Genomic DNA, 72,089 nt, shown 5'->3' with positions numbered 1-72,089 from the left:
TAAATGTGGGATATTTTGGAGGCAGTTTTCATGGGAACAAAATTCAGTTAGAAAGGAGACACTTGGCAATTCAGTTGCAGATTTGATTTGGTTTGCTCTCCCTTTTTATTCCCAATTCTTCTCAGTTGTAAGGGTTCCAGAAATTTGGAAAATGCTCCAGATTTGATGGCTTCCACTTTCTGAATGTCAGTACCCAAATTTGTAAATGCTTTTGGTTTGTTTCAGGGTACAAAGGATTGCAATGCATTGTTGTAAATGTGATCTTAGTTGCAGTTCTTGCTTGTGTCAGGCATGAGCAACTTCCCATTGATATTGTCTCTGTGTATGCATTTAATTGTTATGAATTGAATCCTAAAGGAGGCTTATAATTTGTCATCTCAAGGAGATTGTATGATTGTTTGTAGGCATTCTTCAATGAAGAGTTTAAATTCTATAATTAGTCATAAACAACGGAATGTGTCCCAGATCTGATAATTTTATGAATGGATTGAGTAATGCATTAGTACAAGGTATTAGTGCAGGGATATGTTGTAAGGAAAAACAACTTGCATCTATGATTTATATTTGTAGTTCTGTGTGTGACTCTGCTGCCCAATGAACAAGGCACTGGTCTTTGATAGATTTGGGAATGGTCTCAGAACAACAATTTAAAGGATAAATCTATTTCCCTTTATGTTTAGGGGTGTGTTCTTCTCATTCCAAGCTCTATTTTCATTTATGATTTATACAGATCTAGCCAATCTATAATGTGTTCCTAATTTGGTGAGACTGTGGAATGGTTTGTCTGCTCATTGTTGATGCAGTCCTATGTTTGTGATTGTTGTATTCAGTGCATCAAAAGGGTGTCCCCCCCTAGGTCTAGCAGAACCTGAAGTGCAGGAGGATCATTAGGATTCTATGTTATGTTGTCCAAGTCCTGAGGTGTTTCATTGATTGAGATCGGCTATCTCATAGATAGATTTGCAGGTGTCTTGGGTTATCACTTTTGGTGAACAACAAGTTCATCTACCGGTTAGTGTTTGAAGTAGTTTTAAATTATTGGTATCACTGTTTCACCCCCCCTCTTAGTTCTTTTGAAGTCCATCAATCATATTTGGAGGAAATGATGATATGAGGAATGACTTTGCAAAGGAAATGAAAAATGAATTTGAAATGTCTCTAGTGGGAGAGATTAAATTCTTCATAGGTTTGCAAATACAACAAATGAAGAGTGGTATTTTTATCACATATTCTAAGTATGTGAAAGAGGCATTGAAAACATTTGGAATGAGTGACTATAAACCAATTGGGACACCAATGGTTACAGGTTGTAAACTGTCTAAGGAGGATGAAGCCACATCTTTTGATGAAAAAGAGTACAAGTCAATAATTGGGAAATTGCACTATGTTGTTCACAACAGACCGGATATTGCTCATGCAGTTGGTTTAGTTGCCAGATTTCAAAAGAATCCAAAAGAAACACATTTGATAGTGCAACCAAGATGATATTCAAATATTTGAAAGGTAATATTAACTATGGGTTATGGTATCCATATGTAGGTAACTTTGATTTGAAGTTGTATACAGATGCAGACTGGGCAGGTAATGTTGATGATAGGAAGAGTACAACTCAAAGACTTGTATCTTGGAGTAGCAAGAAGCAAAGTTGTATATCATAGTCCACTTTGAAGCCGAGTATGTTGTAGCATATATGAATTGTACCCAAGCTATCTGGATGAAACACATTCTGGAAGGAATAAAAATGAAGATTATAGATCCAATAAGGATTTTTTTTTATAATACCAGCACAATTAATATTTCAAAGAACCTTGTTTTGCATGCACAAACCAAGCATATTGAGCTGAAATATCATTTCTTGAGAGAAAAAGTGCAGAGTAAAGATGTGTTATTGGAGCATGTTTATACCAAGGAGAAGGTTGCAGATATTTTACTCAACCTTTTCCTAAGACTACTTTTGAGTATCTTAGAGGTTAGCTAGGGGTTGTACCCATACATGAGGTCAATTGAGCATTATGTGGAGTACATTAGTCTCAGACCTACTTGCAGAATTTTTTAGCAGGATTGGTGTAGAGTCGAAGTTATTCCACAGGGGGAGCATCAAGTTGCAGGTTGATGATGCTTAACAGTGAAGTTTGAGATTGCATGTTTTCTTTCACTTTGGCATTGTTGTCAAAGGGGGAGAAGAACTATAAGACTATGAGAAGAATTGTATGATTGATAGAGAGAAGATATATAGCCAGTTACCACCTGAAGACATGGAGACTTAGTTCAAGGAAAGTACATGGTAGAATGTAAACCAGGATTCCTATTCACAATCATAGCAATCAAGGGTATTGATACTTGTATTTCCATCAATGCCAAAGGGAGATATTGGTGGTATTTACATGAAGATTGCATTAATGAAATGTTATGTTATCATTGATGTCAATTATAACTGGTAATTATGTTGTAATAATGTTGTTTTGTAACTGGTAAGAGAGATTGTGAAGGAAACCAATATTATTAGTGAATGTTGGTGTAAATAATTATTCATCATGGATATTATTACACTTACTTAAGTTTACTTAGGATAATGCATTTCATAGTAGTTTGGATATGAGACACTTGGGTGTTTGTGCCACATTGGGATAGTGTGTGTAGGAGAAATTCCACCTCTTATGGTGTTGATCTTGATATTACACTATCATATCCACTTATTGTGGAGTGATAATTCCACCTTCGGTGGGTGATCCACCTCATGTGGAATATTATATTATTTCTCCTACCTACCCACACCTATTTCCTACCTACCCTTGTTTCTTATTGAGCCACATGTCATTTTTGTGTGCTCATACATATCCCTAGCCTTGCCTATATAAGCAGGCTCATCTACATTGTATGTAACAATCTGTTGATCATTTTCTATTGATGAGAATACAGTTTATTCTTGTCCTATATTGTGTCCCTATCTTGTACATTTCATTGACCTCTTGATCTTGGCAAAATCCAACATGGTATCAGAGCCAAGTTGGGGCTTCATTGATTCGTCTTAAAGAGGCATTATTGCGACGTCAAGAGGCAGATCTAAGGAGCATCATCTTTTGGAGGCGTCCTAGACCAGATCCAACCTCTCCATTGTGTCCAGAAGGTCATTTCCATGAATTTTGGTTATAAAGTTGGCCTATTTTGGTGAGAAATTTTTTTTCCCCAATTTTGCTATAATCGTACGGATTTTCGAAATATTATTTTATTTTTCGAAAAAAAAAAATTTATTTTCTGAAAAGTATTTTTCAAAAATTCAAAAAAATCAAAATCAAAAAGTCGAAAAAAATCAAAAAATTTGAAAAAGCCAAAAAAAATAAAAATAAAAAAAAAGGATTTTTTGGGGGGTCCACAGACCCCCCCCCCGTGACCTCGCAGGTTGCAGGTATGGACCTGCGCGTCCCGTCGTCTCTGTCACTGCCGTACCCTGTCTTTTGCAGTGCATGACACGTACCTGCTGACAGCCGCCGCCACCTCGTGCCGCTCGCCTCGACCTCCGTCCGCGCCGCGCCCGTCCGAGCAGTGCCTCCCGCGTCCACTCTTCGGCTCCCGGCAGCTCCTCTCTTCCACCACAGCCGGCCTCCTCTCCGACCGCTACTCCACCGCCTCCCTTGGCATGCAGCACCGCCGGCTCCTCCCTGCAGCACTTCACAGCTCTGCCCGCGCTGCTCCATGCCTTTCGTCCCCCACCGGCACCACCAGCAACTCGGCCCGCAACGCCACACAAGCCGACAGGTCACCTAAACCGGCGAACCCGCGTCCGCCACGTGGTAGGCAGCCAATGGCCGGTGGGGTACCTTCTGTACTTTCCGTACAGTGACACATACGTACGGATGCAACATCAGCAGCTACATCAGCTTGCATAGTCAGCATTTCCGTACAGTACGGAATACAAAATCAGCCTGCCACGTAATCTGTCCGTACAATACAGACATCCAGTCAGCAGAGGGCGAAGTTTTTGCGACGGTCATACGGTTGTCAAATTTAATCACGTGACTTGCTGACGTCAGCGCCACATCAGCAGAGTTTGAAAATTTTTGGACCCCCTCTCATTTGCATTTTTGATTTTGCAGTTCAACTTCAAATGGCCATAACTTGCTCATTTTTGCTCCTTTTTTGGTCCAATTTTTTTTGAAATGGGCTAGAATTTTGTGCTCTCTGTAGTGGTGTAAGAATTTTTTGATTTTGATACATGGATTTTTCAGAAAATGCAGTTTTTGGTGACTATCCTTGAGTAATCCCAGTTTTTGCAACTTCAGAGGCTTCGTTTGGGGTCATCCAACCTCCTTTTTAGGTGCCATTTTTTTTGAAAGTGCGTATTTTTTTGTCTACTTTCACATGATGCTATCATATTGATGTCATTGTAAGTAGAAATTGTACTTTCATATTTAGGCCATTTTTGGCTCCTTTGGTACTTATATATTTGCTTGAATCTCAGTTAGATTCATTGCACTATTGATTGAAGTCTCTTGTATCTCATTTGAGAAGTTGTAAAATTTGCATCATAAGTCCACTTTGCCTTGTCTTGCAAGTGGCTCATTGTAATCGCACTAAATATAAAGTGCCAAAATCATCACTTTTGGGGGGTACTTTGATTGATTGAATTTGGGGGGTGTCTCTTGTGCTCTTGTGTTCTTTCCTTTTTGCTGCTATGGGTTCTTCTAAGTTTCCTCTCTTAACTCCACATAACTATGCTACTTGGAAAATTGATGCATGGGGTAAACTTATGGAAAAAGGACTCACTCATTACATTGATGGAACTATTGTTGCTCCAGCTGATCCTAAGGCTGATCTAGTTGGTCACTTAGATTGGCTCACTAAAAATATCATGGCAATTGGTACCTTAAGAAAGTATGTATCAAAGGATCTCATTTTTCATATTGAGAAATGTACTCTAATCAAGGATGCTTGGCAAAAGTTTCAAGACTTGTATGGTCAAGTTGATGAGATTAGGGGATATCAAATTGATAGTGATCTCACCATGTTAGATCCCAAGAACTTTGATACTATACAAGATTATGTCACTAAGGCAAATGAGTTGAGGGCACAACTCAAAGATTGTGGCATTGATAAGAAGGATACTCAATTGATATTCAACTTGATAGGGAAGCTTCCACAAGAATATGCAGCATTTGTTTCTAGTTTCCAAACTCATAGGATGACAATGGGTTCAAGCTACAAAATGCCTACATTTGATGCTTCCGATGAAATGTTGATGATGGAACAATCTAAGTTGATAAGCATGGGCATTCTTAAGGCTTCTTCTAAGTCTCAAGCATTAGTGGAAAATCAAGGGAACAAAGGAAATCAAGGAAAGGACAACTCAAACAAGAAGAAATGGCAATCAAAGCATAAAGAAAAAGCACCATCTTCTCCACAACAAGGAGATTCATCCTCTTCCAAGAGAGATAATTCACCAAAGAGAGAAAGACCTACTTGTGCTTATTGTAAAAAGATTGGTCATGAGGAGCATCGTTGCCATTCTAAGAAGATTGATGAGCTCACACATATCATCAAAAAGCATAACATTGATTTGCCTAAAGTCTACAAGAAGGATGATTCATCAACTTCCACTTCCTCACATTCAAAAGGAAAAGGGAAAGCATTCATGGCTTCTACAAGTGGAAAGACTCACTCTTTTGGAACAAGAAAAGGAAAAGCTCTATGTGCTACTATCAGTCATGATTCAGAGAGATGGCTTCTAGATTCAGGGGCTTCTCATCATATGGCATCTTCACAATCTATGTTCTCTACATTTGAGCCTTGCACCATGCCACAAATTTTGATGGGCAATCATACATACATGGATGTGATTGGGAAAGGATCTATTGACATTGGGGATAACTCCTTCAATGATGTGTTGTGTGTACCCCACTTGACAAACAATCTCCTTTCTATCTATCAAATCACACATGGCGCAACTAAGAGAGTTGTGGAGTTCACACCTGACTCGGTTTTCATTAGAGACATGGAGACTAGAGCTATCATTGCGACTGGGGTGGTTGATCATGCATCTCGATTATACTCCTTTTCAGATTTTGTTGATGATGATGATTTCACATTTGATGATTCTACACATGATGATCACACTAATTGTGATGGTTCAGATTTTGAGGAGAACTTTGGACACTTGAACATGGGAATTCTCACATGTAACCCAGTTCTTGAGTCTTGTATTTCATCTCCTCATATTGATATCACATCACCTATTGCACCTGATGATGTAGATAGTGTGACAGTTTTGCCTTCATGTGATTCAGTGCAGCAGGATATACATTGTCTTCCAGCTTCAGATTCATGGGATGATTACTTGACAGACATTGCAGATTTGGGAGACATCATTGATGACATTCATCTTCTCTTTGATGAAGATGATCCTTCTTCAATTGTTGCGAGGGAACACTCTGACCCTCTTGTTCATTCTCTACATGATCATTCTTTCGAGATTGACATGATTGTGGATACTTATGTACAACAGTTAGAGGAGGTCTCTTTATTTTTTGAGGAGACACATGAGTCTTTGGATATTGTTCTACATTCATCTTCACTAGATGTTGGAGTTCCTTTTTCAGCAGTGTGGCACAATTTACCACCTTTGGAGGGGGTATCTTTTAGCATCGACATGGGGACACTTGAGCAGTTTTCAGAGATTCTTTCATCATGAGTTTTCTTCATACATCTTCCCTTCATGATTGGGGAGACTTCATGGATACACCTTTGGTTTTGTTTCTTCATAAGGGGAGGAATGTTGTTCGACGTTCGTGGAGCAGTTTCTTCATACATCGAGCTTCTATCATTGGTGCAGATTCTTCATTGAGGGAGGATCACAGTTTGACTTCTCTTCTTCTCTCATATGGGGGGGACCTTTTCCTCACATAGGGTTTTGTTCCTCACATTCTTCTATGAGAGTTCTCTTGTATAGCTTTCATCTCTCTTTTTGGGGAGGGTTTTTTCCCATTGGGTTTTTCTCTCTTTCCCCACTTTGTGAGAGTTTTTATTGCATTGGTTTGCATGCATTTTCATTTGTGCATGGGTACCTAACATGGCCTCGTAGCTGGGACCCGTCTTGCATTGCTTAGTTGCATTGTAGACTTAAGTGTATTCCCCTAAGTTGCACTTAAGGGGGGGTGTTGGTGTAAATAATTATTCATCATGGATATTATTACACTTACTTAAGTTTACTTAGGATAATGCATTTCATAGTAGTTTGGATATGAGACACTTGGGTGTTTGTGCCACATTGGGATAGTGTGTGTAGGAGAAATTCCACCTCTTATGGTGTTGATCTTGTTATTACACTATCATATCCACTTATTGTGGAGTGATAATTCCACCTTCGATGGGTGATCCACCTCATGTGGAATATTATATTATTTCTCCTACCTACCCACACCTATTTCCTACCTACCCTTGTTTCTTATTGAGCCACATGTCATATTTGTGTGCTCATACATATCCCTAGCCTTGCCTATATAAGCAAGCTCATCTACATTGTATGTAACACTCTGTTGATCATTTTCTATTGATGAGAATATAGTTTATTCTTGTCCTATATTGTGTCTCTATCTTGTACATTTCATTGACCTCTTGATCTTGGCAGTGAAAAAGTAAGATCAACCGATAAACCCTACCTGTTGATAAGATAAACCCTAACCGATGGAGCTTGGTGAATTGGCTATATTGGTTTATGATCAAATGATGAGCGGTAATGATTATGACATGTATGCATGTTGTATGAGAAGAGTTTCAAATGGTTTTTGGAGCTTAGAGATAATAGTTTTTGTCTTAGGAATGAGCAAGTTCATTGCATGTAATGGAAACTATGTGATGAGTTACAATGTCCGATGAAATAATGATCAAGGAGTGGTTGAGGTTGTCTTGAATGTTGTGCAATGATTATTATGTAATCCAATAGTCATACTTGAACCGATTTTTTTGTAATCTCTATGAGATGTTTAGGTTTGTGATGTGTTACCAACCTATTGTTTTATTTATAAGGTAGATGAGTTGTTTTGTTGAAGTGTTGGCAATTTGTAGTTGAGACTAAGAGAGTGTGATTTTTGAACCAGATGATGTATCTGCAATATGTGTAAAGGCAAATAGAAGCATAAAAAGGATCTGAACAAGTAAGTGTAGTTCTATTCAAATAGATAAGCAAACTGTTGTTGTTTTCTAACAATTACAACTATCAAATCCTTTAATTGGGTAAGCTCTAACAAGCTTAGTTTTATCTAAATCCTCTAACTAGGTGATCCATTAGCTTGGATTCCAAATCATCTACCGAGGTTACTCCTAACAAGGTATAGCTTCTAATAGGACATTATAGTCAATCCCTTAACCAAGTGGTCCCTAACAGGATTTATTCTTAATGGGACTTATTATAAAGTTTTAACAGGCTAGGCTCCTAACAAGGCGAACTTTAGAAGAGTTCAGAATACTTTGGGGTATTCATCCCCATTGTGCTTTTTCCCATTTGGGTTTCCACATCAAAAATATTGTGTCAAGTGGTGAATGCTTTTGTGGTTATGTTTATTATGGTTGAATTGCTTAAGTACTAAATCCACTTTGATATGTTATGTTAATCGACAACAATCTAAAATATGTTCTAAATAGTGTCAGTAAAGTATTTGAATGATTCAGTTAAAAGGTTTTGAGAGTTTCAAAGATGTTTTACTATTAGTTTATTATAATAGTTAACCAGTTTAACTTGTTAGTATTATTGCATTTGAAGTTGAGTGTTTAAACCAATTTGTTTGAATTTTTCTTTGAGAGGTTGTTTTTGTTAGGTGAAAAGTTTGTATCAGTTTTCTATCTACTGAGTCACCCCCCCTCTCAGTAGTTGACCAGATCCTTATTCTTTCATCATACCATCACAACCCAAGACCTAACCAATTAGGTTAGCCACCCTAATGATAATTCAATAGATCCATTACATAATCCAAAAATAAAATCATAAAACATGCCTAAGCCTAAAAAAACATCATGTAATCAATAAAACATTAGAAAAGTGCATCAGAAGGATCCACAAACACGTTTCATAAAAACCGATCCATAACCTAGATAGCACCAAACCTAAATTAGATCCACACATGCCAAAGCAATGACACCAATCAGTCGAGGCATGAACACAATCACCATCAACATCCCGAATCCCTTCTAGAAACTGCACCAACACCACTTATGCATTATATCAAAGATATTCAATAAAGCTCTGTCGATGAAACCCTTACTAGATCTACAAAGAAGGCTTACTATGTCGTGCCCAAACTTTTGGGCTAAAAATGGAACAAAATTTTTTATTTTATTTTTTTAAAACACCTAAACTCTCAAAACAAACTACATTTAAAATGAAATCAAATAAGTCTTGTCTTAACTAGGATGTAAATAGAATTGTTTTCTAAAGTTGGATTCATTAACCAACTCAAATAAGTGACATTAATTATTGAAGATTAATTAATCCCAAGAGGGTTGTCACAATTTAGCTAGTTAATTTAATTATCTTAATTAAGTTGCCACTAATTAAAGTCAAGGGATATTCAGATATCTCAAATGCATTTAAAATTATGGTGGGCTAATTGAATGATGATGAGGATATCTTAAATTAAATATTTAATTAATCAAGCGCACGCAAATTCATTATTTAAATCTAACCGATAAGGGTTCAAATTCCACAATGTCAATTGTCAAATAAATCCAATTTTATGCTATAGTCAATTTTAATTTTCCTCTAAACCTTCAAATTTGACGATATAATTAATCTGGCCAACACTAGCCTAATAAGCTAAAATTCGTAAAAATAATTAATAATTTTCCAATTATAAATTTTTTCCCAATTTAAAATATAACTTAACGTCCATATTTAATTGAATATATCAATAACTATATGGTTTCCTTAGTTGAATAATTTAACCCAATTATGCGATTATTGTAACCATATAACATTAATCTCCATTTAATTCTTATAAAATAAACTATATTAAAAATTAATTTTCTCCCAAATCGAATAAAGATTTTTAAATCAATAACACATATGGCTAAAATTTTATGGGAGAAATCTTTTTCAAATTTTGAAAAGTATTTCCCCCCTATTCTTATTTTAATTTATTATTATTATTATTTTTAAATCACAAATCCTAACTAGGGTTAAGTAATTTTCTTATATTTGATTTAAATCCACTTAATAATCCCTTTCTTTTTTTTTTTATATTATTAGCTAACCCTAATATTCTTTTGTCTTTTATTTGTATGCAAACCCTATTCCAGATCTGGATTAGGGTTGCATACAAATAAAAGACAAAAGAATATTAGGGTTAGCTAATAATATAAAGAAAAAAGAAAGGGATTATTAAGTGGATTTAAATCAAATATAAGAAAGGGATTATTAGGGTTGCATATTTTACCCAAAAACAAATCCTAAACTTAATGTATTTCCTTTACCCTAACCCAAACTAGGTTAGGGTTTATCTTTTTGTGTGTGTGTGTGTGTTGTATGTGTGTGTGTGGTATGCAGGGCCGAACTAGGGCAAGGCAGCGACTGAGATAGGGCAGGGCAGCGACTGAGTTCGGGTAGAGGCTGAAGGGACGTTTGGTTACACAGCGTGGGGCTCCCCCGGATGCCAATGTGCATAGACACAGTGGTGGCGGCACCGTCCACTGTGTGTACCCACAATGGTGGCTGGTGTTGTCCACTATGCGTACACACAGTGGCCACCGGTGTCGTCCACTGTGTGTAAGCACAGTGGCAGTCGGTGTTGTCCACTGTGTGTACGCACAGTGGTGGTTGGGCCATCCACTATGTCTCCACACAATGGCGGCACCTCCCGCGTCGCCCACTATGTGTAAACACAGTGGCTCAGCCCGCGAGCCGTCCACTATGTTTACACATAGTGGTTCGGCCCTAAGGAAATACCCCTTTTTTTTGTTTATTATTATTTTTTTTATTATTTAAAATATATATATATAAATATAATTAGGTTTAAACATATTCTAATATTTTCACTTATGTGCATTTTTAAATGTATATATATATAACTACAAATGCATATCAGGTTCTTAGGGTTAGGATTTTTTTTTGAATAAATTTATACATTAGCATGTAGTTCTTCTTTTCTTTTTTACAACAATATATATTTTTTTTTATAGTTATACCAACAGCAAGCTAAAGACTATAAATAGGTTTTATTTTTATTTTTTTTATTTATAGGTTAATTTTCTACTATGTATAAACAGAACTAAAAATGACAGAAACAAAATAGGATTGTAAGGGCATTTTTAACCTTAGTTAGATATTTTATAGGAAAAGTAGATTTACATGGTTCTAAAAGCTTTTTGTTTTCCCTATTTTCTTTCTAAGTAAAAATAAAATGACAGTAAGCAAATCAACAAGTAAATATTGCATGAAATTACATAAATACACACTACATTTCTTTTTCTGCATCTTTCATTTCTTTACAAAAATTACAGAGGTAAATAACAACAGATTCCATTTTAAGACAAAATTAAATAAGACTAACAACAACATTATATATTACAGAATTTAAATAAAATGCTTTTCTGATAAAATTGTGTTACTCAAGTTGTCAACTTTTACAAATGGAGAAAAATACCCAATTAGTCTCTCATCCCTAATAGATGAGGACTTAAATAAAATGATACATTTCTTTATATAGAAATAAAAACAACATAGAGCTCCTTATCTACATTTCTGCAACTAAAACATAATATTACATTTCCTATTCCTTTTCTGCAACTAAATAAAATCTGCAACTAAGTAGAATCTGCAACTCCTAGCTTTCTTTCCTCTTTCCAAGCAACCTGCATACAACTATAATGTTGTGACCATGGGATGCTCACCTCCCAACCTAGGCTTACTAGAAGCCACTCTCGAGCTTGGAGAACCAAGTCCTAGATGGGTTACACTCAAGCAAAGTCATACAAGCAAGGGGAAAACAAAACACAACAAACACATTCCCTTCCCAAGCTGAAAATTCATCACATAATGTGATGTTTTACTAGGGTGGAAGTGGACCAAGCACCCTAGAGGATATCTACTAGATATTAACTCATAGCCAACTCATGGCATCCAAGAAACACAATAAAACTCATCTTAACCTGATATCCTTATGACCCCCAGAGGCAACATGTCATATTTGCTCCCGTTACGACCCCCGAATGCATTAAAAAAACTATGCAGCAAGGGTCACATGGACAAAACCTTGAGATCACTCTCATGATGAGAGCCTCTCACTCTAAGGCTGTCAAACTCCTTCCACCCCCAAGACCATTTTTCCCTCCCAAGGGTAAGATAGTCTTGGATGCTCCCAAACACAACAAAATGCATAAACAGAAATAGAAAAGATTCACATAAAGCTTTCACAAATACAAGGCAAGGAAGGATACAACATATACATTCAAGCATCCTACATAGAGATTTTCAAATAAACAAGTAAGAAAACACTAACCTTAATTCTACCAAGGGTATTCTAGGGAAAGCTTGGAGAAGAGCAGCCCAATCCACAAGACCTTTCTGCAATAGCCAAATTTTCCTATTCTCAAATTGGTTTTGCTTCAAAAATTATCCAAAATCTCTAAAGATGGAGAGTGGGTGATTAGCTCAATAAGCTTCAATCTCTAGCCTAAAAAGGCTTCTCTCACTCCTTCCAACCTCCTGGATAGAGTGAGAGACTCCCATTGGTTGGTCTTCCCTAGGTATTACACCCTCCCTAACTAAGGCACCTCAAGAAGAGGAATGAAATGGGGAAAAGAAATTACACCTATCAAGAAGGTTATCTAACTAGGGATGACACTCCTATAGATGGAATTCGTCCACCTTGGGAAAACCACTTTTTTGGGTGGTTAAACAAGCCCTAGGGAAAAGACACATGGCCAAATTTGGTCTTCACCCATAGGTACCCCATGAGGCCTGTTGTTCACCAAAAGTGATAACCCAAGACACCTGCAAATCTATCTATGAGATAGCCGATCTCAATCAATGAAACACCTTAGGGCTTGGACAACATAACATAGGATCCTAATGATCCTCCTACACTTCAGGTTCTGCTAGACCTAGGGGTGGACACCCTTTTGATGCACTAAACACAACAATCACAAACATAGTACTGCATCAACAATGAGTAGACAAACCATTCCACAAGCTCACCAAATTAGGAACACATTACAGATTGGCTAGATCTGTATAAATCATAAATGAAAACAGAGCTTGGAATGAGAAGAACACACCCCTAAACATAAAGGGAAATAGATTTATCTTTTAAATTGTTGTTTCTGAGACCATTCCCAAATCTGTCAAAGACCAGTGCCTTGTTCATTGGGCAGCAGAGTCACACACAGAACTACAAATATAAATCATAGATGCAAGTTGTTTTTCCTTACAACATATCCCTGCACTAATACCTTGTACTAATGCATTACTCAATCCATTCATAAAATTATCAGATCTAGGACACATTCCATTGTTTATGACTGATTATAGAATTTAAACTCTTCATTGAAGAATGCCTACAAACAATTATACAATCTCCTTGAGATGACAAATTATAAGCCTCCTTGAGGATTCAATTCATAACAATTAAATGCATACACAGAGACAATATCATGGGAAGTTACTCATGCCTGACACAAGCAAGACCTGCAACTAAGATCACATTTACAACAATGCATTGCAATCCTCTGTACCCTGAAACAAACCAAAAGCATTTACAAATTTAGGTCCTGACATTCAGAAAGTGGAAGCCATCAAATCTGGAGCATTTTCCAAATTTTTGGAACCCTTACAACTAAGAAGAATTTGGAATAAAAAGAAGAGGGAAGAAAATCAAATCTACAACTGAATTGCCAAGTGTCTCCTCTCTAACTGAATTTTGTTCTCGTGTAAGCTCCCTCTAAAATATCCCACATTTGTCAAAATTAACCTCATAATCAGATTTTTCACTCCGAGAGCTTTTCGACGATATATAATACTTTATATTTTGGCCAAAATTTAGACCCTGGGCGAATTAATTCCCGTTTGTGCTTAGTCATTTAAATATTTCAAATTTTAATATAGTCAGAACTATATCATTTATTCATTTTAATTTTGATTTTTGCCTCCATTTGTGCTCTGATGCCTTGCCATGTGGCGGCCTCTGATTGGTCGATGGGGTTGATCGGATGCCACCTGGGATGACACCTCATCATCGCCACGTCATTTGCTTCGTCACTGCCACTTGGCCACCATGTCATCGCCACTGGACTGCCACCTGTGCGCCATCTCATCAGGACCCACCTGCTAGACTGCCACCTATCACGACACATGGACGGCTCTTGTTCACTTTCACTATTTCGCAGGGTGTAACTCACGTGCATCTTCCCTTGGCAAAATAGCACGCACCATCGATCCATCTCGAACTTGCTCACTCGTTAACCCGACCTTCCTTTGCAAAATTTTGCCTATCTACCTCGAGAAGCATGCATGCATGGGGTCCACCTGGTCTCCATCCAATCACCTCCTCCATTGCCTCGAGAAGCGTGCTCACGCGTGGGCCTGCCTTGGGCACCCATAGGCACCATCTGTGAAAAGCCTTTATGGCTTAGACATATTAATATAGTGTATTTTTGTTTATAAACATCAAAAAAGTCCACTTCCCAGCCAATGTGGGATAATGCATTATGCCTGGGACTGCGGTTTTGGAGCTTTTCTCTGAGTTTCTAATGGCGCTGCCCAGATTTGATAAAAAATGTTGGTCTTCAAACAACATGTGAGGGAGGGAAAATGCTGGCAAAGTCACGGACATTGGCTTTACACCTCCACATGCACTTGCTACATGTTAAAAATGGCCTCCAAATAGCCACACAGAGGGGGTTTCTATTACATTTTGCATTATTGGTTTTGATTGCTGCTATTGTCTCATGCCATTTGTATTTGTTTTAAAATTTAAATGGCTTCCTTTTAAAAAACCACCACGCAGAGGATGATTCACGTTTTTATTTGCCCTTGATGTTGGAGGTTTCATTATGCTCCCCAAAACCATGCAGAGGATGAGCTGGTAATGCACTTGGTTAATGCTTTATATTGTCTGCTGTTAATGTTATGTGAGAGGGGGGAGGACTTGCTGTTTTCATTGCCTTTCACAACACTACACTTCATCCTCAACGTAGCCCCAGAAAACATCATTTATTGGTTGCTAAGTTTGATTTAATGACTGTCAATTGCATTGCTGAAAGTTCAATTACCTCCACACTCCACACACAGCAGGGAGGAATTTGGCATTAGAGTTTTTCATATGCCATGTGAGGAAGGGAATAGTTTGGCTGGAGCTGTTGTCTGTTTGCACTTGAAGACCAATGCTATTGCTGTTGTTTACAAACTCCAATGCTTAACCACTTGGTTTCAACGCTGCCTGTGTGCATTTGCTTGAAAATTTTAATTGTTGCTCATACATTGAAGGATTGGCTGGCGATTGAGCTTGCTGGGACATTTTCTTTGAGATTTGCTTAAAACCTCCTTTCAACACCACACACAGGAGGACATTAGCATGTTTACTAATTTGCATTGGATTGGAAGTTGTACTCTTTCACTTGCCACGCAAAGAAAGGATTATTGGTTGCCTTGTAAATTTGGAATTACACCTACCAACATTTGCATTGAAAACTTATAATGCCTCATTTGTTAACTACCAATTTGCAATTTGGTTTAATAAATGTGCCTTTGTATTTCGACTGCACAAGAGATGGATTTTATCATCATCACTCTTATAACATGTTTCAAAATCAAAATCAAAATTTAGATACTCTAAAAATCTCTCAGTGAACAAAGTTGCCAATAAAAATAATAAGGCACAGGCATGATCCAAGTTGGGCCCCAAAGTGGGTCCGACTAAATTTTTTTTTGTTTTCATGCCACTGACCTCTGGAATGCTTCACGGACCTCAAACATACCTCTGAAAATGATCGGCATCATTTTTGGATCATTAATCCGCATTTTACAACCTTCAGGCAATTACGCCACAATTTTCGCATTTAATCGCAAAGACGTAATTTTCAAACCTGTCAAAACACCTTTCTGGATCTCGCCATCTGACAGGCATATACTCTGATATACAAGGATGAATTCTACCAAACAGTTTCTCAAGATGAGTCCTGAGTGAAGAGATATCAATTTTCAAAAATGCCCAACTGGCTTTGTCGACACTGCGGACCTGATGAAGTCAATGTTCTGGCAACACATGATGCCTTTCTTAAAAATACCAAACGACCTCCACAGGTCCTCAAATTCGGAACATAGGTACCTTAAAGTACATATTAAATCTTTGAATTCTCAATTTGATCATCCGACTGACAGGGTGCAAACGGCACGCTCACCAAAACAGCTACATTAACTGATATAACACTGGAGTGCGGATAACTGAATTTGATGGCAAAATGAGCTCTTTTGAAAACTGATCAAATAGATTGGTAGAGCCTTGAAATTTGAAATGTAGCTCACCATTTATACCAACACTAGCTTGGAACAAACATTCTGACATGATGCTCACCAGGACATTTTTACACTTGTGCAAACATCACAAACTACAAACGGATTGAGCTTTGAAAACTGAGCAAACGGATTCATAAGGACTTGAAATTTTGCATGTTGACTCACATTTATGCATAAAATTCAATCCATTTTGAAATTCTTCATGATAATAAACATGGCAAAAGATATAAACACCCAAAGTAGGCTAGTTAATAAAATTTGCACTTGTGCTTAGAATGCACTTTCAGCTCACCCCTCAAAACGGGTACTTGATAAACTTCTCCAAACTGAATTCTGAAAGTTGCAACACACTAAATAGGCCAAATGAAATGTGTGGGACATGAATCACGAGCCTTACCCTCTGAAAATCATCCGGCTCCATTTTACCCCTTGCTAACTAGGCCATTCAAACTGACTTATTTTAATCATTCGGAAATGCTGAGAAATTTTTTGAAATGGGCCTATAAACTTGACTCTGTTTTAATTAGTCCCAACAAGCCCTAATAAAAATGCTCTAAAAATGACTTTAGAAGTTAATTTAACCCTTAGAAAGTTCACCTTAAATTAACCTACGGGTCAACTCTAAGTTGACCCTCCTTGTGACTCACTATCCTAGATTTATTGGTACCTTCAAGGATAATTAGGAAATATGACAATTAAAAAAAAAAGAATCTCTCCAAAAAGGTGACATGACAATTGCCAACACAACATACAACATAGGTGTCAAGTGACACTACAAAATAATTCCACACCACAATACACATGGCAATTGTCCCTTGAATGATTTAAATAATTTAATGAATACAATTTACACTCATGCAAACATTTTACATTCATGAATAAAATACATTACATACGGGGTGTTGTCTCTCCAAATAGACAACCCCTAGTTTTACGAACGTACATAGGCCTAGGCTTGATTCTCCATAATATTTCCATGGTCACATGGATAATTTCCTACGCATCTCAATTTAAACATTAGTACTTTCCAATAGCCTCATATAATATAAAACACATAATTAAGAATACAATGCAATCACTCTGCATAGAATTGACATTATACAATACAATTTGCCACATATCAAAGCAATTCACATAGGCAATTCATCATAACCCTCATAATTTAATCCATTCATAAGATGTGCAAACATATTTCTAGCATCATAATAAAGTCCTGCAAATCAATAATGACATACATTGTCTCAATGTTACCCTATTCTAGGATCATATAAAACTCTATATCCACAAAGCATAGAAATGAAGCATCCATATATCAATTTTATCAAATTCGTGGGATCGTATAAAGTTCTATATCCATAATGCATAAAAATAAAGCATCCATAATAGTTCCAACATGAAAATCACTGAGAAGCTAGGATGGGTCGAGGTAGGGCCTCTCACCCTCCCCCTCTAGGCATGAACTTCCTCCTGGAGTTCATCGAAAAGATGAGGGTACTATGATCTCATATGTGTTGCATCCTCCCGGGAAGTTGTAACCTTATCATAGCAATCCCACTGGACCCTAACCTGGTCCAGCTCTCGACCTCAAAGGGCCAATGTCTGGTCTATCCTCTTTGCATCTGCATACTTCTTTTGCCTATCCTATGCCTCTCTAAGGCGTTGTCTAATCAAAATTATCTGTTGCTCCATATCACAAACCATCTTTGGGCCTATGGCCACTCTATCCTCAATATGGTCCCAACTCAAAGGTGTCCTGCAAGGTCTTCTGTACAAAGCCTGAAAAGGTGGCATCCCCAAAGAAGTGTGATGCCCATTATTATAGGCTAACTCCACTAAATGAATGTACTCCTCTCATCTGGTCTGATGATCTATGACGTACATGCGAAGCATATCCTCTAACACCTACTTAGCCCACTTTGTCTGTCCATCCGTTTCTGGATGATAGGTTGTGCTAAAATTGAGCTTGGTGCCCATTGTTGCATGTAATGCCTTCCAAAAGGAAGAAGTGAAGAGGGAATCCCTATCAGAAATAATCTTGCATGGGACACCAGGAAGCCTGACAATGTCTTGCAAGAACACCTGTGCCACTATTGGTGCTGTGAAGGTAGTCTGGACTGGTGAGAAGTGGGCCACTTTGGTCAACTTGTCAACTATCACCAAGATAGCATCATGGCGATGAGATGACATGGGAAGACTAATGATGAAATCCATAGATATAGTATCCCACTTCGACTTTGGTATAGCATGAGATTGGAGCAACCCACCTGGATGGTGGTGCTCCACCTTGACTCTCTGACACTCAAGGTATCGAGCTACTAACTCAACGATAAGCTGTTGCATACCCGGCCAATGATATAACTGCCTCAAGTCTGCATGCATCTTCTTAACCTCAGAATGCGCTACATAAGGAGCTCTATGAGCCTCCATGACAATGAACTCTCATAATCCTCTGGCAGAAGGTACATAGATGCACCCTCTATGGCATAATAGTCCATCAGACTCTAATGAGTAATCCACATACTTCCCCTCTAGGGTCTCTTGAGATTGAATCCTCTGACAAACCTCTAGATACCATCCATCCTCTAGAAACTGCTGCAATATACGGTCTCTCAAATCTGTGCTCATAGATATGGTGTATACCTCATGTCGTCTCCTACTCAAGGCATCTGTGACTATGTTCTCCTTCCCCTTGATGTAGTGGACATCAAAATCATACTCGCAAAGAAACTCAATCCATCTCCTCTGACGGGCATTAAGATTTGGCTGGGTGAAGATGTACTGCAAACTCTGATGGTTTGAATGAAGCTCGAAGTGATGACCCAAAAGGAAGTGTCACCACCTCACAAGTTCATGTACTACTGCTAAAAGCTCTAGGTCGAGCGTAGGGTAGTTAAGCTCATGAGTCTTAAGTTTCCTAGACTCGTACGTTATAACTCTACCCTCCTGCATAAGGACTACCCCTAATCCATCCAAGGAAGCATCTATGCATACCATGAAATTGGCCATGGGGTTTGGCACAATAAGAATAGGTGCACTAGTGAGTGCCCTTTTTAGATCCCAGAAATCCCTCTCACACTTCTCTATCCACTCGAATTTATTTCTCTTTCGCTGGAGGGATGTGATGGGGTGTTCAACTCTGGAAAATCCCTCAACAAAGCATTTGTACAGCTCTTGACCTCTATCACACTGGTTGGCACTAGCCAATCCATAATAGCTCTAATCTTTGATGGGTCAATTGAGATCCCATCACCAGATATAACATGCCCCAGGTACTTGACATCTAATCTAAAGAAAGCACATTTTGACAAACTGCTGAACAACTGGTTGTCCCTCAAACACTACAAAACCTACCTCAAATGCTCATCATGCTCCTTCTCATTTTGAGAATATATCAAAATTTCATCGAGGAACACAATCACAAATTGGTCGAGGAAAGTGCAGAATACCCCATTCATGAGACTCATGAATATAGCTAGAGCATTTGTAAGACTGAATGGGACCACAGTGAACTCATAGTGGCCATATCTGGTGCAAAACATGGTCTTGTGGATATCACTTTCCACAATCCTCAACTGATGATACCCTGACTTCAGATCTATTTTGGAAAACACTTTAGCACCCTGAAGCTGATCAAACAAGTCATCAATCCTGGGCAAGGGATAGTAGTTCTTGGTGGTTACTTTATTCAGTTGCTTGTAATCCATGCATAACTAAAGGGACCCGTCCTTCTTCCTCACGAAGATGACTGGTGCGCCCCAAGGGGAGATGCTAGGGAAAATGTGACCCTTCTCTAAGAGTTCCTCTTGCATCTTGAGCTCATTAAGATCATGTGTGGTCATCCTATAAGGCACTCTCAAAACTGGCTTGGCTCCTGGCACCAAATCTATGTGGAAGTCAATCTCTCTACTAGGTGACATACCAGGTAGCTCGGTTGGAAACACATCTACAAATGCCCCAAGGATGGGATGATCATCTATGGAAGGCTCCTTCTCATTTTCTTCCTCTCTATCATTGATGGTGATAGCAAACAACTGGCATCCCTTTCGCATGCTTGGCTTAAGCTGCATAGCAGAAATCATATGAAGAGACACGGGTCTCTGAATCCTAGTGATTACTATGGGAGCACCATGATCATCCTCGCACTCAATCTTTTTCAAGCGACACTCCATCTTGGCTCTATGGGCATAAAGCTAATCCATGCCAAGTATGACGCCATAAGATCCAAGTGGTGTAACTCTAAGGTCTACTACGGTGGTGGTATTACCAATCTGGAGCGGACATCCCCTAACCTCTGAATCCACTGACACTCTAGCCCCTGATGCTAACTCCACTTCCCAGCTGACACCTTGCCTAACAACCACTAGCCCACAACTCTCCACAACCAATGGAGATATAAAGGAGTCAGTCACTCCTGAGTCAAATAATATAGAAATACCGATACCTCTAATCATACTTACAGCCTTAATGACTGTGGCCTGGTGCTCTGCCTAGCGGTTGTCAACCGGTACGAAGACCCTATGGGAATTTCCCATATCTCCAATTGTAGGCTCTGATGCTTCCATCCTCTAATTACATACCATCTCACCTATGGATACTCTCTCACCATGTGCCCCATGGCTCCACATGTGAAACAAGCATCGCGTGCCTGAAACTGTGTGCCTTGAGGCCTAGAGTAAGGCTACCCACTTGTCCTACTCGAACCACTATACCCACCCCTGGAGGATTATTGAGACCATGCCAGAGGTGTGTATATTTCTTGTGCCCTCTGGTTGTGTCTAGAACCCTATGACCTCCACTGCTTGGGTTTAAAGCCCTGCTATCCCTGAGGGGGCCTCTACCTCTGACTCTACTGTGACTATTGTGGAGGAGGGGGTTTATAGGACCCTGATGCATTTTTGTGGTTGCCTTTCGAGTGGGGTTTCTAAAACCCGAAAGATTGGGGTATTAGGTTTTGGTTCTTAAACTGATCCCTCATGTCCTGTGGCCTAACTTGAATCTCCTTGGCTATCAGGGCCTTCTCCACGGCAACCTGAAGGCTCCCTGGAGCGGCCATCCTCACCGGTCCTTCTATCCAAGCATTAAGTCCCCTGTTAAATCAATTGACAAGAAGCTTTGCATCCTTCAGGTAGTCTACATAAGGTAGGAGCTCAATGAACTTTCTTTCGTACTGGGTCACTGAGAGACCCTTCTGCTGGAGGTCATGGAACTCATCTATCCTACACTACCTGAAGTGCTCTGACAGGTATCTCTCCCAAAACCTCTCTGTGAAGATTTCCCATGTGAGGGTGTCTACAGTTAGACCACACTTGAATTCCTCCTTTTTCCACCATGTGGAGGCCGTCGTTCTCAAAAGGTGGATTTTAACTCGTGCCTTCAGATTGCTTTCATAAGAACACAATGCGAAGCACCAATCTAGGCTCAAAAGCCAAGCCTGAGCTTCTACCCTATCGATAGATCCCCCAAAAGATGGTGGTTGGAGGTGCAAAACCTCTCTGATTAGATCCCCTGGTTCTTGACATGTCCTCTCAATATAAATAGGTGCTGCTACCAAAGGTGGTCCAGGTAGATGAACGGACTTAGGCTCATGCTCAGCCTGGTCCTCTAAGGAATTAGGAGGTGGACTCCTACTCTATTCCCTATCTGCTAATCTAAGGCTCCCTGAGTTCTGGTTTTCTACATGATGGTCTACTATTGAAAGCCTATCCTGCACTATCCTAATTAGGTTCTGAAGTGCTAATAAGATGTCTCGGTTTGGGTCAACCGGTGGTTCAGGAGGGGCCTCTGGGTTCCCTTTTGGAACTGGTTCCTTCCTATCAATATCCCCGTGTGCCATACGTGTATGCTTAGGACCCCTTCCGCACTTGCAAGCTTGTCACGTAGTTAGAGGCATCCTTATGAGGAAATAAAAATAAAATAAATAAATAATTTTCAGGGAAAAATTTAATAAATTAAATAATTAAAGCGAAACGTAATGGAGAAAGGTTCCTAGTGTTGGAAACCTTGCTTTGATACCAAAATATCATGCCCAAACTTTTGGGCTAAAAATGAAACAATTATTTTTTATTTTTTTTAAAACACCTAAACTTTGAAAACAAACTATATTTAAAATGGAATCAAATAAGTCTTTTCTTAAATAGGATGTAAATAGAATTGTTTTCTAAAGTTGGATTAATTAACCAACTCAAATAAGCGACATTAATTATTGGAGATTAATTAATCCCAAGAGGATTGTCGCAATTTAGCTAGTTAATTTAATTATCGTAATTAAGTTGCCACTAATTAAAGTCGAGGGATATTCAGATATCTCAAATGCATTTAAAATTATGTTGGGCTAATTGAATGATGATGAGGATATCTTAAATTAAATATTTAATTAATCAAGTGCACGCAAATTCATTATTTAAATCTAACCGATAAGGGTTCAAATTCCACAATGTCATTTGTCAAATAAATCCAATTTTATGCTATAGTCAATTTTAATTTTCCCCTAAACCTTCAAATTTGATGATATAATTAATTTGGCCAACACTGGCCTCATAGGCTAAAATTCGTAAAAAATAAATAATAATTTCCCAATTATAAACTTTTTTCCCAATTTAAAATAGAACTTAACATCCATATTTAATTGAATATATCAAATAACTATATAGTTTCCTTAGTTGAATACTTTAACCCAAGTATGCGATTATTGTAACCATATAATGTTAATCTCCATTTAATTCTTATAAAATAAACTATATTAAAAATTAATTTTCTCCCAAATCGAATAAGGAGTTTTAAATCAATAACACATATGGCTAAAATTTTATGGGGGAAATTATTTTCAAATTTTGAAAAGTATGTCCCCCCTCTTCTTATTTTAATTTATTATTATTATTATTATTATTTTTAAATCACAAGCCCTAACTAGGGTTGAGTAATTTTCTTATATTTTATTTAAATCCACTTAATAATCCCTTTCTTTTATTTTTATATTATTAGCTAACTCTAATATTCTTTTGTCTTTTATTTGTATGCAAGCCTTAATCTGGATCTAGATTAGGGTTGCATCTTTTACCCAAAAACAAATCCTAAACTTAATGTATTTCCTTTACCCTAACCCAAACTGGGTTAGCGTTTATCTTTTTTGTGTGTGTGTTGTGTGTGTGTGTTATCCAGGGCCGAACTAGGGCAAGGTAGCGACCGAGATAGGGCAAGGTGGCAGCCGAGTTTGGGCAGAGGCCGAAGGGAGGTTTGGTTGCACAATGCGGGGCTCCCCCAGACGCTACTATGCATACACACAGTGGCAGTGGCGCTGTCCACTGTGTGCACCCACAGTGGCAGCCGGTACCGTCCACTGTGTGTACACATAGTGGCGGCCAGTGCCATCCACTGTGTGTAAGCACAATAGCGACCGGGTTGTCCACTGTGTCTACATATAGTGGCGACACCTCCCACACTGCCCACTATGTGTAAACACAATGGCTCGGCCCGTGAGCCGTCCACTGTGTTTACACATAGTGGTTCAGCCCTAAGGAAATGTCCCTTTTTTGTTTATTATTTTTTTATTATTATTTAATATATATATATATATATATATATATATATATATAAAATCAGGTTTAAACATATTCTAATGTTTTCATTTATGTGCATTTTTAAATGTATATATATATATAAAACTAAAAATGCATATCAGGTTCTTCAGGTTAGGATTTTTTTTTGAATAAATTTATACATTAGCATGCAATTCTTTTTTTTTTTTTTACAGCAATATATATTTTTTTTACAGTTATACCAAAAACAAGCTAAAGACTATAAATAGGTTTTATTTATAGGTTAATTTTCTGCTATTTATAAATAGAAGTAAAAATGACAGAAATAAAATAGGACCGTAAGGGCATTTTTAACCTCAGATATTTTATAGGAAAAGTAGATTTACATGGTTCTAAAAGCTTTCTGTTTTCCCTATTTTTTTTCTAAGTAAAAATAAAATGACAGTAAGCAAATCAACAAGTAAATATTGCATGAAATTACATAAATACACACTACATTTCTTTTTCTGCATCTTTCATTTCTTTACAAAAATTACAAAGGTAAATAACAATAGATTCCATTTTAAGACAAAATTAAATAAGATTAAGCAACATTATATATTACAGAATTTAAATAAAATGCTTTTCTGATAAAACTGTGTGACTCAAGTTGTCAACTTTTACAAATGGAGAAAAATACCCAATTAGCCTCTCATCCCTAATAGATGAGGACTTAAATAAAATGACACATTTCTTTATATAGAAATAAAAACAACATAGAGCTCCTTATCTACATATCTGTAGCTAAAACATAATATTACATTTCCTATTCCTTTTCTGCAACTAAATAAAATCTGCAACTAAGTAGAATCTGCAACTCCTAGCTTTCTTTCCTCTTTCCAAGCAACCTGCATACAATCATAATGTTGTGACCATGGGATTCTCACCTCCTAGCCTAGGCTTACAAGAAGCCACCCCCAAGCTTGGAGAACCAAGTCTTAGGCGGGTTATAGTCAAGCAAACTCAAACAAGAAAGGGGAAAACAAAACACAACAAACACATTCCTTTCCCAAGTTGAAACTTCATCACATAATGTGATGTTTTACTAGGGTGGAAGTGGACCAAGTACCCTAGAGGAGATCTGCTAGATAGTAACTCACAGCCAACTCATGGCATCCAAGAAACACAACAAAACTCATCTTAACCCCATATCCTTATGACCCCCAAAGGCAACATGCCATATTTGCTCCCCTTATGACCCCCGAATGCATAAACAGAACTATGCAGCAAGGGTCACATGGACAAACCCTTGAGATCACTCTCATGATGAGAGCCTCCCACTCTAAGGATGTCAAACTTCTTCCACCCACAAGACCATTTTTCCCTCCCAAGGGTAAGATAGTCTTGGATACTCCCAAACACAATGAAATGCATAAACAAAAATAGGAAAAGATTCACATAAAGCTTTCACAAATACAAGGCAAGGAAGGAAACAACATATACATTCAAGCATCCTACATAGAGATTTTCAAATAAACAAGTAAGAAAACACCAACCTTAATTCTGCCAAGGGTATTCTAGGGAAAGCTTGGAGAAGAGTAGCCCAATCCACAAGACTTTTCTACAACACTTAGCTAAATTTTCCTATTGTCAAACTGGTTTTCCTTCAAAAATTATCCAAAATCTCCAAAGGTGGAGAGTGGGTGATTAGCTCACTAAGATTCAATCTCTAGCCTAAGAAGGCTTCTCTCACTCCTTCCAACCTCTGAGGGACTCCCATTGGTTGGTCTTCCCTAGGTATTACACCCTCCCTAACCAAGGCACCTCAAGAAGAGGAATGAAATGGGGAAAAGGAATTACACCTATCAAGAAGGTTATCTAACCAAGGATGACACTCCTATAGATGGAATTCGTCCATCTTGGGAAAATCACTTTTTTGGGTGGTTAAACAAGCCCTAGGGGAAAGAAACATGGTCAAATTTGGCCTTCACCCATAGGTACCCCATGAGGCCTAATAAAAATGATCTAAACCTGACTCTAGGAGCTGATTTAACCCTTGGAAAGTCCACCTAAAGTTAACCTATGGATCAACTCTGAGTTGACCCTCCTTGTGGCTCACTATCCTAGATTTCTTGGTACCTTCAAGGATAATTAGGAAATATGACAATTAAAAAAAAATGAATCTCTCCAAAAAGGTGACATGATAATTGCCAACACAACATACAACATAGGTGTCAAGTGACACTACAAAATAATTCCACATCACAATACACATGGCAATTGTCCCTTGAATGATTTAAACAATTTAATAAATACAATTTACACTCATGCAAACATTTTACATACACGAATAAAATACAATACATACGGGGTGTTGTCTCTCCAAATAGACAACCCCTTGTTTTATGAACTTACATAGGCCTAGGCTTGCTTCTCCATAATATTTCCATGGTCACAAGGATAATTTCCTACGCATCTCAATTTAAACATTAGTACTTTTCAATAGCCTCATATAATATAAAACAAATAATTAAGAATACAATTCAATCACTCTGCATAGAATTGACATTATACAATACAATTTGCCACATATCAAAGCAATTCACATAAGCAATTCATCATAACCCTCATAATTTAATCCACTCATAAGATGTGCAAACATATTTCTAGCATCATAATAAAGTCCTACAAATCAATAATGACATACATCATCTCAATGTTACCCTATTCTAGGATCATATAAAATTCTATATCCACAAAGCATAGAAATGAAGCATCCATATATCAATGTTATCAAATTTTTGGGATCATATAAAGTTCTATTTCCATAATGCATAAAAATAAAGCATCCATAATAGTTCCAACATGAAAATCACCGAGAAGCTAGGATGGGTCGGGGTAGGACCTCACATACTAGAACATAATATAGTAGTCAATCATCAAGTCAATACCAACTGACTAAAACATACTTTAGAAGCATATGAACCATTCATACAAACTTATTCCATCATTCAGATTATACTGGTGACAATCAAATGATAATCTTCCCAATCCAATCCTTCTACTAGAAACCAATAAACAACCATAACAGGTAGTGTTGACATCAATGACAAAACATCAATGCAACACATAATCAATTCATTCATATTGCCAACAACATTACCATGCAATAACATGGTTCTTGCATCTTCAACTATTGTTTTGTTCATCCTTTTTGCTATGCCCTTCTGTTGTGGTGTCCTTGGAGAAAACATCTATCTCTTTATATCGTATTCATCACAATACTTAACAAATTCATCACATGTGAATTCACCTCCTTGGTCTAATCTTAAAAACTACAAGTTCTTACCAGTTTCCTTCTCAACCAGAGCTTTAAATGATTTAAATTTACTAAATGCTTCTAATTTCTCTCTCAAAAATTTCACCCACATCATTTTAGAATAGTCATCGGTGAATATCATAAATTACCTATCACCGTAATAACTCTTTGTTCTCATAGGGCCACATAGATCAATATGTACCAAATCTAAAACATTCTCAGAAATGCAATTCTCCCTCTTGAAAGAAATAGAGGTCATCTTACTGATTTGACAATCTTTGTATACCACACTATACAGTTTGATAAGTTGGGGTAATCCTCTTACATCACTTGAATTTCTTATCTTAACCAAATTATCAAAATTAACATGACAAGATCTTTTATGCCACAACCAATTGTCTTCCATTCTTGCAACCAGATAATTATTAATATTACTATTCAAATGGAATAAGCTACCTCTAGTTTTCTTCCCGATAGTAATCAGCTCACCATTACCTCCAAGAATTTTGTAGACTCCACTTTTAAACTCAAGAAAATAACCTTTATCATTGAGTTGGCCAACACTTAAAATATTATACTTAAGACCATCAACCCAAAATACATTGTCGGCATTACTCTTCCCATTTAGAGAAATTGAACCTTTACCTTTCACCATGCAAGGAGAGTTATTTTCAAATCTAACACCTCCATCAAATTCATTAAGGGTTATGAACTGACTTGTATCTTCGATCATGTGGTGTGAGTAGCCACTATCTATAATCCATTCATTACTATTCAGCATATGAGATACTAGTGCCTTTTCATCTGAGAGTCCCTCCTTCATGGCTACAAACATAATTTCTTCATTTTCATCTTCATCTTCAGACTCCTCATCGGTCACACCTTCATCTACTACAACATAACAATGTTTCTTTCCCTATCCTTTGAATCCTCTAAACTTTTCTTTCTTATCGGTGTTAGGGCAGTTAGCAGCAATATGAAAAATTTTACTACAAGAGAAACACTTCAAAGGTAGCTTTCTTTTATACTTACCAGTGCCTCTTGGAAATCTCTTTGCTAACAATGCCTCAAGTTCCATCACTTGATCTTCATTATCTTCATTTCCCTGGTTATTTCCATGACTTGTCATGCACTCATGATTTTTACATATATCTTTTCCTTTTCTAGAAGATGAACCAGTAACAGAAGCTTTAAAGGAAGATTTAGTAGATTTGGTCACACTATTGTCAAAACTATTTAACTCAGAATTTGTAAGGTTACCAATCAATGAATCAATAGTTACCTTATCCTTTGAAATATATCTAAGTTCTTGGATGACCGATACTCTTATAGAATACTAGGGTTGAAGAGTTCTGAGAATTTTACTTACTATTGCATCATCTTCTATTTTACCTCTTGCACTTAGTATTCTGCCAAAAACTTCTCTGATTTTCTGACTATACTGTGCAATATTTTCTCCTTCAAGCATTCTCATGTCATCGTACTTTACTCTCAAGCTTTCCTATTTGTCTCTTTGAACATGCTCATCTCCTCCATAGATTGTCTCTAAATTTTTCCAAACCTCACCTGCCATTTCTAGTCCTTGAATATCAATATATTCTAAATCAGATAAAGTACTTACAATAGCTTCTAGGGCTTGCATGTTATATTTCTTCTCTCTGAGTTCATCTAGTTTCAAGGGAGTAGTGGTAGGAGCAACATATGTTGTTTCAACTTTGTTCTAATATTGTGCAACAAGACCTTTGATGTAGATCTTCATTCTGTCTTTCCAGATCTTGTAGTTATCCTTGTTAAACTTGAGACCCTCTTTCTTCATCAACTTGACTTCCTCAAAATCTTTTCATCAAGCGGTTAGGCTTTCTGCACATAGAGGACCAAATCTCTAATTCTAATTTTTAATCCTATGAGGATCCAATTAATACTAAGAGAGGGGGGGGAGGTGAATCAATATTAAGATCAATTGAAACTTTAAACCCAAAATAAAACTTATCTCAGATATGAAACCTTTTAATAAATATCTCAACTTATTTCATCAGATTTGCTTAACACATTAATCAAATCATTTACCACAACTATCAATACTTTCACTACCAAAGATATCATATAAAGTTTATTATTTTCCAACTCATTAACCTTATCAATTAGATCAAATACTTTCATAAACAACTCCTTATCAGTACCGGTAACCTCTTATAAACTTCTAATAAAAAAAATAACCGGTGTCTCAAAGATAATGCATGAAATGTAACAAGAACATCACATGAAAATCATTCCACATATGAACACCATAAGTTTTTGACGTGAAAACCCAAATAGGGAAAAACCACTGTGGGAATTGGCACCCACAAATATTTGTACTCTTTTGAAGTATGCCTTATTAGGAGCTTACAATACACTCAGTTAGGAGCAGACCCTGTTAGTTGTCACTCGGTTAGGAGCTTGATGATCTATTAGAATCAACCTCATGAGAGGATTTAACACTCTTTTGAGAGCTTCCCTATTAGGGGACTTAAATATTTAAGGCCTGTTAGGACCTACCTGGTTAAGGGATTTAACCTACTACAACTATTAGGGAATAACAGTAAGAAAATGATTTGTTTACTTGCACTTCTCTGCTTGCTTGATCAGATCCAGTTATACACAACACTTTGTAACTCTTAGGCAGAACTCACACTTCAATTGGATGGTTTAACACATTCTCTAAGACCACCCACATCATAAACATCAACTGTGTTATCCTAAATAGCCATCTCAGCTAGGTCGGACACTAAACCCTAATTACATCATGAATTTACAATTTAAATCATAAGAGATCATCATAGATTGATATACATATTATTACAACAAATTACAATGCAATATCAATCATTATTTGATTGTAACCCACCACGAAAATCCGATCTATATCCTCAAAACACTCTACTAAGTGTTTCATTGATTCCCAAGAAATTATTCCTTGAATTGTGCCAAAACAACAATCAAATATTTTCATGTGGGTTGTGCCATGTTACCAACTTCATGTAGACTCTTCATTGATCGCCATCATAAGAAAAATCATTACCAGTTTGATGATTTCTTCATTGATCTTAAACCCTACTAAAAACCTTAGCAAAACTTCATTAGAAATTTGAAACATGCCTTCTAGTAATCTTCACAAGTTCTAATTCTAGTTAGATACACCTTTCCATGATACAAGTCCATCATCCAAACCTCAAATCACCAATCATTGTCGATTGAGTGATTCAATCAAAACATCTCTACTTTATCAGTTAAAGTCCTATTTCATTGACTTTAGTTCTCTGCAGGTAAACCCTATCTTCTAGTAAACCTAATCACTTAAGATGATAAAAAAAAACATCAGGAACATCATTTGACATCAGTTGACATCAATTGCCATCAATGACAACACAACTGATTATGTCATCTAATCATAGAATCTCAATACCTTCATCACAAATATAATTCTATCCTTTACTGGTGCAGTCATCAGACTTCAACTGCATCACCTCAGCTGCATCAGTTATGCCAAATGCCAACAGACTCCACTAGTTGTACTATTGAGGATAAAGCTTTAGCTACTAAATTTGAAGACAAAGATGAATGGGTAATTGACAACGGTTGTTCACATCATATGACTGGCGATAAAAACAAATTTGTGAGTATGGAAAGATATGATGGTGAAATAGTTAGATTTGGAGATGACAAAGCCTGTGTGATCCATTGGAGAGGTTCTATTTCTTTTGATGGTAAGCATAACAACTGATGATGTCTTGTATGTTGAAGGTTTGAAGCATAATCATTTGAGTGTTGGATAGATGATTGATAAAGGTTATGATATACAATGCAAGGATGGAAAATGCAAGATCTTAAATGCCTTTGGTATAGAGATTGCATCTAGAACTAAGACTGAAGGTAACATTTTTCATTTCAATGTTGGTGAGAAAAGTTGTTATGATTGCTTAGATAGATGTGAGTTGGTTGTGAGATAGGAGAATTTGTTGTGTGAATTTTGATTCAATGATAAAGATTTGTTCTATACATGTTGTTAGAGATCTCCCTAATATTGTTAAGCCTGCTAATCCTATATGTAACAAGTGTCAGTTGGGTAAGAAAACAAGGATTTCTTTTAAAATCAAAGAGTATACATTAGAAGGATTGCTAGACCTTGTGCATACTGTTGGTATTTTGGTATGATTTTGTCATTGATGTCAACACCTACTAACACTTATCAACTTTGGCACTTTGGAGAATCAACAACATTCACCAGCAAGCAAATGACTCATGCATAGTCACCTGTATCTGGTACACCGGCAGGATATAATGATCACCAACACTTGGAATGACATGGAAAACACTTGGTTATGTTGAAGACATCATTTGGACACCTTGTCTTGGAGATTTGATTATTGGTATATTCATATTTGCATATTTGCTGTTACCGGCAAATAGGTCTAGGTTATACACCGGTAGGTTTATCTTTTCCATATTGTGAGGCCCTACCCTGACTCATCCTAGCATTTCAGTATTTTTCATGTTGAGACTATTATGGATGCTTTATTTTATGCATTATGGATTTAGAACTTATATGATTTCATGATTTGGATAACATTGATATATATGGATGCTCTATTTATATGCTTTATGATATAGAACTCTATATGATTCTAGAATAGGATAAATTGAGATGATGTATATCATTATTGGATTTGCACGACTTTACTATGATGATAGAAATAGGAATGCATGTTTTATGTATGGATCAAAATTATGTGGATTATGATAAATGCTTATGTGGATTTATTTGGATATAAGATATATTGATTTGTTTAAATGTAGATTTGTATGCGAAGTGTTTGATGTGTATTCTTATTCATGTGTTTTATATTATATGAGGTTATTTGAAATTACTAATGTGTAATTGAGATGTGCAGGAAAATTATCCATGTGACCATGGAAATATTATGGAGAACCAAACCTAGACCTATGTACGTTCGTAAAACCAGGGTTTGTCTATTTGGAGAGACAACATCACGTTTGTATCTTATTTTATTTGTGAAAGTGAATGTGCCAGGTGTGCTAAATTGAATTTATTAAATTGTGTAAATCCAACAAGAGACAAAATTTCAGGTGTAATTTTGTGAGAGTATTTTTATTGTGTCACTTGACATATGTGTTGATTATGTCTTGATTTTTGAATTATCTCTTGGAGGGAGTTGTTTAACCATAGCTTTTTCAAATAATTTAATGTGGTTCTATATTTTCCTTGGGTAGAGAATCTTTAGGGTGGTCAACTTAGGTTTGACCCAAAAATTAACTTCAGATGGGCTTAAAAAGGGTTAAATGGACTCCTAGGGGTAGTTTAAAGGTGTTTCCTAGAGCCCATAAGGTATACCTAAAGGTTAGGAGTAATTTTAGGCATGTGACAACCATCATGTGGTTGTTTAGTCACCCTAAAAAGTGAGTTTTCTAAGATGTGCAAAAATTGAATTTAGAAGGCTTCATCTAGGTTAGTTAACTTTCCTTTTTGGTGAGAGATCCCTTTTGATCTTTTTTGGAATTTTTCCTTTTTCAATTTTAGAAACCTATGAGAACTCTCATTGAGGTCTTCTTAGGCAAGAATTTGAGATTTTGCGGGTAATCACCCACTCTCCATTTTTGGAGACAACGCAATTTTGAAAAGAAAAAAAAAGATTTGGCATAGGAATTTGGCTAAGGATTATGGAATTGGGCTGCTCATCCTCAACTAGATCTAGCACACCTTTGGGCAGTTGAAGGTTGGTTAAACTTTTCTTTGTATTGTTTTCTTCATGTTGCATGTTATTGTGGAAAGATTGTTTGTGTGGAAAAAGTTGTTCTCTTGCATTTTAGTTTGTGAAAATCATTATGCGTTATGTCTTTGTTTTTTTTTGTATGCATTCTTTGTTTTGGGAGTAACCAAGGCCTCCTACTCTTGGGAGAGAGGATGGTCTTGTGGGTGGTAGAAGTTTGACAACCCTTGAGTGAGAGGCTCTCATTACGAGAATGATCTCAAGGGATATCTATGTGACCCTTGTTGCATGGCTTGTTTATGCATTTGGGGGTCATAAGGAGGGAAATAAGGCATGAATGCCTTAGGAGGCATAAGGATGTGGGGTTATTAAACTTATGATATATCTTGTTTGCCATGAGGCGGCTTTGTGTTTTTACCATACTTGTAGTCTCCTCAGGGTATTTGGTCCACTACCACTCGTGTAAAATCATCACATTGTGTGGTGCAGTGTAGCCTTGGTTGGGAATATGTTGTTGTGATTGTCTTCCCCTTCTTGTTGTGTTTGCATGTGTGTATCTTGTCTAGGGCTTGGTTCTCCAAGCTTGGTGGTGGCTACTAGTTAGCCTAGGCTAGGAGGTGAGCACTCCATAGTCATAGCCCTTTTGGTTTATTTGTAGGTTGTTGAAAGAAAAAAAAAAAGAAGACAAGTAGAAGATTGCTAGATTTATTGTTTGTAGAAAAGATTTGGGAATGAAATAATTTATATTTTGAAGTGCAGCAATGTGAAAGGGATTGTAATTACTTTGAAAAGTAAATGTATCTGTTTTAATAAAAGTCCTCATTTAATAGAAATGAGGGACTAGTTGGGTATTTTCTCCCTCTTGTAATAATGTCTATATTGTATTCTAAAAATGCCTTAAATAAATGCATTATTTCTATTAATTTATTTTTGCATAAATGAAATGATTTTATTGGGTTTTAGCTTGTATTGATCTTAAAAAGTTAATGAATGCATGCATGTTACTTTGAAAATAAAAATTTAGTTTATTTCCTATTTGCATATCTCTAAGGATATATTCAAATGATTCTAGATAAATAAAGTTGTAGAAATTAAAATCACATATTTATTTGCAAAAAATTAAATCTAGAAATTAAATGGTCTATCTAATTTAAATAATCACATATTTATATAGTTGTTGTTAAAATTATTAAACTCTATTATTTACTTATTGCAGAATATAAAATCTAAAGTTAAATAGCCTAGATAGTTTGATTAATATCTTTTTATTTATATTTACATTAAAATATATTTCCATATGTAATATAATTATATATATATATATATATATATATATATATATATATATAAAAAATTTTAATTTGTTTTATTAAAAAAAAAATTACAATTTAAAAAAAAAAAAAATACCATGAAAGGGGCTTGACCCCTGCGGATTTTCCCGCAGGGCGGTCCCCCCCTCCGCAACAGTGGACAGCGACCCCTCCAGTGGCAACTGCAACCGCCACTATGGGCTGCATCCCATAGCAGGAGGCTTCGGTCCCCATTGTGGGTGGCACCTCACAACGGTGACGCTGTCGGGGCTGCGGGCCACGTTCTACAGCAGCGGCCTAGGCCACCACTGCGGGCCGTGACCTGTAGGCTCAACAATGGCCGCCCCTACAGGGAGCCCCCTCCATGTCCATCGTCCCTCCCTCTTAAAAAAAAAACTCAGCCTCCCTCCACCATGTCTGATTTCGTTCAGCCCTGCACAATAAAGAAATTCAAAACCCTAACCTAGTTTGGGTTAGGGTGTTCGAAAGATGATAGTATGAATAAAGAAATGAAAAAGAATATTATAATTATACATGGTATATTTATATAATTATACATAAAGTTTAACTTATAAAAGATTAAGGCAAAATTTAGATTAAATAATTTATTAAGTGTTTATAAATTATATATGTTTTAATAAACATATGGGCAAATATTGTTTGATAACAATGAGGATATTTAAAAAAAATGATGTTCAAAATTATATTATTATTTTTGGAGATTCAACCTGATATAGGTTTTTAAGATTAAACTTTATAGGAAAATATTCATTATGGATTTAATTGACCCTTTTGTCGATTTAGTTTAAACACTTTTTAATTATTGTTAAAATAAAATATAGACATTTATAAACTAAAGGCTAGGACTATTTTAATTAGATCCTAAAAACAAATGATGGATATTGGAGATTAATTTTATCTTCATCAATTATTTTAGAGAGTTTTGATTTAATTAATCTATTGACTAAATTTGATGAGATAATAAATTAACTCATTTAGTATTCCGCATTTAATTTTAAATTATTTTTGTTTACTTGAGTTAGTGGTTAGAGTTAACTCAAACATAGTTAAGACAAACTTGCTAGTGCATTTCATATTGGCAAATTTAATGTTATTAAGTTGTGATTTAAAAAAAAAAATTATCCCGTTTGTGCCCAAAAGTTTGGGCATGACACAGATCAACATGGCATGCTATGGAGATGATTTATTATTGTTATAAATGCATTAAGCTGACATGTTGAATCGGTTATTGCATTGGGCATTAATTTAATTGTAAATTGATTTTATTGTAAAATCTTTGAGAGCTGACCTACTAAAATTGGTCCTAGGTTATAATATAAATGTAAGATCTTATTTGTAAGATCGGATGTGGAATGCAAAGAAGAATTGTGAGAAGGTATATGCAAGAATAAGCAAAGCTATACACACAGACATCATTTGAAGGTGAAGCAAGGTTTTTGTGAAAGCATATCAGAACTACACCGGTATTGAATCCAACATATGAAGATGCTATTTTGAGAAGTAAATTCTTATTGAATTTAACCATCCAAATGTAGTCAGTGTGACTCCTATTTTGTGATTGAGTAGTGCACTCTAAGCGCTTGACCTTTCTGCATGTGCAGACCCCATTTGTATACACTTACTATCTATAGTAGTATCATTTGATTGTGGGTAAGGTTTCCCATCATGGTTTTTCCCCTTACAGGGTTTCCACATACAAATATTGGTGTCAAGTGTTGTGGATGACTTTGTCTTTTTGTTTCATGCATTAATATTTACCGGTATTGCAATAAACTGATAAAAATTGTCTACCGGTATAAAAGACTGGTTTACCGTTATTAAGGAATAAGTTGGTTAATTTGTTTTGGTTTGAACTTATTTGACAACTAATTCACCTCCCCGGCCCCTCTCAGTTGCCTCTGGGACCTAACAATTGGTATCAGAGCTTAGTCCTCTTTTGCAGAAGCTTAACAGCTTGAGGAGATCCAATGACTACTAACTATTTCAGGAAGGACAGTCCTAAACTTGATGGAACCAACTATGGCATATGGAAGATCAAAATGGAGACACATTTAAATTGTATTGGAAATGACATCTGGGAAGTTACAAAGAATGGCTATATTTCTCCTACTCTTGGTCAGCCTAATCCACCTACCTTGGGAAAAGATGAATAAAATGATTGCAAAGCAAGAGAAACACTTTTGAGTGCATTAATAGATCAACAAATCATGGGATTATCAAATAGGTCCACTGCTAAAGCTATTTGGGATCATTTGGAAACACTGAATGAAAGAGATTCCACAGTCAAAATTGCAAAGCTTGAAAGCTTCTGGGTCAAGTATGAAAATCTGAAAATGGAAGAAGATGAAAGGATTTCTGCTTTTATGGAAAGAGTTAATGAAATTGTTTTGGGTATTAAATGTTGTGGAGGAACTTTAAGTGAAGATGAAATTGTTTCAAAAGTTTTAAGGGGATTGCCACCGGCATATAAAATGAAAGTCACTACTATAAATGAGTTAAGAACAATGCCTAATACATAGTAACTAGAGATACATTGATTGGAAAACTTTCAACCTTTGAAATTTAGGAATTTGGTCCTATTGCTACTATAAAGACAAATTTATCCTTTAAAGCATCAACATCATTTGCATCATCATTTGACAAATCTAATTGGAAAGCCTTTTATGCAAGAGAACTTGAAGAAAGGAGGAAAGAAAATGAAGAGCTTGAAGAACTATTTGCAAGGAAAATGCCTAAAGGTCCAGTTGGAAGTAAGTATGAAGGTAAAGCACCCTTTAAATGTTTTAACTGTAATAAGATTGGTCATATGGCTTCAAGATACCCTGATAGACATGCAAGATTGAAAGAAGAAGCTCGAAGAATATACAAGCCTAACCCTAGATATCCGAGATATAGATTTAAGAAGAAGAAAGACAAATCTTGTTATCTTGCTAATGAAGGAGTCACTGATGATTCTGATGAGGATCTGGCAGACAATGGATGGGTTTTTGTTTCTATAACAAAATATTAAGCGACACCTACTATTCAACCGGTAGAGAAGGTCTTGGTAGCTAAAATTGAAGTTAAGGATGAATGGATCATTGATTTAGGATGTTCACATCATATGACTAGTGATAAAAGTAAATTCTTGACTTTTGAGGAATATAATGGAGGTCTAGTAAAATTTGGAGATGATAAAGCTTGTTTGATCAAAGATAAAGGTACTATATCTCTTGATGGTAAGCATAATACTGACAATGTTTACTATGTTGAAGGTTTAAAGCATAATCTTTTGAGTGTTGGTTAATTAGTTGAAAAAGCATTTCAGTTACAATTCAAGAATGGGGAATGCAAAATTATGAACAAAATTGGCTTGGAAATTGCAACCGGTAATCAAACTAGAGGTAATATCTTTCACTTGAATAACAATGAAAACACATGCTTGATTGTGCATATTGATGAAAGTTGGCTATGGCATAAGAGACTCTGTCATGTAAATTTTGATTGCATTGTGAAAATCAGTACAACTAGAGCAGTTAGAGACTTACCTAAGATTGTTAAGCCTCACAATCCGGTATGTAAGGAATGCCAATTTGGAAAACAAGTTAGAGCATCTTTTAAAAGTATTCAAGAAAAATCCAATAATTCACTTGACTTAATTCATACTAACTTATGTGGTCCAGCTAGAACTAAAAGCTTACAAGGTGATAGATATTTCATGCTAATCATTGATGACTATTCTAGAATGTGTTGGGTTACTTTTCTCAGAGAAAAATCAAAAGCACTTGGGAAATTCAAGCTATTCAAAGAAATGGTAGAAAATGAAACCGGCAAGAAAATCAAATGTTTAAGATCAGATCAAGGAGGTGAATTTACATCTAAATAATTTAATACATTCTGTGAAGTAAATGGAATCAAAAGATAGTTATCAGCACCCCAGACAGCCCAGCAGAATGGAGTTCTAGAAAGAAAAAATAGAACTATCTTGGATGCAACTAGAAGTATGTTATCAGAAGCAAATCTACCACATGTATATTGGAGAGAGGCAGTAAGCACAATAGTCTACACATTCAACAAAGTTCACATCAAAGGTGAAAATGGTAAGACCCCACATGAACTATGGTTTGGCATTACTCCTACTCTTAAATATTTCAGACTATTTGGAAGTAAATGCTATATTAGAAGAGATGAGTGTATTAGAAAATTTGATCCTAGAAGTGATGAAGGAATATTTCTTGGTTATTCATCTAAGAGCAAGGCATATAGATGTTTTAACAAGAGATTGCAGAAAATTGTTGAGAGTACAAATGTGAAAATTGATTAATAGTTTAGAGGAACTTCAAGGTATATAGACTTTGAACTGGCAATAGAGATACTAACAAATGAACCTACATCACTACAGAATGAAGATATAGTTACACCAGTATCATCTGAAAACTCCATTGAAATTGAAGAACAACAACAAACAAAGACACCCTGATATGTAAGATTGAACCATTCTAAAGATCAGATAATTAGGAACACGTATCAAGGAATTATGATAGGAGGAAGACTGGAAAATTAAGAGGTATGTCTTATTTCTCAAATTGAACCAACATTAATTAATGAGGCATGTGAAGATAAACATTGGATTAAAGCTATGGAAGAAGAATTAGAAGAAATTGAGAAGAATAACAAATGGACATTAGTTCCTCGACCTAAAGACAAAAATGTAATTGGAACAAAATGGGTTTTCAAAAACAAACTTAATGAAGATGGTAAGGTAATCAGAAATAAAGCAAGACTAGTGTGTAAGGGATATTCATAGAAAGAAGGAATTGATTACAATGAAACCTTTGCACCGGTAGCTAGAATTGAGGCAATCAGATTATTCTTGGCTTTTTCATCATACAAGAACTACAAAGTATATGAAATGGATATTAAATGTGCATTTTTGAATGGAGATCTTGAAGAAGAAGTTTACATTAAACAACCTGATGGATTTTCTTTGATAGATAACAAAGATATGGTTTGCAGGTTAAGGAAAGCTTTGTATGGATTGAAACAAGCTCCAAGAGCTTGGTATGTAGATTGGATAAGTATCTTTTGAAGATTGGTTTTTCTAAAGGTAATGCTGATAGCAACTTATATTATAAAGTAACTAATGATGACATCTTGGTTATAGAAGTTTTTGTTGATGATATAATCTTTGGAGGAGAAGATGGATTATGTAAATAATTTTTTATTAAAATGTAGCAAGAATTTGAAATGTCTATGATTGGAGAAATTAAATTCTTATTAGGATTGCAAATTTCATAGATTGACAAAGGTATATTCTTGAGTCAATCCAAGTACTTGAAAGAGTTACTAAAGAAATTTGGGATAGAGAACTCTAAACTGGTAAGCACACCTATGACTACAAGTGACAAACTATCAGTAAGGGATGAATCTACACCTATTAATCCAACTAGGTATAAATCTATGATAGAAGGTTTACTGTATTTGACATAAACCAGACCTGATATCATGAATGTAGTATGTATTGTTTCAAGATTTCAGAGTAATCTTAGAGAAAATCATGAATCAACAGTAAAAAGGATTTTCTGGTACTTACAAGGCACTACAAATCTTAGATTATGGTATCCTAGAGATGAAAAATTTGAATTATGTGCATACACATATGCAAATTGGGTAGGAGATGTGGATGATAGAAAAAGCACCACCAGAGGAGCATTTTTTCTTGGAAACAAACTAGTTTCTTGGTTGAGTAAGAAACAAAGTTGTACATCCTTATCAAGAGCAGAATCAGAATATGTTGCAGCAACAACTAATTGTACATAGGTACTATGGCTTAAAGAAATGTTGAAAGACATAAAGGTAAAATGCAAGGAACCTATTACTATCTATTGTGACAACACTGCAGTAATTGATATATCTAAGAATCTAGTACTACATTCTAAAACCAAACATGTTTCTATCAAACTGAATTTTCTGAGGGAGAATGTTGAAGCAAAAGAAATTAAACTAGTTTATGTGAGTACTAAAGAGCAAATTGCAGATATTTTCACTAAACCTCTGCCTAAGGATACTTTTGAATATCTTAGAGATCAACTTGGGGTCATACCCCCACCGGTAGATACTTAGAGAGTTGATGTTTGTCATCAAATGACATAATTAATAGAGAAATCTTTTACTCTAACTTTGATGAGGAATCTACTTCTCAAGGGGAGTAGTGGTATACTAAATTGGTTGGTATTTTGTATATGAACTTGGTTTTATAGTAACTTTGGCATTTGATGTCAAAGGGGGAGAGATTGGTATGGAAAAACAAAAGGAAACATATGTTCTCAGGGGGAGAGATTGTTACTTAGGGAGAGATTACTTATATTTTGGTAATTGTTGGTATTTTGGTATTTGGCATTTCTGTTTGGCACTTTGATGGTTTTTCCATCTTGTGTTGCCATCAATACCAAAGGGGGAGATTGTGGGTATTTTGGTATGGTTTTGTCATTGATGTCAACACCTACTAACACTTATCAACTCTGGTACTTTGGAGAATCAACAACATTCACTGGCAATTAAATGATTTATGCACAATCACCAGTATCTAGTACACCAGTAGGATATAATGATCACCAGCATTTGGAATGGCATGGAAAACACTTGGTTATGTACAAGAAATCATTTTGAAACCTTGTCTTGGAGATTTGATTATTGGTATATTCATATTTGCATATTTGTTGTTACCGGCAAATAGGTCTAGGCTATACACCGACAGGTTTATCTTTTCCAGATCAACATGGCACGCTATGGAGATGATTTATTATTGTTGTAAATGCATTAAGACAACATGTTGAATTGGTTATTGCATCAGGAATTAATTTAATTGTAATATCTTTTAGAGCTAACCTACTAAAATTTGTCCTAGGTTATAATATAAATGTAAGATCTTATTTGTAAGATCGGATGTGGAATGCGAATAAGAATTGTGAGAAGGTATATGCAAAAATAAGCAGAGCTATACACGTAGACATCATTTGAAGGTGAAGAAAGGTTTTTGTGAAAGTATATCAAAACTACACCAGTACTGAATCTAGCATATGAAGATGCTATTTTGAGTAGTACATTCTTATTGGATTTAACCATCCAATTGTAGTTAGTGTGACTCCTATTTTGTGATTGAGCAGTAAGCTCTAGGCACTTGGCCTTTCTGCATGTGCAGACCCCATTTGTATACACTTACTATCTATAGTAGTATCATCTGATTGTGGGTAAGGTTTCCCACCATGGTTTTTCCCCTTACAGGGTTTCCACATACAAATATTGGTGTCAAGTGTTGTGAATGACTTTGTCTTTTTGTTTCATGCATTAATATTTACCGGTATTGTAATAAACTGATAAAACTATCTACCAGTATAAAAGATTGGTTTACCTATATTAAGCAATAAGTTGGTTAAGTTGTTTTGGTTTGAACTTATTTGACAACTGATTCACCCCCCCCTCTCAGTTGCCTCTAGGACCTAACACATACGGACCTATGTGGACCTACAAATGTTAGAAGTGTGTAGGGTGATAGGTATTTTATATTACTAATTGATGATTATTCTAGGATGAAGTGGGTTGTCTTTTTGAAGGAGAAATTAGAAGCATTGGATAAGTTCAAGATATTCAAAGAAAAGATTGAGACTGAGTCTACATTGAAGGTGAAGTGTTTGAGATCTGATGGAGGTGGAGAACTTTGTTTCGGTGAGTTTAATTCATTTTTTGAGAAGCAAGGGATTAGAATACAATTATCTACTCCTATAACCCCTCAGTAGAATGGAGTTGTTGAGAGGAAGAACATAACTATCTTGGATGCTGTAAGGAATATGTTGATTGAAGGAAATGTTCCAAATATCTACTGGAAAGAAGCCATTAGCACAATTGTTTACATATTCAACATATTTCAAATCAAAAGTGATACCATTAAGACCCCTTATGAGCTTTGGTTTGGTCATGTTCCTACTGTGAGATATTTCAGAGTATTTGGTAGCAAAAGTTATATCAAGAGAGATGAGGAGATAGGAAAGTTTGATTCTAGAAGTGATGAGGGAATTTTCTTGGGATATTCAACAAAGAGAAAATCCTATTGGTGCTACAATGAGAGACTGATGAAGATAGTGGAAAGTGAAAATGTGAAGGTGGATGAGAACCTTGGAAAAGAGATCAGAACATGTGGTTATAATGATAGACAACATATTGTTTTAATGCCTAAGCAGAATGATCTGGTAGAGACAGTTAGCCCAGATGTTTTTGCTGCTGGTGAAAGAGTCCAAGAACATGATAATCAGAACAATCAGAAGACTCTAAGGTATGTAAGACTGAATCATTTTGAAAATCAGATTATTGGTGATAATAATAAAGGTGTAATGACTAGAAAAAGGTTAGTTGCTAAAGAAGTATGCTTGATTTCTAAAGTTGAACCTAAAGATGTTGCTAAAGCTTGCACAGATGAAAGTTGGATGAGAGTTATGGAAGAATAACTAGATAAAATTGAAAAGAATAATGCAAGAGAACTTGTACCTAGACTTAAGGTTAAAAATGTTATTGGTACTAAATGGGTATTCAAGAATAAATTGAATGAAGCCGATGAAGTTGTGAGAAATAAAGTTATAATAATTTGCAAATGATATTCTTAGAAAGAAGGAATTGATTATGAGGAGACTTTTGCTCCAATTGCCAGACTTGAAGTTGTTAGACCATTGCTTGCTTATGCTTCTTATATTGATTTTAAGGTATATCAAATGGATGCCAAATCTTCCTTTTTGCATGGTGATCTTGAGGAAGAACTTTACATTGAGAAACTTGATGGATTTTTACTATCAGATGATGGAGATATGGCATGTAAGTTGAAGAAACCTCTTTATGGATTGAAGCAAGTCCCTAGAGCCTGGTATGCTAGATTATATAAATCTTTGTTAAAATTGGGATTTACTAAAGGTGTATAGTAATCTATATTTCAAGATTGAAAATGATAACATCCTGATTGTTGGAGCCTTTGTTTATTATATTATCTTTGGAGGTGATGATGACTTGAGCATGAAGTTTTCCAGTGATATGCAGAAAGAATTTGAGATGTCTATGATAGGTGAGATGAAATTCTTCTTAGATTTATAGATTTCGTAGACTGGAAAAGATATATTCATATCTAAAACAAAGAATGTGAAGGAATTGTTGAAGAAGTTTGGGTTAGATGACTCCAAACCGGTTGGAAATCCTATGGTGACTAGTTGTAAATTATCTAAGAATGATGAATCTTTGAAATCTAATCAGAACTTGTATAGATCTATGGTTGGTGGACTTCTATATCTTACTCAGACTAGGCCGGACATTATGCATGTCATTTGTATGGCTGCTAGATATAAAGTTGATCTGAAAGAGAGTCATGTCACTATTGTGAAGAGGATATTCAGATACTTGAAGAGAATTGTGGACTATGTTTTATGGTATATGAGGAATGATGATTTCATGCTATGTACTTACAATGATGTTGATTGGGCTAGTGATGTTGATGGCGGGAAGAGCACTATTGGTGGAGCATTATTTTTGGGTAAGAATTTGGTTTCATGGGCTAGTAAGAAACAAGATTTAATGTCCTTATCTACTATTGAAGCTGAGTACATTGATGCTGATAGTAATTGCACTCAGGTAGTTTGGATGAAGCAAATGTTGAAGGATATCAGAGTTATTTATGATGAGCCTACTATTATATACTATGATAATTCCAGTTCTATTAACATGTCAAAGAATCTGGTACAACATTCAAAGACTAAGAATGTGTCAATCAAATATCATTACTTAAGAGAGCAAGTGAAGAGAAGGTGAAGCTGGAGTATGTATCTACAAAGGAACAAATAGCTGATATCTTCACTAAGCCTTTGCCTGTAGATACATTTATCTATTTGAGGGACAAGTTAGGGGTATCCAACACTCCTAATGAGAATTAGATGCATTGAATTGCATTAATCTGGCGGATTTCATAGTCTTATCCTTTTATTCAAATTGGTGAATTGATCCTACTCCTTTGCTGGAGTAGTCTATTTTTTTGGAGAGATTTTTGAGACTCGTGTTTCTATTTTGGGGAGAGAGATTTTGGTTTTCTGCTTTGAGATGTTTGGCATTATTGTCAAAAGGGAAGAGAGATCATGTGAAAAAATACTTTATATGTCTTGATCTTAGGGGGAGTTTGTTGGAGATATCTTCTTTCTTTGCATTGATTGTTTTTCACATTTATATGTTGCCATAAATGATCAAGGAGGAGATTGTTGGATATTCTTGGTCACACCTGCTACTGGGGTATGTTGTCATTGATGTCAACATATTCCTGTTTATTGCTTTGGTGATTTTGGGAAGATATTAAGATCCAGTTTTTGCAGTTTTGTTTTGTTGATCACTGTTTTGCAAAGCTTGGTATATCCTCTGGTATATTTTTGTGTGATCAGATCTTGTGTTGAGATTTTGGGATATTTTTTTGGATATTCTTTTGTATCTTTATTTCAGATGGATTGTGATTTGGTGCTCCTCAAGTTGTCTTTCTTCGTGACAGTTGTCGATTGGTTGTGTTCTTGATATTTCAGACATTGACCGATGAAGATTTGATAAGTGGTGTTGGTGCAACTATTCTTGATGATTCTAACGTGGTTTCTGGTGTTTCCTAGTTGTGTCATATTTGTTTTCATGACCATATTGATCATTGTGTGAGTTTTTTGGTAGTTTCTTTAAATCGGTGATGACTTTTGTGTTACATGGTTTTCCTGGTGGTGTAGCATGTTGCGGTTGATCTTGGCATAATTTTCGGTGGTATTGAGTATTTGGGAACTTGTTTTAAAACCATTCTATGCTATGTAAATAATTATATTGGTTTAGTGGTTGATATTTGTATCATGTGTTGTAATTTTGTAATTGAGGGTTGAGGGTTTAGCCAACCTTGTTATCAAGGTTGATGATTTGTATATGTTTATGGTAAAAATAGAATAACAATATTGAAAGACTAAATGAATTCAACCACAAAACCCTAGCCCAACACCAACAGAGATCCACCATAACATATCAAGATTATCCAAGACAATGCAAATCAAATGAAATCACAAACATTATGCCATCACATGTCCAATAGGGTTTGGATCTCCATTCTTCCTATCTCCATTGATCTTGCTTGATATATTTGCTCTCAGATTTTATGTGTAGACAAGAGCTCAACAAAGAACTGAAATGTGGTTGCAAGTAGGATTGATCGCATATGAAAGTTCAAAAGTGTCATTGGGGGAGTTAGTTGATTAGGTCATTAGGGTTGACAATGAAGGAAGTATCTCCTTATATAGAAGACACTATAAGAAATGGAGAGATAAGATTGAGAGGTGTAAAAGATAAATGGTCGGCTAGGATTAGAGGGTAGGTAAAGGAAATAAGAAAATAATGAGAGGGTAGGTAGTGTAGGAATTAAGAGATGAATGACATGTGTCATGGGTAGAAAATGGTTAATGAATAAATTAAATAAATAAAGATTTATTTAATTAATAGAGGAAGTGGGATCAATTAAATAAATAAGATATTTATTTAATTTAGGAAAATGGATAATTTAAATAAATAATTGTATTTATTTAAATGAGAAATAAGGCTAGAAGAGGATAAATGAATGAATTAAATAAAAATAGATTTATTTAATTAATAGAAGAATTGGGCTTAAATAATTAAATAAATAAAGATATTTTTTTAATTAGACTAGACAATTTTAGGTGTCTACAATATATATAGGTGATATACTCATGTAATTTGGTGGTCGATGTTATCTCTACATTATCAGAGAGAGGTTTATGTGTGAACAAGTGATTTATCCTTTGGTGTTAAATTTGAGGAGATTTTGGTGTTGCAGGGTAGACATTCATGCTTAAACTGGAACTGTAATCAGGCATTTGGAGATGCTATTCCTTTAGTTCATTTATTCCGGATTGTAGTTTGAATCTTATTATACGTTAGTGAGACTTCCCTGAGGATTGTATCCTTCTAGGCAATTATCTTTTGAGCAGTGAGCTCTAGACAGTGTTCCTGAATGCACTTGCATTTCTTATTGTAATATTTTCACATACTATTGCAGATTATCATCTTACTGTGGGTAGGTTCCCACTGTGGTTTTTCCCTTAACCAGGTTTTCCATGTAAAAATCTTGGTGGTATGTGTTGTTCTTTCAATTTTCTTATCTTTGTTATTACTGCAGTTTATCATATCTGTGTTTTGTGATTAATTTTTATATTCCAGTGAAGACTAATTCACCCCCCCTCTCAGTCTTCCTTCTTGGATGCTACTAACAATACATCATTTCTTTTTACCTTTTTAGAGTCAGAAAATGCCACAATGTGGTTTTCACCATAAAACCTGTGATTTTTTTATATTTTTTATACTTTTGTGACTAAAACATTTGGTGTTCTCTCCAAGATGTGCCACACTATCAAATTATATGATTCCTACTTTGTGTTTCCTAATAGATAGATGATTTCTTATGCCAAGATAATCAATAAAGGCCTCATCATTTTGAAAAGTGTCTAGTTGTGGAGGCTCTTGTTGGTCCCAATCAATGTTTTGTCGATGTGTTGGGTGAATATTTTGTCACCAGCGTACTAATGACAAAATATATAATTCAAACAATGCCATGATAAGAAATTAATCTCTCCTCTCATCAAGGGGAGGTTCCCATTAAATTTCTCCTCTAATTAATAAGAAATTAAATTTGTGGGTTGGTGTTGGGCATATAACTCTCTTTTTTCCAAGTTTATGTATTCTCCCTTCACCTAATTACAATTTCTCTACCTCTTCAAATACTTAAAGAAAAGAACTATTAATCTAACAAACTACACCAAGAGTTACTATTAAGCAGCATAAAGTCTCCTTTATGGTAACTCTAATTCACACTGATCATTACAAATTAAACAATTAGAAACTTAGCTTAAAGCTCAATGTCTTCAAGTATAGATTTCTAATCCATTAAACTACAAATAACCGCAGCAATACAAAGCTTACCACAAATTACTTAATTTATCAGCAGATTTCTCAAGTATGCTAAGAGCACAAAGTCTACTTTGGAAGATTTGAGAGCTCTCTAACCACGTAGCAATATCTTAAAGATCAAAGAAGTAAAGATAATATAGATTCAATGGACATAGGAACATCAAATTATATAAATGAGTTTCTTGATACAACACAAAGTTTGTAATCAATAAAACTATTTTCTTTATATGTTTGATAGGATTTTTGCCACAAAAAGCCCAAAGTCTTAGATGGGATAAAAAATTAGTAGAGTTTTTCTAAGCATGAAAAAGATAAAATATTTATAAAAAGGTCCTCCTTATATAGGAAAAGAAGTTGAGAAAAAGCTGGGCACAGTTGACTTGTTCAACCGCACAGTCCCATTTTACTACAACTACTACATAATGAAAATGTGCAACTGCACAAAAATTGAGAACATCTATCATTGCAGCTGCATGAAGAAAGAGTGCCAAAAGAGGGTACTTCATTTTGGATTCTCTTCTTCATTGGATTTCTAGAAAACTTTGAATTTAGCAAGGATGGCTTTGACCTTTGCTTCGTTCGGCATCAAGGTAGAACTTGTGATGATTTGGATGCGGGACATTGCATCTTGAATCTTCACTTGTTTCTTCTTAACATCCTTCAACATGGATGCATGGAATTCAAAGCTGGCCTAAATTTCTAATAGTTTATCATAGGTATCAAGCAAGAAATCCTGTCCCATGTATTGGTCCATTAAGGAAAATAATTCCTATGTGACGACTTCAGCAGTGATGATATTTTGATCGCTATCATATAAATAGCAAGGGAGATGACCAACTTTCGAAAAAATAAGGTCAACCTCATCATCACCTTCTTTCTTCTCCCGGTCTAGCTCTACAATCATTAACTTCATTGTCTCTTGTTTATGAGACAATAATGACAAGATCTGAATGTACTTCTCCCTTGTAGGAATTACCTTGTTCTCAACCAGGACATCTATCCTGAAATCTTCCATTTTGCTTCACAAGGTAGTTCTTTTCACAACTTCCTCAATTTCCTATGATAAAGAGGTTTTGAGTCTTTGCATTCGACTCTAGATCACTTCATAATCAAACAATAGTTCCACTATTGAGATCAGAAGATGAGAGCCTTCTGACCTTAGCTGCAAGATCCATTTGTCCATGACCCAACCTTTAGCTACTACCTGTTCAATCTTTTTGAGAGCTTCGGTGTCTGTTGATGATCCTATAGGTTCAACCTCTTGAGAATATTGTGTTACCTTTAAAAAGACACTGGTCACCTATTCACACTTCTTCTTCAAGTCATTTTTCTCATCCCTCTCTTGAGATCTTCTTAATAAAGAATTAAGGGCTGTCTGAGAATCTAATTTCACACTCTCATGTGTTTCCACCCCAAGCTCTACAACCTGCATGGTATAATCTTCTGAATGTATGTTGCCTTTGTCCTTGTCTGGTGATGGCACCATAACTTCAGCATATTTCCTCTTGTAAGTTGGGTCTACAACCGCCCGAGATACTGTCTTTGGCTTTTTCGTTGCCTTAGGCTTTGGAGGAACTAAAAGTTCAAAGTCAAATTCATCAAGAGATATTACCTATTCTTTCCTCTTAGGGGCCACGACTTCCATCCAAGGGGCTAGTTCTAGATTGGATGATGGAGTAGTAGCTCCTCACTGACTTGGGGTTGAAGATTCAGGAGCACATTTACTGGAACTTGGAGTAGTTGTGAGTGTTACTGATGGTGCTAATATTGAAGCATTTAGTGGAACATTTGTTGCTGCTACCTCTTCCATTACAGGTGGGAGAGTCGAGGGTGCTATGATGGTAACTTCAGCACTTACCAATGGAGGAATTGATGGGATGGTGGTAGTAGTGGTGGGTAAATCTACCGAAACCTGTCCTGCAAATGCATCTTGTAAGGTTTCATTAAAACCCATCATGGTAGACTCAAAAGTAGATGAAGGGATGTCATCTAAATTAGAGAAGTTGGTTATTGTAAAATATTGACCAATGGTCTCTGATTGTGTCATGCCCATACTTAGATCTCCATCCTCATGAAAATATTAATCCTCTTGGTCAAAGTTAGAGTCAGAGTCAATAGAATGGACGATTACAAAAAGTACAACTTCCTTTAAATCACTCTCTATTGAGTAAAGAGCTTCAAATGTTCTCCATTATGAGGTAGCAATAATGGGGTACCATCTACATATGCAAGTAATTAGCTATGCTCACCACATACTTCATGAATAGTGAAGGGACCTCTCCATAAAGAATCAAACTTTCCATGTAAACCCTTTGGTTCCCTCTTCTTGTCCCATAATAAGAATTGATCACCAATTGAGAAGTCATGGGAAGTTGTTTTCTTGTCAAACAATGCCTTCACTTGGCTTTGGTGTGCAACAATTCTATTTACCACTTCAGCCCTTATTTCTTCCAGCTGAGAAAGAAACATGATTCCCTTATCTAGTGAATCTTGATATGTTTCATCTTGAATGGTCTTGGTGAGCTTTAATGTTGGGAGTTCTATAGTGATCAGAATCTCAACATTCAACACATACAAAATTTGAAAAGGAGACATATCGATTGCTCTTTTGGAGTTATACGATCCACCCATAGCACATCATAAAGAGCTTTATGCCAAGTCTATTGTTTCTCATCAATAAGTTTCCTCATAATAGTAACCAGATTATTGTTGCTTCACTCAGCTTGACCATTTCCTTGCGGATAATAGTCAAATGAGTGTGAAAGAGTAATACTATGATCAAAGAAAAAGTCAATTATCTCATAAGATGAAAAACATGAAGCATTATCAGCTACAATCTTATGAGGAACTCCAAACCTTGAGACGATGTTCTCCTTCAGAAATTGACAAACCACCGTTGAGGTAGATTGCTTAGTTGGAATTACCTCCACCCACATGGTGAAGTAATCTGTCGCTATGATGATATATATGTGACCTGCCCTTGATGTTGGATTGATAGGTCTAATGAATTCCAATCCCCACCATTGGAAAGGTTCTTCAATTATTACTGGCTTTAGTGGGAGTGCAGCTAGTTTAGGTTTGCCAACAAATTGTTGACATTGCTCACACTTGCGAACCCAACTGTATGTATCTTTAAACAATGTTGGCTAGTAATACCTAGCATGCAAAATTTTGTGTGCAGTAACAGGGGTAGAAAAATGTCCTCCACAAGCAAGATCATGAAAAGCTTGAAGTAATCTTGTTGTTGTTTGTCCATGCAGCGCAGGAAATTATCGTCCAGACCCTTCTTGTAGATACCTTTGTCCCATAGGACAAAATTCACTACTTTAAGCTTTAAGGTTCACTTTTCTTTCCTTGATAGGTGTGCAGGACAATCTCCATATGTTAAGAGATATGTCAGGTCAGAATACCACTCATCAATAGTGCTAACAAATAGAACATGAGGAAGATCTTGATTAACACCTTCATTTTCAAGCACCACTTAATCTATTGATTTGTTGTTAACTATCAACTGACATAGACCTTTTCCATGAACCAAATTAGTGGGCTTGATTTCCATATCATATTATTGAATCTTGGCAACCCAGTAGCCCCTTTTAGTCCAAAACTCTTGTTGCGTTAGAATCGACTTGACAACAACATCAGGAACAAGAGCAATGACATGCGAATTCAGAATATAAAACCTGAAATGTTTAACCACTTTCACCATGGCAAAAGCATGCTTCTCCATTTTTGAATATTTCAACTCATGAGCCTTCAGTGGATAACTCATAAATGCAATAGGTGATTCCACACCTTCCTTATTTCTTTGCATTAGTATAGCTGAACAAGTATGATCTGATGCATAGCTATACATAATGAATTATTTAGTATAATCTTGGCATACTAAGACTAGAGCATTTGCCATGGCTTCCTTGATCTGATGGAAAGCTTTCTTCCCTTCGGGAGTCCATTTGAAGAGAGAATTATCTTTCATCATATTGACTATATGACAAGTTTGTTCAGCAAAGTCTGGAATGAACCTTCACAGGAAATTAACTTTTCTGAAGAAAGAATGAATGACAGTCCTGCTTGTTGGCAAGGAAAGGTCATGGATAGCTTTTACCCTTTCTGGATCAATTTTTATACCTTCCTTTGAAACAATATGCCCAAGCAATTTACCTTCAGTGACACCAAAATTAGATTTCTTGGGATTGAGGGAAATTCCATGTTGACTGTATTTTTCTAAGACTCATTGCAGGTGAGAAAAATGATCTTGACGTTCCTTAGAACAAACTGTCAAATCATCCAAATAGACCACAATGAACTTACCAAGAAAACTTCAGAAGGCCAAGTCTATTGCACGTTGGAAAGTTTCTCTTGCATTTATTAGTCCAAAAGGCATCCTGCGATATGCAAAGGTACCCCAAGGTCTAGTGAATGCGGTCTTATGTTGATCTTGTTCCAGCACTTCTACCTAATTATAACCTGGAAACCCATCCAACATGGACATCATTTCTGCTCCAATAACAGCTTGTAGGACATGGTCCATGAAAGGTAAAGGATAACTATCCTTCAAGGATGCTTGATTCAAGTTTTGGAAATCTACACATATCCGAATTTCACCATTCTTCTTACTTATAGGTACAATATTGGTTATCCAAGAAGAATGGTGGATGGGGAAGATTATCCTTGCTTTCAACATCTTTTGTACTTCAGCAAAGATAGTGTCAGATATTTTTGGGTTGTATTGCCTTGCTTTTGATGGAAAGGCATAATACCTGGTTTCAATGGAATGTCATGGCAGAGCTCTTTGGGGCAAAAAGACTTTAGATCTTCATAGGAGTATGCTAAGACATCAACATACAGCTACAATAATGCAACAAATTTCTGCCTTTCTCCTTGTGAACAACACTTTCCAATGTTGATCATTTTTGGATTGTCTTCAATCCCAATGTTTATTTGTTAAGATTCCATTGACCTTGTAGTTGATCTTTGTTGCTTCTTATCATAGCGATCATTCTTGTCAAAAAGATTTTCTAGCGAAACTAGACCCTTGGGGATCTTGTTTCCTTTTAATTGTAGAAACTTCTCTCCTAGTTTTGTGTCAACACTTTCAATTGCATCCTTTGAAGGGCAGTGACTACCTTCAAAGTACAGATCATCAAAATTGTCAGAAGTCTACAAAAAATTTATTACATGATGATCATCATTAAACACCTGCCAATGATCAGAGTTGTTAGGAACGCTTGGCCAGGAAACTAACTCAACAACATAAGTTGATCCTAAAAAAATCTTTGTGAGGAACCAAAGAGGTTGCTGATACTACTAATGAGTCAGCCCTATCATTGAATTCATGGGAAACCACAGATATATCAAAAGCATCAAATGTTTCTATTATATCCTAGACAAGGTTGTGGTAATGCCACAACCTTTCACTCCTTGTTTCATATATGTTCCTGATTTGACAAACTATTAACTTGACATCTCCTTGAGCATGCAAGTTCTTGATTCCCTTCTTCTGAGAAACATTCATTCCCAGAAGGAGAGACTTGTACTCAACAGTGTTGTTTGTGTTATCAAACTGCAATTTGAAGGAGAAAGGGAAAAGATTACCCTCAGGAGAAATCAAAACAATACCGACTCCTGATCTGGTAGAAGAATAGCTGCCATCAAACTCCAGCATCCAAACATCATTTGGACTACCAATGCTAACGGTATCAAAATTGATAATTTCTTGTTGTGAAGTTGAAGATCCTTCTAATGAAATAATTACCCGTGCCTGATGATTTGAAAAGAATCTGGGCCCGATGATTGTCAGACTTGACAACGGTATATTTTGATTCTTTTTCTGGAAGTAACCTTTGGACAACTCCTTTAATTGGGATATGAGCCTTAGTCATATCCATGTTTAACTCACCCCCAACATCTCTACAAAAATTTCTTCCCAACAATAGCCCATAGGAGGCCGGTACATCAACTACCAATACTATCATCTGGGAATGAAGCAAAGGCAAACTATGCATCCTTGATTTGACCAATTAAAGAAACTTGTTTGTTATCCATAGAGAAACACCTTCCAAATGTTTTGGTCAAAGTTAAACCAAGGGCATTGGCAACTTTTGATGACATAACATTATCAGATGCCCCAGAATCAATTACACAGTTACTAAGCTTGTAACCATTTATTAACAAAGAAATGTAAAATGGTTCTATCTTCTCAACAAGAGAAGGGGAAGATACTAGATTGTTTTGAAGAAAGTTTGATTTTGGAAGATTGTTATGGGTAGTATCTTTTTCTTTAACAAATTTGACCAAACGGTCAAATTGATTTAGGTTAGATCTCAAAAATTCAACTTCAGACATTTGTATTTTGGTTTTCTTTGCATGATCTAAAATATCAAATGACTGAAAGGAATTCATCATCAAATATGGGTTTGGATTCTCATTTTGAGAATTAAAAATATTTGGTACACTAGTCTTCGATGCACGCATAGAAGAATTGACAGGTGTAGAAAAATTGACAGCAGTCGAAGAATCACTTACATTTTTATCCTTTACAGCATCCATTGAGATAGTGTTGTCCTTTGTAGGATTTGGTATGGGAGTCCCACGCTTAGCAATAGAAATTGACAAATGTTGAGAGTCCTTTATTTGAGTAGAATCATCACTCTTTGCAGTGATAGGTGGCTGAGCTACCTGTGTTTGTGAATGAGTGAATAATGCATATCATCATCTTGATATTGCATAAAACTTATATTAGAGTCACCAACCAACTCTGCATCACATTCTTGATGCAAATTAGCATCTTCTTCACCAAAAGGAGGAAGATCATTCTATTCAGCTTCATAATATCCAGTAGCTGAACTTTGGGGTGGTGCTTCCAATGCAAGCCTCTTTGGAGTAGGAGGTAATTTATTCTGATTACACATGGCGTAATTGGAAGCATTGTTTGGATATGTCCTTCTTGGATCATCATGATGAGAAGTATTTCCTTGTGAGGAAATTTTCTTCTTAAGTACCAACAACTCATTTGCTAGCTTCTGTATCATAGGATCAGCAGAACTAGTTGAAGGGAGAGACACATCGACAGCTTGATTACTCCTAACCTTGTTAGGATCTCTCCTTATTTTGCCAGCAAGGATAAGATCATCTTCAACCGATATGGCCATTTGTTGAGCTGCAGCCAAATCTGTAGGATTGTTCCTTCGCAAAAGGAAACTCACCTCTGGCAATTGAGAGTTGATGAAAAAGAATTTCAAGTTTCTAGCAGTGGGTCTTGAAGAAACTAGAATACGATTATGTAACTTGTCAAATTTTGCTACAAACTCATGCATGGGTTCCTAAGGCTCTTTCTTCAACTGAGTTAATTGTGCCAATAAAGAATGATCATCTTCGGTGGACTTGAATCTTGCCTCCAACAATGTTCTAAGAGTTGCCCAATTTGTGATACAAGCGTTTGTAAGATGATAGAACCAATCAGCAGCAGCTCCATGCAAAGTCTCAATGAATATTCTCACGGAAACATCTTCATGCTCAACACCTAGGACTCCACATGTGATGTAGAAGGCAGCAATGTGTTCGTCCGGGTGCTAAGAACCATCCCCCAAAAAATTGGGTATATTTTTCTGCATACTTTTGGGAAGTTCATGGAAAGGTACGGTCAGGTTCAAAGGACTAAAAGCAGTGCCCCAAGGGCTAGCAGCGGGAATCCTTAATGAATTATAAGATGGTATTACAAAATGATTTGCAAGTGGAACAACTAAAACTTGCAAACTCAATGCCTCACTTGGTATGGGAGATCATCGTGCAGATGGAGAAAAACTTCGTGTCCACTGCAAGGGAGAAAGCGACCGTGGAGGTGTCACAAAGGGAAAATTAAACCATTGCAATACTTCAAAAGTAGGATCAACAATTCTTGTTAATTGTTGCCCATGAGTGTAACTTCGATCAGCCAGATTATGATTTGAAGAAAAACAACAATATGGAAATTACAATGAAAGCACACTACAACCCAAAAGACAAACCGGTTGCACATCGCTCCCCAGCAGAGTCGCCAAAAAACTGTTGGGTGAATATTTTTTCACCAGTGTACTAATGACAAAATATATAATTCACACAATGCTATGCTAAGAAATTAATCTGTCCTCTCAACAAGGGGAGGTTCCCATGAAATTTCTCCTCTAATTAATAAGAAATTAAATTTGTGGGTTGGTGTTGGGCATATAACTCTCTTTTTTTAGAGTTTATGTATTCTCCCTTCACCTAGTTACAATTTCTCTACCTCTTCAGATACTTAAAGAAAGAAATATTAATCTAACAAACTACACCAAGAGTTACTATTAAGCAGCACAAAGTCTCCTTTACAGTAACACTAATTCACACTGATCATTACAAATTAAACAATTAGAAACTTAGCTTAAGCTCAAAGTCTTCAAGTATAGATTTCTAATCCATTAAACTACAAATTGTGAGGCCCTACCCTAAGTCATCCTAGCATTTCAGTGATTTTCATGTTGAGACTATTATGGATGCTTTATTTTTATGCATTATGGATTTAGAACTTATAAGTTTCCATGATTTGGATAACATTGATGTATGTTGATGCTTCATTTCTATGCATATAGAACTCTATATGATTCTAGAATAGGATAACTTTGTGATGATGTATGTCATTATTGGATTTGTAGGACTTTACTATGATGATAGAAATAGGATGCATATCTTATGTATGGATCAAAATTATGAGGATTATGATAATTACTTATGTGGATTTTTTTGGATATAAGATAGATTGATTTATTTCATGTCAATTGTATGAAGAGTACTTGATGTGTATTCTTATTCATGTGTTTAATATTTTATGAGGTTATTTGAAATTACTAATGTGTAATTGAGTTGCATAGGAAAATTATCCACGTGACCATGGAAATACTATGGAGAACCAAACCTAGACCTATGTACATTCGTAAAACCAGGGGTTGTCTATTTGGAGAGACAACACCACGTATGTATCATATTTTATTTGTGAAAGTAAATGTTGCATGTGTGTTAAATTGAATTTATTAATTTGTGTAAATCGAACAAGAGACAAATTCAATGTGTAATTTTGTAATGTATTTTATCGTGTCACTTGACACATGTGTTGATTAGTGTCTTGATTTTGACTTGTCTCTTGGAGGGAGTTTGTTTCAACCAAAGCCCTTTTCAAACATTTGAGTGTGGTCCCAAATTTTCCTTGGGTAGAGAGTCTTTGGAGTGGTCAACTCGGGTTTGACCCGAAGGTTAACTTCAGATGGGTTTCTAAGGGGTCAAATGGACTCCTAGGGGTACTTTAAAGGTTTTTCCTAAGGCCCATAAGGTATACTTATGGATTAGGAGTATTTTTAGGCATGTGATTACTCCCATGTGACTATTTAGTCACCTCAAAAAGTGGGTTTCCTTAGGTGAGCGAAAATTCAATTTAGAAGGTTCCATCTAGGTTAGATAACCTTCCTTTTTGAGGTGAGACTCTTTTTCCCCACTTTCTCTTACCTTTTCCTTTTTTAGTAATAGTAACCTGGGAGTGGTTGGGAAGGAAACCATTGAGAACTCTCACTGAGGCCTTTTTAGGAAAGGATTAGGGACTTAGTGGGTAATCACCCACTCTCCATTTTTTGGAGATCTTAAAATTTTGAAAAGAGTGGTTTTGGGATAGAAATTTGGCTAAGTGTAGAAGAAAGGATTGGGGAATTGGTCTGCTCATCCTCAAACTAGTTCTAGCACACCTTTGGGCAGATTGAAGGTTGGTTCATCTTCTCCCTTTCACGTTGCATGTTTATGTTGGAAAGATTGTTTGTATGTAAAAGTAGTTTTCTTGTATTTACCTTTGTGAAATTATTATGTGACCTATCTTTTATTTCTTTTATGTATTTTCTTGTGTTTTGGGAGTAACCAAGGCTTTCTACTCTTAGGAGAGCAGGATGGTCTTGGGGGTGGAAGGAGTTTGATAGCCTTAGAGTGAGAGGCTCTCATTTTGAGAGTGATCTCAAGAGTTTATATATGTGACCCTTGTTGCATAGCCTTGTTTATGCATTTGGGGGTCATAAGGAGAGAAAGTATGACATGAATACCTTGGGGGCATAAGGATATGGAGGTTAATGAACATATGATATATCTTGTTTGCCATGAGATGGCTTTGTGATCTACCATTCTTGCAGTCTCCTCAAGGTATTTGGTCCACTTCCACCCTTGTAAAAATATCACACTTTGTGATGGAGTTTAACCTTGGTTGGGAAAGTGTTTGTCATGTGTTTTTCCCTTGCTTGTTGTGTTTGCTTGAGTGTAACCTGTCTAGGGCTTGGTTCTCCAAGCTTGAGGGTGGCTTCAAGAAAGCTTATGCTGGGAGGTGAGCTCTCTATGGTCATATCCTTATGATTTATATGAAGGTTGCTTGGAAAGAAAAGAAAAAGACAAGCTAGGAGTTGCTGATTTTACTTGATTTGCAGAAAAAGATTAGGGAATGGGATATTATATTTTAGTTGCAGGAATGTAAAAGAAAAGCTATATGTTGTATTTATTTTGAAAAAAAAATGTATACATTTTATTTAAAGTCCTCATTTAATAGAAATGAGAGACTAGTTGGGTATCTCACCCATTTGTAATGTTGACTATATTGTAATTTAAATATGCTTTAAAGAAATGCATTATTCTATTAAGTTATTATTGCAGAAATGAAATATTTATTTTTGGATTAAGTTACTATAGTTATTGAAATAATATATGTTGTATTCATGTTTTTTTTAAAAAATAAAAGTTCATTTTATCTCTTTATGCATGTTGAAATAATGGAAATGAGAGAAGTAGTAAGCTTGTATGTTAGTAAGAGAAAAGTAAACATTTTTATTTCCTTTTACAAATTATGGTTAAATAGATTTAATTTGTCTATCTCTAAGGGTTATTTTAAATGATTTCTAGGCTAATGAAGTTGCTGTTAAAATTTATTAAATTCTATCATTTTCCTTATTGCAGAAAATAAATCTAGACTTAATAGACTATCTCTAAAGTTAGCAACTAGATTTGTCAAAAGAAAAAAGAAATACCCTATTTAAATCTATTAGTTTTGAAAACCTGCTTTAGGTGAATTTTTTTTTTAAAAAAAGAGAAATATAAATAGACTGTTTAAAATAAATAAAAGAAATTTTGCCTCTATTTCCATGCTGTCAATACTTTGTTAATTTTTCCATAATTTTAGAAAGCAAAGAAAATATATTCATATTTAGTTAAATTTGAAACTAAATCTATCCCTGACTTTATCATATATATACATATATATATCAGATATATATATATACATGTGAATGTAACCATATATATATATATATATATGTATATATATATACACACATATATATATGTACATATATACATGTATATATATATACATATATATATATATATACATATATATATACATATATTCTTTAAAAAATAAATAAATTTTTTTAAAAAAATATATGTTAAACATGGTATTCGGGCCCATGGCCCTTGCAGATTAACCTGCAGGGCGGGCCAACCCATGCTACGGGCGGTGACCCCCAACAGCGGTCGTAGCTGCACTGTGGGCCACAACCCATAGCAGGGAAGGCTTCGGCCCTCCCCTGTGGGCGGCACCCCACAGTGGCGGCGACAGCTGTGCTGTGGGCCATGTCCCACAGTGGCGGTCAAGGTCGCCTTTGTGGGTCATGACCTGCAGCATGGCTGCAGCCGTCCCTACGGGGAGCCCCCATGATTCCCCCACGGCCGCTACCTACAACAAAAGAAACATGCGCCCTCCTCCTCCGCCATGGCTCCTCCAACCTGCAAACACACATGCCCTAACCCAAATTTTGGGTTATGGCAAACTTAGAATGGATTTAAATAAAATATATGTGTGGTAAATGTAACTTTAAATTTAGGGTTACATATGAATATTAAACGGATTAAGTGAAATATAAAAAAGGGGAACCCTATTCAAATTTTGAATAGGGTATACCATATATTTTTGAATATTAATAGTTATATTTAAATTTCTTAAGTTAATGAATTCATATAGATGTTAATATATATATTTTAGTTATATATATAATAGTGAACTTAGATAAGGCATTTTCTAGATTAGGTATATAGATATATATTACATATACGCTATATAAAAGCTTATAAGTATATATATATATAAGTATATATATATATATATATATATATATATATATATATATATATATATATATATATATATATATATATATATATTAATAGGTTTAAATTGAAAACTACTCGGTTTTATTTTATTAACATGTATTAATAAGTGCCTTGCTAGCATTTTGACCTTAGGGAATTATTTATTTGGCCAAAATTAACTAGAGTTTATAAAGCAAATGCTATTTAAGGTCATTTTAACCTCTGGACAAATTTTAAACGCATTATATTTATCACTCATTAAATATTATGTTTTTTTATAGTCTAAATATTAGATTTGATATAATTGATGCTTTGTGTAATTAAAAGATTAGTTAAGATTAATAATATCTCTTGTTAATTAATTTTAGAGCTTTCATTTTAAGTAAATTGTTTATTAAAATTGATGAGATAATAATAATTTCCTTGGAGAGAGAGTTAATATTCCACATTTAATTGAGATTATCTCGCTTACTTGATTTAGTTGTTTAGATTAACTTTAGTCGAAAAAGAGTTGAAACATAGTTAAGACAAGACTTGTTACTGCATTATTTTAGCAATCTTAGTTTTATTAGGATATGTTTAAAAAAAATTATTTTGTTTGTGCCCAAAAGTTTGGGCATGACATTTTGGTATTAGAGCAAGGTTTCCAACACTAGGAACCTTTCTCCATTATGTTTCGCTTTAATTATTTAACTAATTATATTATATTAATTTTTATGATATTTAATTGTAATTAATTAATTAAATATTTCTCCAAAAAAAATTATTTATTTTATTCATTTTATTTTATTTTCTCATAAGGATGCCTCCGACTACACGACAAGCTCACAATCGCGGAAGGGGTCCTAGGCATGTACTCATGGCATGCAAAGAGGTCGATAGAGAGGAATTGGTTCCGGAAAGGAACCCAAAGGTTCCTTTGAATGACCGGTGGACCCAAACTGAGACATCTTATTAGCACTCCAGAACCTGATAGGGATAGTCTAGGATAGGCTTCCAGCAGAGGATCATCATATTGAAAACCAGAACTTAGGGAGTAGTAGATTGGCAAATAGGGAACAAAGCAAGAGTCCACCTCCTAATCCCATAGAGAGTCAGGCTGGGCATGAGCCTGAGTCTGTGCATCTACTAGGACCACCTCTAGTGGTAGCACCAATGTATTATGAGAGATCACGTCGGGATCTAGGGGATCTAATCAAAGAACTTATGCACCTCCAACCACCATCTTTTAGGGGATCTACCGACGGGGTAGAAGCTGAGGCTTGGCTTTTGAGCCTAGATAGGTGCTTTGCATTGTGCTCTTACAAGAGAAATCTAAAGGCACATGTAGTAGTCCACCTATTGAGAGGAATGACCTCCACATGGTGGAGACAGGAGGAATACAAGTGTGGTTTAGTTGTAGATACCCTCAAATGGGAGATTTTTACAGAGACGTTTAGGGAGAGGTACTTGTTAGAGCATTACAGACAACATAGGATAGATGATTTCCATGACCTCCAGTAGAAGGGTCTCTCAGTAACCCAGTACAAGAGAAAGTTCTTCAAGCTCTTGCCATACATGGACTACCTGAAAGATGAGAATCTTCTCGTCAACCATTTTATCAGAGGGCTGAATACCGGCATAGTAGGACCAGTGAGGATGGCCACTCCAGGGAGCCTTTAGGTTGTCATGGAGAAGTCCTTGATAGCAAAGAAGATTCAGGTTAGGCCATAGGACATAAGGGATCAGTTCCAGAACTAAAACCCTATACCCCAAACATACAGGTTTTAGAAACCCCATTGGAAGGGTAATAATAGGCACACATCGAGGTTCTCCAAACCCCCTCCTCTACAGCAATCATAGTAGAACTAGAGGCAGAGGCCTCCACAGAGTCAACAGAGCACAAAGCCCAAGCAGTGGAAGTCTCAAGGTCAAAGGTGAGATCAGCGATCCCAAGTTCCTTACACACCTTCAGCGAGGACTCAGCAGTCCTCCAGGGGTGGGTACAGTGGTTCTAGCAGGACAAGGGGACAACCTTTCTCTAGGCCTTAGGGCATCCAGTTTCAGGCACGCAGTGCTTGTTTCACATGTGGAGCCATGGGGCATATGGAGAGAGAGTGTCCTCAGGGTTAGATGGCAGGAAATCAGAGGATGGTATCATCAGAGCCTATAGTTGGAGATATGAGCAAGTCCCATAGAGTCTTCACAGCGGTTGACAACCGCTAGGAAGAGCACCAGGCCATAGTCATTGAGGCTGTAGGTATGATCAGAGGTAGTAGTGTATCTATATTATTTGATTCAAGAGCTACTGACTCCTTTATATCTCCATTGGTTGTGGAGCGTTGTGGGCTAGTGGCAATTAGACAAGGTGTCAGTTGGGAAGTGGAGTTAGCTTTAGGGGTTAGAGTGTTAGTGGAATCAGAGGTTAGGACATGTCAGCTTCATATTGGCAATACCACCACATTAGTAGACCTTAGAGTTACACCCCTTGGATCATATGGCATCGTACTTGGCATGGATTGGCTTTATTCCCATAGAGCCAAGATGGATTAACGCCTGAAAGAGATCAAGTGTGAGGATGATCATGGTTTGCCCATAGTAATCACTAGGATTTAGAGACTCGTGTCGCTTCATATGATTTCCGCAATGCAGCTTAAGCGGATCATGCGAAAGGGATGTCAGTTATTTGCCATCACCATCAGTGATAGAGAGGAGGAGGATGAAAAGGAAACATTGATTGATGACCATCCTATCCTTAAGGGATATTCAGATGTGTTTCCTTCAGAGCTACTTGGAATGCCACCCCATAGAGAGATTGACTTTCATATAGACCTTGTACTAGGAGTTGAGCTAGTTTCAAGAGAAACTTATAGGATGACCACAAATGAGCTTAATGATCTCAAGATGTAGCTTGAGAAACTCCTAGAGAAGGGTCACATTCGTCCTAGTGTATCCCCTCGGGGTGCACTAGTCATCTTCGTGAAGAAGAAGGATGGATCTCTTCGATTATGCATGGATTATCGTCAGTTGAACAAAGTAACCATCAAGAACCGATATCCCTTTCCCAGGATTGATGATTTATTTGACCAACTTCAGGGTGCCAAACTATTTTCCAAAATTGATCTAAAGTTAGGATACCATCAGTTGAGAATAGTAGAAAGCAATATCCACAAGACCACATTTCACACTAGATATGGCCACTATGAGTTCACCGTGGTTCCATTTGGTCTTACAAATGCTCCAATTGTTTTCATGAGCCTCATGAATGGGGTATTCCATACATTCCTTGAATGTTTTGTGATTGTGTTCCTCGATGACATATTGATATATTCTCAGAATGAGAAGGAGCATGAGGAACACTTGAGGAAGGTTATGCAGCATTTGAGGGACAATCAATTGTATGGAAGTTTGTCGAAGTGTGTCTTCTTTCATTCAGAGGTCAAGTACCTTGGGCACGTTATCTCTGGTGATGGGATCTCAGTTGACCCATCAAAGATCAAAGCTATTATGGATTGGCCAGTGCCAACCAGTGTGACAGAGGTTAGGAGCTTCATGGGCTTAGTAGGTTATTACCGACACTTTGTTGAGAGATTCTATAGAGTTGCACATCCTATTACTTCTCTTCAGCATAAAGGGAAGATATTCGAGTGGACAGAGAAGTGTGAGAGGGCCTTTCAGGAACTCAAAAAGGCACTTACTAGCACACCTATCCTTGTAGTGCCAGATCCCTTAGCTGACTTCATGGTTTGCATAGATGCTTCCCTAGAGGGTTCAAGAGCAGTCCTTATGCAGGATGGTAGGGCTATAGCTTTTGAGTCTAGGAAACTTAAGACTCATGAGCTTAACTACCCTACTCATGACCTTGAGCTTGCAGCAGTAGTGCATGCACTTGTGAGGTGGAGACACTTCCTTTTGAGTCATCATTTTTAGCTTCATTCAGACCATCAGAGCCTTCAGTACATATTCACTCACCCAAACCTTAATGCACATTAGAGGAGATGGATGGAGTTCTTGTGCGAGTATGATTTTGATGTTCACTACATTAAAGGGAAGGAAAATGTAGTTGTAGATTCTTTGAGTAGGAGACGTCACGAGGTATACACCATATCTATGGGCAAAAAATTTGAGAGATCGTATATTGCAACAGTTGCCAGAGGATGGATGGTACTTAGAGGTTTGTCAAATGGTTCAATCTTAGGATACTCTAGAAGGGAAATATGTGGATTATTCCTTAGAGTCTGATGGACTATTACGCCATAGAGGGTGCATCTATGTACCTTCTTTCGAGGGATTGTGAGATTTCATTGTCATGGAGGCTCATAGATCTCCTTATGCAGCACATCCAAGAGTTAAGAAGATATATAAAGACTTGAGACAGTTATATCATTGGCTAGGAATGCAACAACTCATTGCTGAGTTAGTAGCCCGATGCCTTAAGTTTCAGAGAGTCAAGGTGGAGCACCACCATCTAGGTGGGTTGCTCTAGTCTCATGCTATACCAGAGTGGAAGTGGGATACTATATCCATGGATTTCATCATTGGTCTCCCTATGTCATCTCATCGCCATGATGCCATCTTGGTGATAGTTGACAAGTTGACCAAAGTGGCCCACTTTTCACCAGTTCGGACTACCTTCATAGCACCACCAGCAGCACAAGTGTTCTTGTGAGACATCATTAGACTTCATGGTGTTCCATGCAAGATTATTTCTGATAGGGATTCCCTCTTCACATCTTCCTTTTGGAAGGCAGGCAGCTATGGGCACTAAGCTCAACTTCAGTACAACCTATCATCTGGAAATGGATGGTCAAATAGAGAGGGTTAACCAGGTGTTAGATGATATGCTTCGCATGTATGTCATGGATCATCAGACAAGATGGGAAGAGTACCTTCCCTTAGTAGAGTTTGCCTATAACAATGGGCATCACATTTCCTTGGGGATGCCACCCTATCATGCATTATACAGAAGGCCTTGCAAAACACCGTTGAGTTGGGACTGCATAGAGGATAGAGTTGCTATTGGTCATGAGATAGTTTGAGATATGGACTAGCAAGTGGATTTGATTAGGTAGTGTCTTAGAGAGGCACATGATAGATAGAAGAAGTATGCAGATGTGAAGAGGATAGATCATAGCTACTTGGTTGGAGATAGAGTCTTCTTGAGAGTGCGACCACATAAGAGCCCAATCCATTATGAAAAGGGTTCTAAGCTTGCACCTCACTTTGTAGGACCATTTGAGATCCTTGAGAGGATAGGACCAGTTGCCTATCATTTAGAATTGCCACCTATCTTGTCACGCATCCACAATGTGTTTCATGTATCAGTTTTGAGGAAGTATATCTATGATGAGTCTCATATTTTAGATTGGGATTCCTTGCAGGTGGAGTCAAATGGACAGTTAGCTTTGGAGCCCATTCGCATTTTGGCATGCTGGACGCTGGCCCTTTGAGGTTGAAAGCTGGATGAGGTTAGGGTCTAGTGGGATAGCTATGATGAGGTTACAGCTTCATGGGAGGACGCAACATGTATGAGATCACAGTACCCCCATCTTTTTGATTAATTTTAGGAGGAAGTTCATGGCTAGAGGGGGAGGGTGTGAGGCCCTACTTCGACTCATCCTAGCATTTCATTGATTTTCATGTTGAGACTATTATGGATGCTTTATTTTTATGCATTATGGATTTAGAACTTATAAGATTCCATGATTTGGATAACATTCATGTATATTGATGTTTCATTTCTATGAATTATAGATATAGAACTCTATATGATTCTAGAATAGGATAACTTTGTGATGATGTATGTCATTATTGAATTTCCAGGACTTTACTATGATTATAAAAATAGGATGCATGTCTTATGTATGGATCAAAATTATGAGGATTATGATAATTACTTATGTGGATTTATTTGGATATAAGATAGATTGATTTTTTAATGTCAATTGTATGCAGAGTGCTTGATATGTATTCTTATTCATGTGTTTAATATTTTATGAGATTATTTGGAATTACTAATGTGTAATTGAGTTGTGCAGTAAAATTATCCATGTGACCATGGAAATACTATGGAGAACCAAACCTAGACCTATGTATGTTCGTAAAACCAAGGGTTGTTTATTTGGAGAGACAACACCCCGTATGTATCATATTTTATTTGTGAAAGTAAATGTTGCATGTGTGTTAAATTGAATTTATTAATTTGTGTAAATCCAACAAAAGACAAATTCGATGTGTAATTTTGTAATGTATTTTATCGTGTCACTTGACACGTGCTGATTAGTGTCTTGATTTTGACTTGTCTCTTGGAGGGAGTTTGTTTCAACCAAAGCCCTTTTTGAACATTTGATTGTGGTCCCAAATTTTCCTTGGGTAAAGAGTCTTTGGAGTGGTCAACTCAGGTTTGACCCGAAGGTTAACTTTAGATGGGTTTCTAAGGGGTCAAATGGACTCCTAGGGGTACTTTAAAGGTTTTTCCTCAGGCCCATAAGGTATACCTATGGGTTAGGAGTATTTTTAGGCATGTAACTACTCCCATGTGACTGTTTAGTCACCTCAAAAAGTGGGTTTCCTAAGGTGAGCGAAAATTCAATTTAGAAGATTCCATCTAGGTTAGATAACCTTCCTTTTTGAGGTGAGACTCTTTTTCCCCACTTTCTCTTACTTTTTCCTTTTTCAGTTTTAGTAACCTGGTAGTGGTTGGGAAGGAAACCAATGAGAACTCTCACTAAGGCCTTTTTAGGCAAGGATTAGGGACTTAGTGGGTAATCACCCACTCTCCATTTTTTGGAGATCTTGCAATTTTGAAAAGAATAGTTTTGGGATAGAAATTTGGCTAAGTGCAGAAGAAAGGATTGGGGAATTGAGTTGCTCATCCTCAAACTAGTTCTAGCACACTTCTGGGCAGATTGAAGGTTGGTTCATCTTCTCCCTTTCATGTTGCATGTTTATGTTGGAAAGATTGTTTGTTTGTAAAAGTTGTTTTCTTGTATTTACCTTTGTGAAATTATTATGTGACCTATCTTTTATTTCTTTTATGCATTTTCTTGTGTTTTAGGAGTAACCAAGGTCTTCTACTCTTGGGAGAGTAGGATGGTCTTGGGGGTGGAAGGAGTTTGATAGCCTTAAAGTGAGAGGCTCTCATTATGAGAGTGATCTCAAGGGTTTATATATGTGACCCTTGCTGCATAGCCTTGTTTATGCATTTGGGGGTCATAAGGAGAGAAAGTATGGCATGAATACCTTGGGGGGCATAAGGATGTGGGGGTTAATGAACATATGATATATCTTGTTTGCCATGAGATGGCTTTGTGATCTACCATTCTTGTAGTCTCCTTAAGGTATTTGGTCCACTTCCACCATTGTAAAAACATCACATTTTGTGATGGAGTTTAACCTTGGTTGAGAAAGTGTTTGTTGTGTGTTTTTCCCTTGCTTGTTGTGTTTGCTTGAGTGTAAGCTTGGTTCTCCAAGCTCGGGGGTGGTTTCTAGAAAGCCTAGGCTGGGAGGTGAGCTCTCCATGGTCATAACCTTATGATTTATATGCAGGTTGCTTGGAAAGAAAAGAAAAAGACAAGCTAGGAGTTGTTGGTTTTACTTGATTTGCAAAAAAAGATTAGGGAATGGGATATTATATTTTAGTTGCAGCAATGTAAAAGAAAAGCTATATGTTATATTTATTTTGAAAAAGAAATGTATTCATTTTATTTAAAGTCCTCATTTAATAGAAATGAGAGACTAGTTGGGTATCTCACCCATTTGTAGTGTTGACTATATTGTATTCTAAAATGCTTTAAAAAAATGCATTATTCTAGTAAGTTATTATTGCAGAAATGAAATGTTTATTTTGGGATTAAGTTCCTATAGTTATTGAAATAATATATGTTGTATTCAAGTTATTCTTTTTGAAAATAAAAGTTCATTTTATCTCTTTATGCATATTGAAATAATGGAAATGAGAGTAGTAAGCTTGCATGTTAGTAAGAGAAAAGTAAGCATTTTTATTTCCATTTACAAATTATGGTTAAATAGATTTAATTTGTCTATCTCCAAGGGTTATTTTAAATGATTTCTAGGCTAGTGAAGTTGTTAAAATTTATTAAATTATGTCATTTTCCTTATTGCAGAAAATAAATCTAGACTTAATAGACTATCTCTAAAGTTAGCAACTAGATTTGTCAAAAGAAAAAAGAAATACCCTATTTAAATCTGTTAGTATTGAAAACCTGCTTTACGTGATTTTTTTTTTAAAAAAAGAGAAATATAAATAGATTGTTTAAAATAAATAAAAGAAATTTTGCCTCTATTTCCATGCTGTCAATACTTTGTTAATTTTTGCATAATTTTAGAAAGCAAAGAAAATATATTCATATTTAGTTAAATTTGAAACTAAATCTATCCCTAACTTTATCATATATATATCAGATATATATATACATGTGAATGTAACAATATATAAATATATATATACATATATATATATACATACATATATATATATTCTTAAAAAAATTAAAAATTAAAAAAAATATATATTTTAAACATGGTATTGGGGCCCACAACCCCTACGGATTAACCTGTAGGACGGGCTGACCTAAACTATGGGTGGCGACCCCCAGCAACGGCCGCAGCCACACTGTGGGCTGCAACCCATAGCAGGAAAGGCTTCGGCCCTCCCCTATGGGCGGTGCCCCATCGTGGTGGCGACAGTCGTGCTACGAGTTGCATCCCACAGTGGCGGCCAAGGCTACCTCTGTGGACTGTGATCCGCAGGCACGACTACGGCTATCCCTGTGGGGAGCCCCCGTGATTCCCCTACTACCACTACCTGCACCAAAAGAAACATGTGGCCCCCTCCTCCACCATGGCTCCTCCAACCTGCAAACACACATGCCCTAACCCAAATTTTGGGTTAGGGCAAACTTAGAATGGATTTAAATAAAATATATGTGTGGTAAATGTAACTTTAAATTTAGGGTTACATACGAATATTAAATGGATTAAGTGAACTAAAAAAAAGGAGAACCCTATTCAAATTTTGAATAGGGTATCCCATATATATTTTTGAATACTAATAGTTATATTTAAATTTCTTAAGTTAATCAATTCATATAGATGTTAATATATATATATATTTTAATTATATATATAATAGTGAACTTAGATAAGGCATTTTCTAGATTAGGTATATAGATATATATTACATACATGCTATATAAAAGCTTATAAGTATATATATATATATATATATATATATATATATATATATATATATATATATATATATGTTTAAATTGAAAACTAATTGGTTTTATTTTATTAACATGTATTAATAAGTGCCTTGCTAGCATTTTGACCTTTGAGAATTATTTATTTGGCCAAAATTAACTAAAGTTTATAAAGCAAATGCTATTTAAGGTCATTTTAACCTCTAGACGAATTTTAAATGCATTATATTTATCACTCATTAAATATTAAGTTTTTTTTGTAGTCTAAATATTAGATTTGATATAATTGGTGCTTCGTGTAATTAAAAGATTAGTTGAGATTAATAATAGCTCTTGTCAATTAATTTTAGAGCTTTCATTTTAAGTAAATTGTTTATTAAAATTGATGAGATAATAATAATTTCCTTGGAGAGAGAATTAATATTCCGCATTTAATTTAGATTATCTCGCTTACTTGATTTAGTTGTTTAGATTAACTTTAGTCGAAAAAGAGTTCAAACATAGTTAAGACAAGACTTGTTACTGCATTATTTTAGCAATCTTAGTTTTATCAGGATATGTTTTAAAAAAAAAAATTATTCCGTTTGTGCCCAAAAGTTTGGGCATGACATAAATAACCACAACAATACAAAGCTTACCACAAATTACTTAATTTATCAGCAGATTTCTCAAGTATGCTAAGAGCACAAAGTCTACTTTGCAAGATTTGAGAGCTCTCTAACCATGTAGCAATATCTTAAAGATGAAAAAGTAAACATAATATAGATTCAATGGACATAGGAACATCAAATTATATAACTAAGTTTCTTGATACAACACAAAGTTTGTAATCAACAAAACTATTTTCTTTATTCATTTGATAGGATTTTCACCACAAAAAGCCCAAAGTCTTAGCTAGGATAAAAAATTAGTAGAGTTTTGCTAAGCATGAAAAAGATTAAATATTTACAAAAAGATCCTCCTTATATAGGAAAAGAAGTTGAGAAAAAGCTGGGCAAAGTTAACTTGTTCAACCGCACAGTCCCATTTTACTACAACTACTACATAAAGAAAACGTGCAGCTGCACAAAAATTGACAACATCTATCGGTGCAGCTGCATAAAGAAAGAGTACCAAAAGATGGTACTTCATTCTTGATTCTCTTCTTCATTGGATTTTTGGAATACTTTGAATTTAGCAAGGATAGCTTTCACCTCTATTTCATTCGGCATCAAGGTAGAACTTGTGATGATATGGACGCAAGAGATTGCATCTTGAATCTTCACCTATTTCTTTTTAACATCCTTCAACATGGATGCGAGGACTTCAAAGTTGGCCAAAATTTCTAATAGTTTATCAAAGGTATCAAGCGAGAAATCCTGTCCCGTGCATTTGTCCATCAAGGAAAGGAATTCTTATGTGACGACTTCAGCAGTGATGATATTTTGATCGCTATCATATAAATAGCAAGGGAGATCACCAACTTTAGAAAAAATAAGGTCAACCTCATCGTCACCTTCTTTCTTCTCCTGGTCCAGCTCTAAAATCATTAACTTCATTGTCTCTTGTTTATGAGATAATAATGACAAGATCTGAATTTATTTCTCCCTTGTGGGAATTACCTTGTTCTCAACTAGGACATCTATCCTGAAATCCTTCATTTTGCTCCACAAGGTAGTGCTTTTCATGACTTCTTCAATTTCCTATGATAAAGAGGTTTTGAGTCTTTGCATTCGACTCTGGATCACTTCATAATCAGACAATAGTTCCACTATTGAGCTTAGAAGATGAGATCCTTCTGACTTCAATGTATTTCCTCTTGTAAGCTGGGTCTACAACCACCTGAGATACTGTCTTTGGCTTTTTCGTTCCCTTAGGCTTTGGAGGAACTAAAAGTTCAAAGTCAAATTCATCAAGAGATATTACCTATTTTTTCCTCTTAGGGGCCACTACTTCCATCCAAGGGGGTAGTTCTAGATTGGATGATGTTGTAGTAGCTCCTTGCTGACTTAGGGTTGAAGATTCAGGGACACGTTGACTGGAACTTGGAGCAGTTGTGAGTGTTACTGATGGTGCTGATATTGAAGAATTTAGTGGAACATTTGTTGCTGCTACCTCTTCAATTACAGGTGGGAGAGTTGAGGGTGTTGTGATGGTAACTTCAGCACTTACCAGTGGAGGAATTGATGGGATGGTGGTAGTAGTGGCAGGTAAATCTACCAAAACCTGTTCTGCAAGTGCATCTTGTAAGATTTCATTAAAATCCATCATGGTAGACTCAAAAGTAGATGAAGGGATATCATCTAAATTAGAGAAGTTGGTTATTGTAAAAAATTGACCAATGGTCTCTGATAGCATCATGCCCATACTTAGATCTCCATCCTCATGAAAATATTCATCCTCTTGGTCAGAGTCAGAGTCAGAGTCAGAGTCAATAGAATGGACAATTACCTATGAAGTAATCATGGCATCAACTTCAAATGGATGTGATAATTCCTCTGCCTGTACTTCCTCTTGTCAAGAAATTTCACCTTCTTCAACCTCCTTTTCTTTTCCAACTTCACTGGCAGGTGGTTGTTCTGCCTCCTTCGCCACTGCTTCCTGTGATGCAGATGATGACTCACCCTTCTTTGACCCTTTAACTGTAAATTTGATTTTGGGTCCTTTACCTTTCGATTGTATCATAGGAGCTAAGGAGTCTACCCTACTCTTTGTTCTTGTTTCAGCCGTTGTTGTCTTGCCCAATGGGCCATCACTATTTTCATCATCTCCTGAACTAATGAGAAGTTGTTTCATCCTAATGTTTTGTTTTAGTAACCAAGCATTGGTGTTCGCTAAAATAGGAGAAATCCTCTATGTAATAGATTTTCTTTCTTTCTTTGACCATTGCACAAGTGGAATTAGGGAGTCAGCAATCTTCTCATAATAAACAGGGTCCACTATATCATCTATGTCTTCCATGGTCATTGGGATCTTAGCTAAATCCAAATTTTTAATTTTTTCTAGAGTAAGGAGGCTGAAATCCATCCTTCTTATATCCTCCTCATTCTGACAATCTTCCCAAACATCCTCAAACTTATAAACATGAGTATAATTCCTTTTGAGTTTGTTCTTTATACCTCAAAAATCAAAATCAGTTCTGGCCTTGAATCTTCTCATGGTATTCCACTACATTTCCTCCATATTTTTGGCCTTGGGGTTGGTTGCCACTGAATACCTGCCAATTGACTCTAGGAATTTCAGCCCAATCTTATGTGCTTGTGATTGTTTCTCATGCACATTAATCAATTTTCTGCAT

Source organism: Cryptomeria japonica, chromosome 11 (assembly GCF_030272615.1).
Source record: "Cryptomeria japonica chromosome 11, Sugi_1.0, whole genome shotgun sequence".
Taxonomy (NCBI): domain Eukaryota; kingdom Viridiplantae; phylum Streptophyta; class Pinopsida; order Cupressales; family Cupressaceae; genus Cryptomeria; species Cryptomeria japonica.
Note: the sequence above shows the minus strand (reverse complement) of the source record.